A 67,374-nucleotide genomic window follows, 5' to 3' on the forward strand; every position below is an offset into this window, starting at 1 on the left:
ATGTAAACTAGCCCAGCAACCATCTACAAGGGACATGGGCAAACTATAGAAATAACAGGACACTATAGAGCAGAGAAAGATATCAAAGTGCCAGGAATGAATATGTCAGGGTGAGAAGAGAGTCAGAAGGACAATATGAAAATGACGTAGCAAGTAAGGCAAAGAAATAAATTGCTTTTAATAAATCAGGAGACATCAACAACCACATCAGGAGAAAAACAACAGTGAAGGAACAGGTAATGAAACTGAGCATAGGAACAGACAGATTCACTACAAACGACAAGGAAATGTATGAGGAACTCAATAAGAATTATCAGGAGGTCTTCACATTAGAGCAAGAAAAACTCCCAATGATAAGAGAGGGAATAGTTAACTAGGCACCACTAAAGGAGTTTGAGATTATCAGTGGGGATGTAAGGAAGCTTTTCCTAGAGTTGGATGTGACAAAGGCTATAGGCCCGGATGGAATATCACCATGAATACTAAAGGAATTTTCAGAAGCATTTTGACTGCCACTCTCCATGATGTATAACAAATCACTGGTAGCAGGTGAACTGTCAAAAATTTTGAAGACAGCAAATGTTGTACCGATATACATGAAGCGGGATAGACAGGAGGCACTGAACTACAGGCCAGTGTCCGTAACGTGAACACCATACAAGATGATGGAGAAGATTGTGCTAAAAATAGTTAGTGGAACATCTGGATTGAAGGAACTTTGAAACACAACAGCAGCATGGGTTCAGGGATGGCAAGTCATGCCTAACAGGATTAATTGAATTCAACAACTAGGCAACAAAAATCAGGCAAGAAATGAAAGGTTGAGCAGACTGCATATTTGTGGATTGCCAGAATGCCTTTGACACAGTACTTCAAAAGAGATTAGTGCAAATTCTGGAGATGCAGGCAGTAGTGAAAGGGAAGTTACTCCATTGGATAAGGGAGTACCTAAGCAACAGAAGACAGCGAGTCACTGTGAGGGGTGAGACCTCAGATTGACGAGACGTCACCAGTGGAGTCCCGCAGGGTTAAGTCCTTGGACCTTTCTGATATACGTAAATTATCTCCCAGAGTGGTATAGAATCGTTCCCCCCTCATTGTTTGCTGATGAGGCAAAAATTACGAGGAAGATTAAAGCAGAGAATGATAGTAGGAGGCTACAAGATAACCTAGACAGACTGAATGAATGGACCAAGAAATGGCGACTAAAGTTCAATCCAAGTAAATATGAGGTAATAAAACTAGGCAGTGGAAACAGGAGGCCAGACACAGGATACTGAATGGGAAATGAAGTACTCCATGAAATGGACAGAACTTGAACTGAACTGAAAAAATGAACTTTACTTTTCAGTGTCAGAGTAGTTAACAGGCAGACTCCAATCACAGTTTGAAATATAGATATGGCAGAATCCAGTAGGCTCAGGAATCTGTACACCAGTTGATTGACAGTTGAGAGGCGGGACCAAAGAGCCAGAGGTCAACTCCTGAAACCCATGTAGGTAAGTACAACTAGGAGAGTACACACACACACACAGTCCTTCACCTGTTGATTGACGGTTGAGAGGCAGGACCAAAGAGATAGAGCTCAACCCCCGCAAGCACAATTAGGTGAGTACACACCAACCAATTAACACAAAACAGTCAAACTGTAGCCGACTGCTTTCCCTTCCTGCCCCCTACCCCTTCTACTCCAACCCCCTATCATCGCTTCTCCTCCCCTCCCCTTCACCACCGGCGGTCCGTTGTCGTGGTGAGCAATATGGAGGCCTAGCATTTCAACAGTAAATCATTGAAGTGCCTTCTTGTTGAGTGCGGGCCACTCCCTCCGCCCTCCCCCATTCCCACTCCCCTCTCTACCCCTCTCATATCAGCCCTTTCTCCACACCTTTTTCCCTCCCTCTCCATTTCCCTAACCATGGCCATAACAGGTAGAGCAATCACTCAGTCCAGGACCATAACATTCTCTCTTTTTACCCTTGGGCCGAACAAGGATACGTGTTCCAAAGTCTGGGTTGTGTAAATGTCGGGAGGACAGGCGAGGCCTGTTCTCACAGTTTGGATTGTACCAGTTTTCAGTGCCAGCCTACGGTAGTAAAACTTACCTTTCCGGGAAAGCCCTAACCTGACCTGGGGGTGTCATTGGCTACGAGCTAGGGTGCCCAGGCTGTGGTCGCTGATTCGTTGGAGACCTCGAGGAAGAGGGTGGGGGTGGGGAGGTAGCCATAGGATAGAGTGCCCAGACTACAGGCCTAGTTTATAATGATTGACAATAAACATAGAAAGGCAAATCTTAGAGGGCCAAAGAAGACTTAGCGGGTGGAGCCAAGAGGCCTACCTTGGAGGAGTCAGCAGATTGTGAGATAGTGTGGTCGTGGATGCAGGAAGAGGTGGGAACACCAGGACTGGGAGGTCAACACCATTGGGTTGTACATTGCAGGGAGAAGGTACAGTGCTCATGAGACTTATGTGCACAGTAATACCCCCAGCCATTGTCTCTAGGTAGTAATTATTAGCCTAGGATGTATCGAAATGTCATGTGATTAATAAAGTTTTCAATTAACTAATTTCCTGTGTCTAGCTAATTTTCCCTCCATATTAATCTGAGTCCTAAAGATCCTAATTATTTTTGGAAGTTTCCCTGTGTCCCTACTTACTTCCTTTTGGAGTACAAGGAGTATAATATATCTCCTTGTCTTTAAAAATGAGTTAAAAAGATCCCATAAATTATTCCCAGTATTTAAATTCCCAGTTCCTACTTACGGCTGGGGCTGGTATGGGAATTGAGGATGGGGTTGGTATGGGAATTGAGGATGGGGTTGGGGTTGTTGTAGTGACGGATGAGGTGTACATGAGCGGTCCCCAGTGGTGTCGGAAGAGGTGCTGTCCTCTACACTTCCACTCCCACTGGTCCCCACTGACTGGTCACTGCCTGGGTTAAACATCTCCTGAGGTTTCTGGTGTGTCACGTCTCTTCTAAACTACCCTTTAGTACACCCTCGACCCGGACTCACTACAACCGTGATCTTATACAAAATAAAAAAAATCACAACTCTTTTTCCAAGAGAAAACTACTAAATTCCCAAAGTAGGAAATACACCGATTTATCGAGAGAATCGCTGAAGTGAATCCAATGAATGAGTGTCTGCCCCGCACTCGTGTCTGACCGTGAAATATCCCGCAGTTCTATTGCTGAAACCTAAGTCCTTTACGTTAAAGAAAATTAAAGAATCTAATTTATATAAAACAATTTAAATGATAACGCAACTAACGCGCAGCACTCGTGATGGATTAATAAAGAATATTTACTGTACTTGAATACTAAACGCGCTTGAAGTGAGCAGCGTGGCCACTGATGACTGATGGAGCGGGACCAGCTGCGCTGAAAAAAAACTAAGTCCCGCGCTTGTTTTGCTTAAACGCTGAAAAATCAAAATTTTTGTTCTGAAGGAAAATAACTTGTTTTACGTTAATAAACCGCTCTAGCGATTAATATAGACAACCAGGACATATATTTGCTTACCAAAAATTGAATTTTTATGAAAAAACTGCGTTTTTACTCAAATACTGAACTCTGCCAATTTTCCTGACTCCGCGGGAAAAAAAATTCTATCACCCCAAATATCACAAAACTCCTTTAATTCACAAAAATTGGGTTTTCTCGTTCACAGATATAAATAAGTTATTATTTACTACTGACGTTGTATACAGAACAATGCTGACACATCGGGCGGTTCCAACACTCATTAATTCGAATTTTCGTCAAAATCCGAGATTTTCACCTCAAATGGACTCTGACAAAATTACAACACGATTTTCTCGAAAAATAACTAAATTCGGCAAAAATGTAATTATCACTGTTTAATGCTTTACGAACAGAATTGCGTCCCTTGCACGCACTAGAGAGTAATACTGACCCTAGAATATACACGAAACATGAAAATTAGAATTTACGCCAAAAAGACAGATTCTAGCCCAAGCTGGACTTAGAAAATTTTCCACCTACGTGTCTGTTTCTACAAAAAAATTCTAAGTAAAAAAAAAACGCATTTCTACCGTCTTACTGGTAACCACTAGAATAATATCATCCGCATCGACTGGGGAATCCTAATGATACCCAGATCATATACATGACCCGCGAATACAAATTAATTACAATTAACGACTTTCCGACGTTGACTTAGCCGAAAACTTACCCCGAAATACTTAGAAATATTCCACGGACTCTATTAAACATTTACACGAAAATTACTATCCCTTAAACTCCTTCACTTATCTATCGTGACCAACATATAGCCCTAAGTCCAGAGGATTAACTACGCTCTAGAAACAACGCCTCTGACTTAGACTAATACAACAGGAAATAGCAAAGCTTAGTGTACGCACTTAGCCTAATATGCAAGAAAATGCTAACACTTGGATAAAAAAAAATTTTTAACCGGGGATTGAATGTAAGGAAAAAAAATTAATCTCTAGAACAACGCAAATAAACGGAATTACTTTATAAACTTAGTATACTTAATTCAAAGATACACTCGACTTAATCTTATAATTGCTCCTACCGGCTCGCCGTACCACACCTAGCCTAGGGGTCTCGACCATCTAGGTTCTAACAGAGCGACACGCAGCTTTCAGCAACAATTACGACTAGGGACGACTCAACCTCCACTAAGTGTGCGATCACTTAGTTGTTGAATCGCTGCTAGGTAGGTTACTAGTCCGTCCCTCGGAGGCCGCAACGCCCTTCACGGATTTACGTTTTTCCTAGCGTTTTGGGTCGTCTAACAACGCCCTCGGATCTATCTCCTGGCGACCCACAGGTATATCCGCCCAGACAGCCCACAAGGAACTGCTGTTGAGAGTATGGCGGCTCCCAACACCTCTGAATTAATTGCAATGGGTCGAGTATGGTACCCAGTCCAATCAACTCGGAGCGGTCTCCTTTTCAATAAATCTTATCAGCCTAATCTTACTAACTAAACCTTAATCATATCAGCCCGCATGACCCAAGATTCGCCAATCCCCACTCAAACGCACTGTTGTGAGGTGCACGACTAATCCTGGCCCGCTGCTGTCTCCTTAGCATCCACGCACGTGTTCGAATGGCTAGACGCGTGAGCCTTTCAACAATTTCAAACAAAATTGCTGAAACCACCGCTGTGCACCATTGTAACACGGGGTGGGTTTCTCTACTTATCTTTCCTTCTACTCCCCCTCTACCCGTATTCTTACTTCTTATTCTCTACAAGGGACTCCAAAACTTTTACCAAAGCCAACTCCACGCCACGTGGTCCTAAGACGATTGACCAACTTAGGATTCTACAACCCGTATGACGTGACATAGACTTTGAGCAAAACCCTAGAGTCGCCTCCGCCGCCACCACCAGACCAGTAACACAGAGCAATGATCGAGGTCTGGATCGATCATGCTAATTAATCAACCTTGGGGCTTGATCCCCACTATAACCGATGACCTTGAGAGTTCTTAAGTATGGAATTAATTACACGGGAATGATGAATTCCGATTCGATGTTAGAATCGACGCCCAATCCAACTCTGCCTCGTGTGGACCACGTGACCAGGACAAGTTCACCTATTGTACATATAACAAATACCTGGAAATAATAAAAATGCAAAATATTAACTAATTAATTTATTAAAAGAAACTAAAACAAAATCTAAATATGTTCACTCCCTGTCACTTTAACACTCCCTACTTGACCTGAACGGCAATGAGAAGACTATCCCTATACATAACAATAGCAACTATACCTCTATGTTTTACCAGCTAAAGATGTTGGGCTGGTCTTGGGGGAGAGGTGAGATGGGTTGACCTCCCCCAGTTGATCTGGCGTCCACACTGATCTCTCCTCGTCTGGTCTCCCCCAGACTAGAGCATAGTAATGTTCCGCATCGCTTACCCAGTTACTTAGCCAGGTTTAAGTTATAACAATTAACCTCTGTTTGCACTGAATTGATCCAGACTGGTTGAATTATTTTACTGAAATTAAATTACACAAGCAACTAATGGCAGAGCTGTTCCCGTTCCCCAAAATGGTTATTAAGACTTTGAGAAATAGTAGACATGTCAACACTGATGACCTATGACCGCCAGGTCACTCCGCCTTACAACTTAGATCTGATTCGTGATGTCACTGATGGTGACTTAACTCAATAATTAGAATACTCTTGATATTGTACCCAGTAATATTATACAATACAATTTTAATACAAAATGAATAAAGGCTAATTTCTCTAACTTACTGAATACTATAGGATGATTCATTATACGCAGCTATGAACAAGGCGTCGATTATTTTCACCGCGAATTCCCCTGGGGTCAGGTCCTGGGTCACCACGCGGGCTCAGCTTCCCATTCTCTTTTGTCGATAAACCACTCTGGATAATTCTTACAACCAGCCTAGTTTGTTACACTCTTGAAATTTCTTATTGAGTTCTTCACACACTTCATTTTCGTTTGTTGTGAATCTAACAGTCTCTATCCTCAGTTTCAATACTTGTTCCTTCACCGTTGTTTTTCTCCTGGTGTGCCTGTGCAGCAATTTAGCTTAAATCATTGTCTCTCTCGTTATGTCATTTTTTATATTGTGTTTCTGCCTTTCTTCTTACCATGACGTATTCATTCCTGGCGCTCTTTTATCTTTCTCTGCTCTTTAGTGGCCATTTATTTTCATTGTTTCTCCACGTCCTTGTACTTAGTTGCTTTGCAAGATTACATTTCTGATTAAACCAAGGGTTTCTTCTCTCCATTTCCTTTTATTCCTTTTGAACTGGGGCGAACTTGTCTGCTGCCTCCTTACTCTTCTGCGTGATGTAATCCATCATGTTTTGGGCCGTCTTTCCCCTGAGCTCTGTTTCCCAAACTATATCTGTTAGAAATTTCCTTATCGCCTCATAGTTTCCCTTCAGAAATGCTGCTGTTGCAGCCACTAGGACTGAACGGTAGAGCGACGGTCTCGCTTCCTGAAGGTCGGCGTTTAATCCCCGACCGTCCAAGTGGCTGGGCACTGTTCCGTTCCCCCGTCCCATCCCAAATCCTTATCCTAACCCCTTCCAAGTGCTATAAAGTTGTTGTGGTTTGGCACTTTCCCCCATGATAATTAATTTAATCCGGAATGCCGGCTTTTTGTTTTCTGGGCCCTTCATTGAGTTCTTTAACCCTACTTCGACAAGGTACTCAAACATCAATACACTGTGGACACTCATTCCCACTGGAGCTTCGAAATCGATTTCCCTTATGTCGGAATCGTTCAGGGTGATGACTAGGTCGAGTCTCCATGGTTCATCATTGCCTCTCATTCTGTTTTGTCCCCCTGAAATGCTGACTTAAAAAGTTTCTTGTCGCCCCTTCCGACAGTTTAGCTCTTCATGTTTCCTCACCTCCATGCGGTTCCTTGTTTTCCCAGTCTATTCTTCCATGATTTAATTCCACTATGATGAGCAGATGGATTGATTTATACAGGCAGCAGCTGCTGCTCTTTCAGTTACTGAGTTATCCTCTATGTTGTTTCTATCGTACTCTTGCCTGGGTCTTCTGTCAATTTGTGGTGGGTTATATATCACTGCTACTAGTACTCTTCGTCCTCCCATCATCATGGTGCCTCATATGAAGTCTCCCCTTGCAAGTCATATGAACCCCTTGCAACCCGGAATAACCATCTCCTCGAAACTCCATTCCTTTATCATTAGTAGAGCCACTCCGCCTTCCCCACTTCCTTCGCTATCTTTCCTTATTACAGTGTAGTCCTTGGGCAACAACGCATTCGTTATGATTCGTCAGAGTTTTGTTTCCTTGAGTCTAATTACATCTGGGTTCGCTTCTTGTGCTTTTTCCCAAAGTACACTTGCCTTGCTTGTGATCCCATCTATGTTCGAGGACATGACCTTGAAGCTGACTCTCTTCTGTCCATCCTCAGTTTCTGTTGATTCCACTGTAGTTGTGGGACAAGTAGTTGGAGTAGAAAAACCTGTAGTTGGAGGTGTGTGTGTGTGTGTGGGGAAGCAGGCTGGGAGAGGTGTGTGTATGTACTCACCTATTCACCTAGTTGTGTTTGCGGGGGTTGAGCTCTGGCTCTTTGGTCCCGCCTCTCAACCGTCAATCAACAGGTGTACAGATTCCTGAGCCTATTGGGCTCTATCATATCTACACTTGAAACTCTGTATGGAGTCAGCCTCCACCACATCACTTCCTAATGCATTCCATTTGTCAACCACTCTGACACTAAAAAAGTTCTTTCTAATATCTCTGTGGCTCATTTGGGCGTTCAGTTTCCACCTGTGTCCCCTTGTGCGTGTGCCCCATGTGTTAAATAGCCTGTCTTTATCTACCCTATCAATTCCCTTGAGAATCTTGAATGTAGTGATCATGTCCCCCTTAACTCTTCTGTCTTCCAGCGAAGTGAGGTTTAATTCCCGCAGTCTCTCCTCGTAGCTCATACCTCTCAGCTCGGGTACTAGTCTGGTGGCAAATCTTTGAACCTTTTCCAGTTTAGTCTTATCCTTGACTAGATATGGACACCATGCTGGGCTCCATACTCCAGAATTGGCCTGACATATGTGGTATACAAAGTTCTGAATGATTCTTTACACAAATTTCTGAATGCCGTTCGTATGTTGGCCAGCCTGGCATATGCCGCTGATGTTATCCGCTTGATATGTGCTGCAGGAGACAGGTCTGGCGTGATATCAACCCCCAAGTCTTTTTCCTTCCCTGACTCCTGAAGAATTTCCTCTCCCAGATGATAACTTGTATCTGGCCTCCTGCTCCCTACACCTATCTTCATTACATTACATTTGGTTGGGTTAAACTCTAACAACCATTTGTTCGACCATTCCTTCAGCTTGTCTAGGTCTTCTTGAAGCCTCAAACAGTCCTCTTCTGTTTTAATCCTTCTCATAATTTTAGCATCGTCCGCAAACATTGAGAGAAATGAATCTATACCCTCCGGGAGATCATTTACATATATCAGAAACAAGATAGGACCGAGTACAGAGCCCTGTGGGACTCCACTGGTGACTTCACGCCAATCAGAGGTCTCACCCCCTCACCGTAACTCTCTGCTTCCTATTGCTTAGATACTCCCTTATCTATCCACTGGAGCACCTTACCAGCTACACCTGCCTGTCTCTCCAGCTTATGTACCAGCCTCTTATGCGGTACTGTGACAAAGGCTGTGTGTGTGCATGTGTGTGTGTGTGTGTGTGTGTGTGTGTGGTGAAGAAGGCTGGGAGAGGTGTGTATGTGTGTGTGTGTGTGTGTGTGTGTGTGCGTGTGTGTGTGTGTGTGTGTGTGTGTGTGTGTGTGTGTGTGTGTGTGTGTGTGTGTGTGTGTGTGTGTGTGTGTGTGTGTGGTGAAGAAGGATGGGAGAGGTGTGTGTGTGTGTGTGTGTGGAGGAGGAAGCTGGGAGAGGTGTGTGGAAACGAAGGCTAGGCTACCAACTACCTGCTCCGTCAGATAGATAATAGTCTCCAGATACTCCGTCAGATAGATAATAGTCTCCAGATGCTCCGTCAGATAGATAATAGTCTCCAGATACTCCGTCAGATAGATAATAGTCTCCAGATGCTCCGTTAGATAGATAATAGTCTCCAGATGCTCCGTCAGATAGATAATAGTCTCCAGATGCTCCGTCAGATAGATAATAGTCTCCAGATGCTCCGTTAGATGGATAATAGTCTCCAGATGCTCCGTCAGATAGATAATAGTCTCCAGATGCTCCGTCAGATAGATAATAGTCTCCAGATGCTCCGTCAGATAGATAATAGTCTCCAGATACTCCGTCAGATAGATAATAGTCTCCAGATGCTCCGTTAGATGGATAATAGTCTCCAGATGCTCCGTCAGATAGATAATAGTCTCCAGATGCTCCGTCAGATAGATAATAGTCTCCAGATACTCCGTCAGATAGATAATAGTCTCCAGATGCTCCGTCAGATAGATAATAGTCTCCAGATGCTCCGTCAGATAGATAATAGTCTCCAGATGCTCCGTCAGATAGATAATAGTCTCTAGATGCTCCGTCAGATAGATAATAGTCTCTAGATGCTCCGTCAGGTAGTTGAGAGTCTCCAAATGCTCCGTCAGGTAGTTGGTAGTCTCCAGATTCTCCGTCAGGTAGTTGGTAGTCTCTAGATGCACCTTCATGTATTTGGTAATCTCCAGATGCTCCGTCAGGTAGTTTTCTGATAGTCTTCAGTAGTCTGGTAGTCTCCAAATGCTACAGTATTCTCCAGTAGTCTGCACTCTCCAGATGCTCCGTCATGTAATTGGTAGTCTCCAGATGCTCCGTCAGGTAGCTGGTAGTGTCCAGATGCTCCGCCAGGGAGTTGGTAGTCTCCAGGTGCTCCGACAGGTAGTTAAAGTAGTTGGTAGTCTCCAAATGCTCCGTCAGGTAGTTGGTAGTCTCCAGATGCTCCTTCAGATAGATGGTAGTCTGCAGATGCTCCGTCAGGTAGTTGGTAGTCTCCAGATGCTCCGTCAGGTAGTTGGTAGTCTCCAGATGCTCCTACAGGTAGTTGATGTAGTTGGTTGTCTCCAAATGCTCCGTCAGGTAGTTGGTAGTCTCCAGATGCTCTTTCAGATAGTTGGGAGTCTCCAGATGCGCCGTCAAGTAGTTGGTAGTCTCCCGATGCTCCGTCAGGTAGTTGGTTGTCTCCAGATGCTCCATCAGGTAGATGGTAGTCTGTAGATGCTTCGTCAGGTAGTTGGTAGTCTCCAGATGCTCCGTCAGGTAGATGGTAGTCTCTAGATGCTCCTTCAGACAGATGGTAGTCTCCAGATGCTCTTTCAGATAGATGGTAGTCTCCAGATGCTCCATCAGGTAGTTGGCAGTCTCCAGATGCTACTTCAGATAGTTGGTAGTCTTCAGATGCTCCGTCAGGTAGATGGTAGTCTCTAGATGCTCCTTCAGGTAGTTGGTAGTGTACAGATGCTCCGAAAGGTAGCTGGTAGACTCCAGATGCTCCGGCAGGTAGTTAGTAGTCTCTAGATGCTCCGTCAGGTAGTTGGTTGTCTCTAGATGCTCCGTCAGGTAGTTGGTAGTCTCCAGATGCTTTGTCAGGTAGTTGGTAGTTTCCAGATGCTCCGGCAGGTAGTTCGTAGTCTCTAGATGCACCGTCAGGTAGTTGGTAGTCTCCAAATGCTCCGCCATATTGTTGGTAGTCTCCAGATGCTCCGTCAGGTAGTTGGTTGTCTCCAGATGCTCCGTCAGGTAGATGATGTAGTTAGTAGTGTCAAAATGCTCCGTCAGGTAGTTGGTAGTCAAAAGATGCTCCGTCAGGTAGTTGGTTGTCTCCAGATGCTCCGTCAGGTAAATGATGTAGTTGGTAGTGTCCAAATGCTCCGTCAGGTAGTTGTTAGTCTCCAGATGCTCCGTCATATACTTGGTAGTCTCCAGATGCCCCGTCAGGTAGTTGGTAGTCTCCAGATGCTCCGCCATATTGTTGGTAGTCTCCCGATGCTCCGTCAGGTAGTTGGTTGTCTCCAGAAGCTCCGTCAGGTAGATGATGTAGTTGGTAGTGTCCAGATGCTCCGTCAGGTAGTTGGTAGTCTCCAGATGCTCCGTCAGAAAGTTGGTAGTTTCCAGATGCTCCTTCAGATAGATGGTAGTCTGCAGATGCTCCGTCAGGTAGTTGGTAGTCTCCAGATGCTCCGTCAGGTAGTTGGTAGTCTCCAGATGCTCCTTCAGATAGATGGTAGTCTGCAGATGCTCCGTCAGGTAGTTGGTAGTCTCCAGATGCTCCGTGAGGTAGTTGATGTGGTTGGTAGTCTCGAAATGCTTCGTCAGGTAGTTGGTAGTCTCCAGATGCTTCGTCAGGTAGATGGTAGTCTCCAGATGCTCCGTCAGGTAGATGGTAGTCTCCAGATGCTCTTTCAGTAGATGATAGTCTCCAGATGCTCCGTCAGATAGTTGGTAGTGTACAGATGCTCCGACAGGTAGTTGGTAGACTCCAGATGCTCCGGCAGGTAGTTAGTAGTCTCTAGATGCTCCATCAGGTAGATGGTAGTCTCTACATGCTCCTTCAGATAGTTGGTAGTGTACAGATGCTCCGACAGGTAGTTGGTTGTCTCTAGATGCTCCATCAGGTAGTTGGTAGTCTCCAGATGCTTTGTCAGGTAGTTGGTAGTTTCCAGATGCTCCGGCAGGTAGTTCGTAGTCTCTAGATGCACCGTCAGGTAGTTGGTAATCTCCAGATGCTCCGTCAGGTAGTTCATTGTCTCAAGATGCTCCGTCAGGTAGTTGGTAGTCTCCAAATGCTCCGTCAGGTAGTTGGTAGTCTCCAGATGCTCCGGCAGGTACTTAGTAATCTCTAGATGCTCTGTCAGGTAGTTGGTTGTCTCCAGATGCTCCGTCAGGTAGTTGGTAGTCTCCAGATGCTCCGTCAGCTAGCTGGTAGTCTCCAGATGCTCCGCCTGGTAGTTGGTAGTCTCCAGGTGCTCCGACAGGTAGTTGATGTAGTTGGTAGTCTCCAAATGCTCCGTCAGGTAGTTGGTAGTCTCCAGGTGCTCCGACAGGTAGTTGATGTAGTTGGTAGTCTCTAAATGCTCCGTCAGGTAGTTGGTAATCTCAAGATGCTCCGTCAGGTAGTTTTCAGATAGTCTCCAGTAATCTGGTAGTCTCCAAATGCTCCAGTATTCTCCAGTAGTCTGTAGTCTCCAGATGCTCCGTCATGTAATTGGTAGTCTCAAGATGCTCCGTCAGGTAGTTGGTAGTCTCCAGATGCTACTTCATATAGTTGGTAGTCTCCAGATGCTCCGTCATATAGTTGGTAATCTCCAGATGCTCCGTCAGGTAGTTGGTAGTCTCCGGATGCTCCGTCAGGTAGTTGATGCAGTTGGTAGTCTCAAGATGCTCCGTCAGGTAGTTGGTAGTCTCCAGATGCTCCGTCATGTAATTTGTAGTCTCAAGATGCTCCGTCATGTAATTGGTAGTCTCAAGATGCTCCGTCAGGTAGTTGGTAGTCTCCAGATGCTCCGTCATATTCTTGGTAGTCTCCAGATGCTCCGTCAGGTAGTTGGTGGTCTCCACATGCTCCGTCATATAGTTGGTAATCTCCAGATGCTCCGTCAGGTAGTTGGTAGTCTCCAGATGCTCCGTCAGGTAGTTGATGTAGTTGGTAGTCTCCAAATGGTTCGTCAGGTAGTTGGTAGTCTAAAGATGCTCCGTCAGGTAGTTGGTAGTCTGCAGATGCTCCGTCAGGTAGTTGGTAGTCTCCAGATGCTCCTTCAGGTAATTTGTAGTCTTCAGATGCTCCTACAGGTAGTTGATGTAGTTGGTAGTCTCCAGATGCTCCGTCAGGTAGATGGTAGTCTCCAGATGCTCCGTCAGGTAGATGGTAGTCTCCAGATGCTCCGTCAGGTAGATGGTAGTCTCCAGATGCTCCGTCAGGTAGTTGGTAGTCTCCAGATGCTCCGTCAGGTAGATGGTTGTCTCCAGATGCTCCGTCATATAGTTGGTAGTCTCCAGATGCTCCGTCATATTCTTGGTAGTCTCCAGATGCTCCGTCAGGTAGTTGGTTGTCTCCAGATGCTCCGTCAGGTAGATGATGTAGATGGTAGTGTCCAAATGCTCCGTCAGGTAGTTGGTTGTCTCCAGATGCTCCGTCAGGTAGATGATGTAGTTGGTAGTGTCCAAATGCTCCGTCAGGTAGATGGTAGTCTCCAGATGCTCCGTCAGGAAGATGGTAGTCTCCAGATGCTCTTTCAGTAGATGATAGTCTCCAGATGCTCCGTCAGATAGTTGGTAGTGTACAGATGCTCCGACAGGTAGTTGGTAGACTCCAGATGCTCCGGCAGGTAGTTAGTAGTCTCTAGATGCTCCATCAGGTAGATGGTAGTCTCTACATGCTCCTTCAGATAGTTGGTAGTGTACAGATGCTCCGACAGGTAGTTGGTTGTCTCTAGATGCTCCGTCAGGTAGTTCGTAGTCTCCAGATGCTCCATCAGGTAGTTGGTAGTCTCCAGATGCTTTGTCAGGTAGTTGGTAGTTTCCAGATGCTCCGGCAGGTAGTTCGTAGTCTCTAGATGCACCGTCAGGTAGTTGGTAATCTCCAGATGCTCCGTCAGGTAGTTCATTGTCTCAAGATGCTCCGTCAGGTAGTTGGTAGTCTCCAAATGCTCCGTCAGGTAGTTGGTAGTCTCCAGATGCTCCGGCAGGTACTTAGTAATCTCTAGATGCTCTGTCAGGTAGTTGGTTGTCTCCAGATGCTCCGTCAGGTAGTTGGTAGTCTCCAGATGCTCCGTCAGCTAGCTGGTAGTCTCCAGATGCTCCGCCTGGTAGTTGGTAGTCTCCAGGTGCTCCGACAGGTAGTTGATGTAGTTGGTAGTCTCCAAATGCTCCGTCAGGTAGTTGGTAGTCTCCAGGTGCTCCGACAGGTAGTTGATGTAGTTGGTAGTCTCCAAATGCTCCGTCAGGTAGTTGGTAATCTCAAGATGCTCCGTCAGGTAGTTTTCAGATAGTCTCCAGTAATCTGGTAGTCTCCAAATGCTCCAGTATTCTCCAGTAGTCTGTAGTCTCCAGATGCTCCGTCATGTAATTGGTAGTCTCAAGATGCTCCGTCAGGTAGTTGGTAGTCTCCAGATGCTACTTCATATAGTTGGTAGTCTCCAGATGCTCCGTCATATAGTTGGTAATCTCCAGATGCTCCGTCAGGTAGTTGGTAGTCTCCGGATGCTCCGTCAGGTAGTTGATGCAGTTGGTAGTCTCAAGATGCTCCGTCAGGTAGTTGGTAGTCTCCAGATGCTCCGTCATGTAATTTGTAGTCTCAAGATGCTCCGTCATGTAATTGGTAGTCTCAAGATGCTCCGTCAGGTAGTTGGTAGTCTCCAGATGCTCCGTCATATTCTTGGTAGTCTCCAGATGCTCCGTCAGGTAGTTGGTGGTCTCCACATGCTCCGTCATATAGTTGGTAATCTCCAGATGCTCCGTCAGGTAGTTGGTAGTCTCCAGATGCTCCGTCAGGTAGTTGATGTAGTTGGTAGTCTCCAAATGGTTCGTCAGGTAGTTGGTAGTCTAAAGATGCTCCGTCAGGTAGTTGGTAGTCTGCAGATGCTCCGTCAGGTAGTTGGTAGTCTCCAGATGCTCCTTCAGGTAATTTGTAGTCTTCAGATGCTCCTACAGGTAGTTGATGTAGTTGGTAGTCTCCAGATGCTCCGTCAGGTAGATGGTAGTCTCCAGATGCTCCGTCAGGTAGATGGTAGTCTCCAGATGCTCCGTCAGGTAGATGGTAGTCTCCAGATGCTCCGTCAGGTAGTTGGTAGTCTCCAGATGCTCCGTCAGGTAGATGGTTGTCTCCAGATGCTCCGTCATATAGTTGGTAGTCTCCAGATGCTCCGTCATATTCTTGGTAGTCTCCAGATGCTCCGTCAGGTAGTTGGTTGTCTCCAGATGCTCCGTCAGGTAGATGATGTAGATGGTAGTGTCCAAATGCTCCGTCAGGTAGTTGGTTGTCTCCAGATGCTCCGTCAGGTAGATGATGTAGTTGGTAGTGTCCAAATGCTCCGTCAGGTAGTTGGTAGTCTAAAGATGCTCCGTCAGGTAGTTGGTTGTCTCCAGATGCTCCGTCAGGTAGATGATGTAGTTGGTAGTGTCCAAATGCTCCGTCAGGTAGTTGGTACTCTCCAGATGCTCCGTCATATACTTGGTAGTCTCCAGATGCTCCGTCAGGTAGTTGGTAGTCTCCAGATGCTTCGCCATATTGTTGGTAGTCTCCAGATGCTCCGTCAGGTAGTTGGTAGTCTCCACATGCTCCGTCATATAGTTGGTAATCTCCAGATGCTCCGTCAGGTAGTTGGTAGTCTCCAGATGCTCCGTCAGGTAGTTGATGTAGTTGGTAGTCTCCAAATGGTTCGTCAGGTAGTTGGTAGTCTAAAGATGCTCCGTCAGGTAGTTCGTAGTCTGCAGATGCTCCGTCAGGTAGTTGGTAGTCTCCAGATGCTCCTTCAGGTAATTTGTAGTCTTCAGATGCTCCTACAGGTAGTTGATGTAGTTGGTAGTCTCCAGATGCTCCGTCAGGTAGATAGTAGTCTCCAGAGGCTCCGTCAGGTAGATGGTAGTCTCCAGATGCTCCGTCAGGTAGATGGTAGTCTCCAGATGCTCCGTCAGGTAGTTGGTAGTCTCCAGATGCTCCGTCAGGTAGATGGTTGTCTCCAGATGCTCCGTCATATAGTTGGTAGTCTCCAGATGCTCCGTCATATTCTTGGTAGTCTCCAGATGCTCCGTCAGGTAGTTGGTTGTCTCCAGATGCTCCGTCAGGTAGATGATGTAGTTGGTAGTGTCCAAATGCTCCGTCAGGTAGTTGGTTGTCTCCAGATGCTCCGTCAGGTAGATGATGTAGTTGGTAGTGTCCAAATGCTCCGTCAGGTAGTTGGTAGTCTAAAGATGCTCCGTCAGGTAGTTGGTTGTCTCCAGATGCTCCGTTAGGTAGATGATGTAGTTGGTAGTGTCCAAATTCTTCGTCAGGTAGTTGGTACTCTCCAGATGCTCCGTCATATACTTGGTAGTCTCCAGATGCTCCGTCAGGTAGTTGGTAGTCTCCAGATGCTCCGCCATATTGTTGGTAGTCTCCAGATGCTCCGTCAGGTAGTTGGTTGTCTCCAGATGCTCCGTCAGGTAGATGATGTAGTTGGTAGTGTCCAGATGCTCCGTCAGGTAGTTGGTAGTCTCCAGATGCTCCGTCAGGAAGTTGGTAGTTTCCAGATGCTCCTTCAGATAGATGGTAGTCTGCAGATGTTCCGTCAGGTAGTTGGTAGTCTCCAGATGCTCCGTCAGGTTGTTGGGTAGTCTCCAGATGCTCCGTCAGGTAGTTGGTAGTCTCCAGATGCTCCGTCAGGTAGTTGGTAGTCTCCAGATGCTCCGGCAGGTAGTTGGTAGTCTCCAGATGCTCCGGCAGGTAGTTGGGTAGTCTCCAAAAGCTCCGTCAGGTAGTTGGTAGTCTCTAGATGCTCCGTAAGGTAGTTGGTAGTCTCCAGATGCTCCGACACATAGTTGATGTAGTTGGTAGTCTCCAGATGCTCCGTCAGGTAGATGGTAGTCTCCAGATGCTCCTTCAGGTAGTTGGTAGTCTCAAGATGCTCCGTCAGGTAGTTGGTCGTCTCCAGATGCTCTTTCAGATAGTTAGGAGTCTCCAGATGCGCTGTCAAGTAGTTGGTAGTCTCCAGATGCTCCGTCAGGTAGTTGGTTGTCTCCAGATGCTCCGTCAGGTAGTTGGTTGTCTCCAGATGCTCCATCAGGTAGATGGTAGTCTGCAGATGCTCCGTCATGTAGTTGGAAGTCTCCAGATGCTCCGTCAGGTAGTTGGTTGTCTTCAGATGCTCCATCAGGTAGATAGTAGTCTGCAGATGCTCCGTCATGTAGTTGGAAGTCTCCAGATGCTCCAGCAGAGAGTTGATGTAGTTGGTAGTCTCCAAATGCTCCGTCAGGTAGTTGGTAGTCTCCAGATGCTCCGACAGGTAGTTGGTAGTCTCCAGATGCTCCGTCAGGAAGTTGGTAGTTTCCAGATGCTCCGTCAGGTAATTCGTAGTCTCCAGATGCTCCGGCAGGTAGTTGGTGGTTTTCAGATGCTCCGTAAGGTAGTTTGTAGTCTCCAGATGCTTCGTCAGGTAGTTGGTAGTGTCCAGATGCTCCAGCAGGTAGTTCGTAGTCTCTAGATGCACCGTCATGTATTTGGTAATCTCCAAATGCTCCGTCATGTAATTGGTAGTCTCCAGATGCTCCGTCAGGTAGCTGGTAGTTTCCAAATGCTCCGACAGGGAGTTGGTAGTCTCAAGATGCTCCGTCAGGTAGTTGGTAGTCTCCAGGTGCTCCGACAGGTAGTTAATGTAGTTGGTAGTCTCCAAATGCTCCGTCAGGTTGTTGGTAGTCTCCTGATGCTCCATCAGGTAGTTGGTAGTCTCCAAATGCTCCGTCAGGTTGTTGGTAGTCTCCTGATGCTCCATCAGGTAGTTGGTAGTCTCCAGATGCTCCTTCAGATAGATGGTAGTCTGCAGATGCTCCGTCAGGAAGTTGGTAGTCTCCAGATGCTCCGTCAGGTAGTTGGTAGTCTCCAGATGCTCCTACAGGTAGTTGATGTAGTTGGTAGTCTCCAAATGCTCCGTCAGGTAGTTGGTAGTCTCCAGATGCTCCGTCAGGTAGTTGGTAGTCTCCAGATGCTCCGTCAGGAAGTTGGTAGTTTCCAGATGCTCCTTCAGATAGATGGTCGTCTGCAGATGCTCCGGCAGATAGTTGATAGTCTCCAGATGCTCCGTCAGGTAGTTGGTAGTCTCCAGAAGCTCCGTCAGGTAGATGGTAGTCTCCAGATGCTCCTTCAGATAGATGATAGTCTGCAGATGCTCCGTCAGGTAGTTGGTAGTCTCCAGATGCGCCGTCAAGTAGTTGGTAGTCTCCAGATGCTCCGTCAGGTAGTTGGTTGTCTCCAGATGCTCCATCAGGTAAATAATAGTCTGCAGATGCTCCGACAGGTAGTTGGTAGTCTCCAGATGCTCCGTCAGGTAGTTGGTAGTCTCCAGATGCTCAGTCAGGTAGTTGGTAGTCTCCAGATGCTCCTTCAGATAGATGATAGTCTGCAGATGCTCCGTCAGGTAGTTGGTAGTCTCCAGATGCTCCGTGAGGTAGCTGATGTGGTTGGTAGTCTCGAAATGCTTCGTCAGGTAGTTGGTAATCTCCAGATGCTCCGTCAGGTAGTTCATTGTCTCAAGATGCTCCGTCAGGTAGTTGGTAGTCTCCAGATGCTCCGGCAGGTACTTAGTAGTCTCTAGATGCTCTGTCAGGTAGTTGGTTGTCTTCAGATGCTCCGTCAGGTAGTTGGTAGTCTCCTGATGCTCCGTCAGCTAGCTGGTAGTCTCCAGATGCTCCGCCAGGTAGTTGGTAGTCTCCAGGTGCTCAGACAGGTAGTTGATGTAGTTGGTAGTCTCCAAATGCTCCGTCAGGTAGTTGGTAGTCTCCAGGTGCTCCGACAGGTAGTTGATGTAGTTGGTAGTCTCCAAATGCTCCGTCAGGTAGTTGGTAATCTCAAGATGCTCCGTCAGGTACTTTTCAGATAGTCTCCAGTAATCTGGTAGTCTCCAAATGCTCCAGTATTCTCCAGTAGTCTGTAGTCTCCAGATGCTCCGTCATGTAATTGGTAGTCTCAAGATGCTCCGTCAGGTAGTTGGTAGTCTCCAGATGCTCGTTCAGATAGTTGGGAGTCTCCAGATGGTCCGTCAAGTAGTTGGTAGTCTCCAGATGCTCCGTCAGGTAGTTGTTGGTCTCCAGATACTCCATCAGGTAGATGGTAGTCTGCAGATGCTCCGTCATGTAGTTGGAAGTCTCCAGATGCTCCAGCAGGGAGTTGATGTAGTTTGTAGTCTCCAGATGCTTCGTCAGGTAGTTGGTAGTCTCCAGATGCTTCGTCAGGTAGTTGGTAGTCTCCAGATGCTTCGTCAGGTAGTTGGTAGTCTCCAGATGCTTTTTCAGGTAGTTGGTAGTCTCCAAATGCTCCGTCATATAGTTGGTAGCGTACAGATGCTCCGTCATGTAATTGGTAGTCTCCAGATGCTCCGGCAGGTAGTTGGTAGTCTCCACATGCTCCGCCAGGGAGTTGGTAATCTCAAGATGCTCCGTCAGGTAGTTGGTAGTCCCCAGGTGCTCCGACAGGTAGTTGATGTAGTTGGCAGTCTCCAGATGCTCCGTCAGGTAGTTGGTAGTCTCCAGATGCTCCTTCAGATAGATGGTAGTCTGCAGATGCTCTGTCAGGTAGATGGTAGTCTCCAGATGCTCCTTCAGGAAGTAGGTAGTCTCCAAATGCTCCGTCAGATAGTTGGGAGTCTCCAGATGCTTTTTCAGGTAGTTGGTAGTCTCCAGATGCTCCGTCAGGTAGTTGGTAGTCTCCAGATGCTCCGTCAAGTAGTTGGTAGTCTCCAGATGCTCCGTCATGTAATTGGTAGTCTCAAGATGCTCCGTCAGGTAGTTGGTAGTCTCCAGATGCTCCGTCATGTAATTGGTAGTCTCAAGATGCTCCGTCAGGTAGTTGGTAGTCTCCAGATGCTCCTTCATATAGTTGGTAGTCTCCAGATGCTCCGTCATATAGTTGGTAATCTCCAGATGCTCCGTCAGGTAGTTGATAGTCTCCGGATGCTCCGTCAGGTTGTTGATGCAGTTGGTAGTCTCAAGATGCTCCGTCAGGTAGTTGGTAGTCTCCAGATGCTCCGTCATGTAATTGGTAGTCTCCAGATGCTCCGTCAGGTAGTTGGTAGTCTCCAAATGCTCGTTCAGATAGATGGGAGTCTCCAGATGCTCCGTCAAGTAGTTGGTAGTCTCCAGATGCTCCGTCAGGTAGTTGGTTGTCTCCAGATGCTCCATCAGGTAGATGGTAGTCTGCAGATGCTCCGTCATGTAGTTGGAAGTCTCCAGATGCTCCAGCAGGGAGTTGATGTAGTTGGTAGTCTCCAGATGCTTCGTCAGGTAGTTGGTAGTCTCCAGATGCTTCGTCAGGTAGTTGGTAGTCTCCAGATGCTCCGGCAGGTAGTTGGTAGTCTCCAGATGCTCTGTCAGGTAGTTGGTAGTCTCCAGATGCTTCGTCAGGTATTAGGTAGTCTACAGAGGCTTCGTCAGATAGTTGATAGCCTCCATATGCTCCGTCAGGTTGTTGGTAGTCTCTAGATGCTCCGTCGGGTATTTGGTACTCTCTAGATGCTACGACACATAGTTGATGGAGTTGGTAGTCTCCAAATGCACCGTTATGAAGTTGGTAGTCTCGAAATGCTCCGTCATATAGTTGGTAGTGTACAGATGCTCCATCAGGTACTTGGTAGTCTCCAGATGTTTCGTCAGGTAGTTGGTATTCTCCAGATGCACCGTCATGTAGTTGGTAATCTCCAGATGCTCCGTCATGTAGTTTGTATTCTCCAGATGCTCCGGCAGGTAGTTCGTAGTCTCTAGATGCACCGTCATGTAGTTGGTAATCTCCAGATGCTCCGTCAGGTAGTTTTCTGATAGTCTCCAGTAGTCTGGTAGTGTGCAAATGCTCCAGTATTCTCCAGTAGTCTGAAGTCTCCAGATGCTCCGTCATGTAATTGGTAGTCTCCAGATGCTCCGGCAGGTAGTTGGTAGTCTCCAGATGCTCCGCCAGGGAGTTGGTAATCTCAAGATGCTCCGTCAGGTAGTTGGCAGTCTCCAGGTGCTCCGACAGGTAGTTGATGTAGTTGGTAGTCTCCAAATGCTCCGTCAGGTAGTTGCTAGTCTCCAGATGCTCCGTCAGGTAGTTGGTAGTCTCCAGTTGCTCCTTCAGATATATGGTAGTCTGCAGATGCTCCGTCAGGTAGTTGGTAGTCTCCAGATGCTACTTCAGATAGTTGGTAGTCTCCAGATGCTCCGTCAGGTAGTTGATAGTCTCCAGATGCTCCTTCAGATAGATGGTAGTCTGCAGATGCTCTGTCAGGTAGATGGTAGTCTCCAGATGCTCCTTCAGGAAGTTGGTAGTCTCCAGATGCTCCGTCAGGTAGTTGGTAGTCTCCAGATGCTCCTTCAGATAGATGGTAATCTGCAGATGCTCTTTCAGATAGTTGGGAGTCTCCAGATGCTTTTTCAGGTAGTTGGTAGTCTCCAGATGCTACTTCAGATAGTTGGTAGTCTCCAGATGCTCCGTCAGGTAGTTGGTAGTCTCCAGATGCTCCGTCAAGTAGTTGGTAGTCTCCAGATGCTCCGTCAGGTATTTGCTAATCTCTAGATGCTCCGTCAAGTAGTTGGTAGTCTCCAGATGCTCCGTCAGGTAGTTGGTAGTCTCCAGATGCTCCGTCAAGTAGTTGGTAGTCTCCAGATGCTCCGTCAGGTATTTGCTAGTCTCCAGATGCTCCGTCAAGTAGTTGGTAGTCTCCAGATGCTCCGTCAAGTAGTTGGTAGTCTCCAGATGCTCCGTCAGGTAGTTGGTAGTCTCCAGATGCTCCGTCAAGTAGTTGGTAGTCTCCAGATGCTCCGTCAGGTATTTGCTAGTCTCTAGATGCTCCGTCAAGTAGTTGGTAGTCTCCAGATGCTCAGTCAGGTAGTTGGTAGTCTCCAGATGCTCCGTCAAGTAGTTGGTAGTCTCCAGATGCTCAGTCAGGTAGTTAGTAGTCTCCAGATGCTCTGGCAGGTAGTTGGTAGTCTCCAGATGCTCTGTCAGGTACAAGGTAGTATGCAGATGCTCCGTCAGGTAGTTGGTAGTCTCCAGATGCTCCGTCATGTAGTTGGTAGTCTCCAGCTGCTCCGTCAGGTAGTTGGTAGTCTCCATATGATCCGTCAGGTAGTTAGGATTCTCCAGATGTTCGGTCAGGTAGTTAGTTGTCTCCAGATGCTCCGTCAGGTAGTTCGTAGTCTCCAGATGCTCCGGCAGGTAGTTGGTAGTCTTCAGATGGTCCGTAAGGTAGTTGGTAGTCTCCAGATGCTCCGGCAGGTAGTTCGAAGTCTCTAGATGCACCGTCAGGTAGTTGGTAATCTCCAGATGCTCCGTCAGGTAGTTTGTAGTCTCCAGATTCTCCGTCAGGTAGTTGGTAGTCTCCACATGCTCTTTCAGATAGATGGTAGTCTCCAGATGCTCCGTCAGGTAGTTGGTAGTCTCCAGATGCTACTTCAGATAGTTGGTAGTCTCCAGATGCTCCGTCAGGTAGTTGGTAGTCTCCACATGCTCCGTCCGGTAGATGGTAGTCTCCAGATGCTCCTTCAGATAGTTGGTAGTGTACAGATGCTCCGACAGGTAGTTGGTAGTCTCCAGATGCTCCGGCAGGTAGTTAGTAGTCTCTAGATGCTCCTTCAGGTAGTTGGTTGTCTCCAGATACTCCGTCAGGTAGTTCGTAGTCTCCAGATGCTTTGTCAGGTAGTTGATAGTCTCCAGATGCTCTGGCATGTAGTTCGTAGTCTCTAGATGCACCGTCAGGAAGTTGGTAGTCTCCAGATGCTCCGTCAAGTAGTTAGTAGTCTCCAGATGCTCCGTCATATAGTTGGTAGTCTCCAGATGCTCCGTCAGGTAGTTGGTAGTCTCTGGATGCTCCGTCAGGTAGTTGATACAATTGGTAGTCTCCAAATGCTCCGTCAGATACTTGGTAACATCTAGATGCTCTGTCATATACTTAGTAGTCTCCAGATGCTCCGTCAGGTAGTTGGTAGTCTCCATATGCTCCGTAAGGAAGTTGGTAGTCTCCAGATGCTCCTTAAGATAGATGGTAGTCTGCAGATGGTCCGTCAGGTAGTTGGTAGTCTCCAGATGCTCCGTCAGGAAGTTGGTAGTCTCCAAATGCTCCGTCAGGTAGTTGGTAGTCTCCAGATGGTCCGTCAGGTATTTGGTAGTCTCCAGATGGTCCGTCAGGTAGTTGGTAGTCTCCAGACGCTCCGGCAGGTAGTTGATAGCCTCCAGATGCTCCGGCAGGTAGTTGGTAGTCTCCAGATGCTTTTTCAGGTAGTTGGTAGTCTCCAAATGCTCCGTCATATAGTTGGTAGCGTACAGATGCTCCATCAGGTACTTGGTAGTCTCCAGATGCTTCGTCAGGTAGTTGGTATCCTCCAGATGCTCGGTCAGGTAGTTGGTAGTCTCCAGATGCTCCGTAAGGTAGTTGGTAGTCTCCAGATGCTTCGTCAGGTAGTTGGTAGTCTCCAGATGCTCCGTCAATTAGTTGGTAGTCTCCAGATGCTCTTTCAGATAGATGGTAGTCTCCAGATGCTCCGTCAGGTAGTTGGTAGTCTCCAGATGCTACTTCAGATATTTGGTAGTCTCCAGATGCTCCGTCAGGTAGTTGGTAGTCTCCACATGCTCCGTCAGGTAGATGGTAGTCTCCAGATGCTCCTTCAGATAGTTGGTAGTGTACAGATGCTCCGACAGGTAGTTGGTAGTCTCCAGATGCTCCGGCAGGTAGTTAGTAGTCTCTAGATGCTCCTTCAGGTAGTTGGTTGTCTCCAGATACTCCGTCAGGTAGTTCGTAGTCTCCAGATGCTTTGTCAGGTAGTTGATAGTCTCCAGATGCTCCGGCAGGTAGTTCGTAGTCTCTAGATGCACCGTCAGGTAGTTGGTAGTCTCCAGATGCTCCGTCAAGTAGTTAGTAGTCTCCAGATGCTCCGTCATATAGTTGGTAGTCTCCAGATGCTCCGTCAGGTAGTTGGTAGTCTCCGGATGCTCCGTCAGGTAGTTGATACAATTGGTAGTCTCCAAATGCTCCGTCAGATACTTGGTAACATCTAGATGCTCTGTCATATACTTAGTAGTCTCCAGATGCTCCGTCAGGTAGTTGGTAGTCTCCAGATGCTCCGTAAGGTAGTTGGTAGTCTCCAGATGCTTCGTCAGGTAGTTGGTAGTCTCCAGATTCTCGGGCAGGTAGTTCGTAGTCTCTAGATGCACCGTCATGTAGTTGGTAATCTCCAGATACTCCGTCAGGTAGTTTGTAGTCTCCAGATGCTCCGTCAGGTAGTTTTCTGATAGTCTCCAGTAGTCTGGTAGTCTGCAAATGCTCCAGTATTCTCCAGTAGTCTGAAGTCTCCAGATGCTCCGTCATGTAATTGGTAGTCTCCAGATGCTCCGGCAGGTAGTTGGTAGTCTCCAGATGCTCCGCCAGGGAGTTGGTAATCTCAAGATGCTCCGTCAGGTAGTTGGTAGTCTCCAGGTGCTCCGACAGGTAGTTGATGTAGTTGGTAGTCTCCAAATGCTCCGTCAGGTAGTTGCTAGTCTCCAGATGCTCCGTCAGGTAGTTGGTAGTCTCCAGTTGCTCCTTCAGATATATGGTAATCTGCAGATGCTCCGTCAGGTAGTTGGTAGTCTCCAGATGCTCCGTCAGGTAGTTGATAGTCTCCAGATGCTCCGGCAGGTAGTTAGTAGTCTCTAGATGCTCCTTCAGGTAGTTGGTTGTCTCCAGATACTCCGTCAGGTAGTTCGTAGTCTCCAGATGCTTTGTCAGGTAGTTGATAGTCTCCAGATGCTCCGGCAGGTAGTTCGTAGTCTCTAGATGCACCGTCAGGTAGTTGGTAGTCTCCAGATGCTCCGTCAAGTAGTTAGTAGTCTCCAGATGCTCCGTCATATAGTTGGTAGTCTCCAGATGCTCCGTCAGGTAGTTGGTAGTCTCCGGATGCTCCGTCAGGTAGTTGATACAATTGGTAGTCTCCAAATGCTCCGTCAGATACTTGGTAACATCTAGATGCTCTGTCATATACTTAGTAGTCTCCAGATGCTCCGTCAGGTAGTTGGTAGTCTCCAGATGCTCCGTAAGGTAGTTGGTAGTCTCCAGATGCTTCGTCAGGTAGTTGGTAGTCTCCAGATTCTCGGGCAGGTAGTTCGTAGTCTCTAGATGCACCGTCATGTAGTTGGTAATCTCCAGATACTCCGTCAGGTAGTTTGTAGTCTCCAGATGCTCCGTCAGGTAGTTTTCTGATAGTCTCCAGTAGTCTGGTAGTTTGCAAATGCTCCAGTATTCTCCAGTAGTCTGAAGTCTCCAGATGCTCCGTCATGTAATTGGTAGTCTCCAGATGCTCCGGCAGGTAGTTGGTAGTCTCCAGATGCTCCGCCAGGGAGTTGGTAATCTCAAGATGCTCCGTCAGGTAGTTGGTAGTCTCCAGGTGCTCCGACAGGTAGTTGATGTAGTTGGTAGTCTCCAAATGCTCCGTCAGGTAGTTGCTAGTCTCCAGATGCTCCGTCAGGTAGTTGGTAGTCTCCAGTTGCTCCTTCAGATATATGGTAATCTGCAGATGCTCCGTCAGGTAGTTGGTAGTCTCCAGATGCTCCGTCAGGTAGTTGATAGTCTCCAGATGCTCCTTCAGATAGATGGTAGTCTGCAGATGCTCTTTCAGATAGTTGGGAGTCTCCAGATGTTTTTCAGGTAGTTGGTAGTCTCCAGATGCTACTTCAGATAGTTGGTAGTCTCCAGATGCTCCGTCAGGTAGTTGGTAGTCTCCAGATGCTCCGTCAAGTAGTTGGTAGTCTCCAGATGCTCCGTCAGGTATTTGCTAATCGCTAGATGCTCCGTCAAGTAGTTGGTAGTCTCCAGATGCTCCGTCAGGTAGTTGGTAGTCTCCAGATGATCCGTCAAGTAGTTGGTAGTCTCCAGATGCTCCGTCAGGTATTTGCTAGTCTCCAGATGCTCCGTCAAGTAGTTGGTAGTCTCCACATGCTCCGTCAAGTAGTTGGTAGTCTCCAGATGCTCCGTCAGGTAGTTGGTAGTCTCCACATGCTCCGTCAAGTAGTTGGTAGTCTCCAGATGCTCCGTCAGGTATGTGCTAGTCTCTAGATGCTCCGTCAAGTAGTTGGTAGTCTCCAGATGCTCAGTCAGGTAGTTGGTAGTCTCCAGATGCTCCGTCAAGTAGTTGGTAGTCTCCAGATGCTCAGTCAGGTAGTTAGTAGTCTCCAGATGCTCTGTCAGGTAGTTGGTAGTCTCCAGATGCTCTGTCAGGTACAAGGTAGCCTGCAGATGCTCCGTCAGGTAGTTGGTAGTCTCCAGATGCTCCGTCATGTAGTTGGTAGTCTCCAGCTGCTCCGTCAGGTAGTTGGTAGTCTCCATATGATCCGTCAGGTAGTTGGGATTCTCCAGATGTTCGGTCAGGTAGTTAGTTGTCTCCAGATGCTCCGTCAGGTAGTTCGTAGTCTCCAGATGCTCCGGCAGGTAGTTGGTAGTCTTCAGATGGTCCGTAAGGTAGTTGGTAGTCTCCAGATGCTCCTGCAGGTAGTTCGAAGTCTCTAGATGCACCGTCAGGTAGTTGTAATCTCCAGATGCTCCGTCAGGTAGTTTGTAGTCTCCAGATTCTCCGTCAGGTAGTTGGTAGTCTCCAGATGCTCCGTCATATAGTTGGTAAACTCCTGATGCTCCGTCATATAGTTGGTAGTCTCCTGACGCTCCGTCAGGTATTTGTTAGTCTCCAGATGCTCCGTCAAATAGTTGGTAGTCTCCAGATGCTCCGTCAGGTAGTTGGTAGTCTCCAGATGCTCCGTCAGGTAGTTGGTAGTCCCCAGATGCTCCGTCAGGTAGTTGGAAGTCTCCAGATGCTCCAGCAATAAGTTGATGTAGTTGGTAGTCTCCAGATGCTCCGTCAGGAAGTTCGTAATCTCCAGATGCTCCGTCAGGTAGTTGGTAGTCTCCAGATGTTCCGTGAGGTAGTTGGTAGTCTCCAGATGCTACTTCAGATAGTTGGTAGTCTCCAGATGCTCCGTCAGGTAGTTGGTAGTCTCCAGGTGCTCCGTCAGTTAGATAGTATTCTCCAGATGCTCGGTCAGGTAGTTGGTAGTCTCCAGATGCTCCGTCATATAGTTGGTTGTCTCCAGATTCTCCGTCAGGTAGTTGGTATTCTCCAGATGCTCGGCCAGGTAGTTGGTAGTCTCCAGATGCTCCATCAGGTAGTTGGTTAGTCTCCAGATGTTCCGTCAGGTAGTTGGTAATCTCCAGATGCTCCGTCAGGTAGTTGGTAGTCTCCAGGTGCTCCGTCAGGTAGTTGGTAGTCTCCAAATGCTCCGTCAGGTAGTTGGTACTCTCCAGGTGCTCCGTCAGGTAGTTGGTAGTGTACAGATGCTCCGTAAGGTAGTTGGTAGTCGCTAGATGCTCCGTCACATAGTTGGTAGTCTCCAAATGCTCCGTCATGTAGTTAGTAGTATCCTGATGCTCCGTCAGGTAATTGGAAGTCTCTAGATGCTCCGTCAGGTAGTTGGTAGCCTCCAGATGCTCCGTCATATAGTTGGTAGTCTCCAGATGCTCCGTCATGTAGTTGGTAGTCTCCAGATGCTCCGTCATGTAGTTGGTAGTCTCCAGATGCTCCGTCATATAGTTGGTAGTCTCCAGATGCTCCGTCATGTATTTGGTAGTCTCCAGATGCTCCGTCATGTAGTTGGTACTCTCCAGATGCTCCGTCATATAGTTGGTAGTCTCCAGATGCTCCGTCATGTAGTTGGTAGTCTCCAGATGCTCCGTCATATAGTTGGTAGTCTCCAGATGCTCCGTCATGTAGTTGGTAGTCTCCAGATGCTCCGTTATGTAGTTGGTAGTCTCCAGAGGCTCCGTCATATAGTACGTAGTCTACAGATGCTCCGTCAAGTAGTTGGTAGTCTCCAGATGCTCTGTCAAGGAGATGGTAGTCTCCAGATGCTCCTTCAGATAGATGGTAGTCTTCAGATGCTCCTTCAGATAGATGGTCGTCTTCAGATGCTCCGTCAGGTAGTTCGTAGTCTCCAGATGCTCCGGCAGGTAGTTGGTAGTCTGCAGATGCTCCGTCAGGTAGTTGGTAGTCTCCAGATGCTCCGTCATGTAGTTGGTAGTCTCCAGCTGCTCCGTCAGGTACTTGGTAGTTTCTAGATGCTCTCTCATCTAGTTGATGTAGTTGGTAGACTCCAGATGCTCCGGCAGGAGGTTGATGTAGTTGGTAGTCTCCAGATGCTCCGTCAGGTAGTTGGTAGTCTCCAGATGCTCCGTCAGGTAATTGGCAGTCTCTAGATGCTCCGTCAGGTAGTTGATGTAGTTGGTAGTCTCCAAATGCTCCGTCAGGTAGTTGGTAGTCTCCAGATGCTCCGTCAGGTAGTTGGTAGTCTCCAGATACTCCGTCAGGTAGTTGGTAGTCTCCAGATGCTCCGTCAGGTAGTTGGTAGTCTCCAGATGCTCCTTCAGATAGATGGTAGTCTTCAGATGCTCCTTCAGATAGCTGGTAGTCTCCAGATGCTCAGTCAGGTAGTTGGTAGTCTCCAGATGCTACTTCAGATAGTTTGTAGTCTCCAGATGCTCCGTCAAGTAGTTGGTAGTCTCCAGATGCTCTGTCAAGGAGATGGTAGTCTCCAGATGCTCCGTCAGGTAGTTCGTAGTCTCCAGATGCTCCGGCAGGTAGTTGGTAGTCTTCAGATGCTCTGTAAGGTAGTTGGTAGTCTCCAGATGCTCCGGCAGGTAGTTCGTAGTCTCTAGATGAACCGTCAGGTAGTTGGTAATCTCAAGATGCTCCGTCAGGTAGTTTGTAGTCTCCAGATTCTCCATCAGGTAGTTTTCAGATAGTCTCCAGTAGTCTGGTAGTCTCCAAATGCTCAAGTATTCTCCAGTAGTCTGTAGTATCCAGATGCTCCGTCATGTAATTGGTAGTCTGCAAATGCTCCGTCAGGTAGTTGGTAGTCTCCAGATGCTCCGCCAGGGAGTTGGTAGTCTCAAGATGCTCCGTCAGGTAGTTGGTAGGCTCCAGATGCTCCTTCATATACTTGGTAGTCTCCAAATGCTCCGTCAGGTAGTTGGTAGTCTGCAGATGCTCCGTCATATAGTTGGTAGTCTCCAGATGCTCCGTCAGGTAGTTGGTAGTCTCCAGATGCTCCTTCAGATAGATGGTAGTCTGCAGATGCTCTTTCAGATAGTTGGGAGTCTCCAGATGCTTTTTCAGGTAGTTGGTAGTCTCCAGATGCTACTTCAGATAGTTGGTAGTCTCCAGATGCTCCGTCAGGTAGTTGGTAGTCTCCAGATGCTCCGTCAAGTAGTTGGTAGTCTCCAGATGCTCCGTCAGGTATTTGCTAATCGCTAGATGCTCCGTCAAGTAGTTGGTAGTCTCCAGATGCTCCGTCAGGTAGTTGGTAGTCTCCAGATGCTCCGTCAAGTAGTTGGTAGTCTCCAGATGCTCCGTCAGGTATTTGCTAGTCTCCAGATGCTCCGTCAAGTAGTTGGTAGTCTCCACATGCTCCGTCAAGTAGTTAGTAGTCTCCAGATGCTCCGTCAGGTAGTTGGTAGTCTCCAGATGCTCCGTCAAGTAGGTGGTAGTCTCCAGATGCTCCGTCAGGTATTTGCTAGTCTCTAGATGCTCCGTCAAGTAGTTGGTAGTCTCCAGATGCTCAGTCAGGTAGTTGGTAGTCTCCAGATGCTCCGTCAAGTAGTTGGTAGTCTCCAGATGCTCAGTCAGGTAGTTAGTAGTCTCCAGATGCTCTGTCAGGTAGTTGGTAGTCTCCAGATGCTCTGTCAGGTAAAAGGTAGCCTGCAGATGCTCCGTCAGGTAGTTGGTAGTCTCCAGATGCTCCGTCATGTAGTTGGTAGTCTCCAGCTGCTCCGTCAGGTAGTTGGTAGTCTCCATATGATCCGTCAGGTAGTTGGGATTCTCCAGATGTTCGGTCAGGTAGTTAGTTGTCTCCAGATGCTCCGTCAGGTAGTTCGTAGTCTCCAGATGCTCCGGCAGGTAGTTGGTAGTCTTCAGATGGTCCGTAAGGTAGTTGGTAGTCTCCAGATGCTCCGGCAGGTAGTTCGAAGTCTCTAGATGCACCGTCAGGTAGTTGTAATCTCCAGATGCTCCGTCAGGTAGTTTGTAGTCTCCAGATTCTCCGTCAGGTAGTTGGTAGTCTCCAGATGCTCCGTCATATAGTTGGTAAACTCCTGATGCTCCGTCATATAGTTGGTAGTCTCCTGACGCTCCGTCAGGTATTTGTTAGTCTCCAGATGCTCCGTCAAATAGTTGGTAGTCTCCAGATGCTCCGTCAGGTAGTTGGTAGTCTCCAGATGCTCCGTCAGGTAGTTGGTAGTCCCCAGATGCTCCGTCAGGTAGTTGGAAGTCTCCAGATGCTCCAGCAATAAGTTGATGTAGTTGGTAGTCTCCAGATGCTCCGTCAGGAAGTTCGTAATCTCCAGATGCTCCGTCAGGTAGTTGGTAGTCTCCAGATGTTCCGTGAGGTAGTTGGTAGTCTCCAGGTGCTCCGTCAGGTAGATGGTATTCTCCAGATGCTCGGTCAGGTAGCTGGTAGTCTCCAGATGCTCCGTCATATAGTTGGTTGTCTCCAGATTCTCCGTCAGGTAGTTGGTATTCTCCAAATGCTCGGCCAGGTAGTTGGTAGTCTCCAGATGCTCCATCAGGTAGTTGGTTAGTCTCCAGATGTTCCGTCAGGTAGTTGGTAATCTCCAGATGCTCCGTCAGGTAGTTGGTAGTCTCCAGGTGCTCCGTCAGGTAGTTGGTAGTCTCCAAATGCTCCGTCAGGTAGTTGGTACTCTCCAGGTGCTCCGTCAGGTAGTTGGTAGTGTACAGATGCTCCGTAAGGTAGTTGGTAGCCTCCAGATGCTCCGTCAGGTAGTTAGTTGTCTCCAGATGCTCCGTCAGGTAGTTGGTAGTCGCTAGATGCTCCGTCACATAGTTGGTAGTCTCCAAATGCTCCGTCATGTAGTTAGTAGTATCCTGATGCTCCGTCAGGTAATTGGAAGTCTCTAGATGCTCCGTCAGGTAGTTGGTAGCCTCCAGATGCTCCGTCATATAGTTGGTAGTCTCCAGATGCTCCGTCATGTAGTTGGTAGTCTCCAGATGCTCCGTCATGTAGTTGGTAGTCTCCAGATGCTCCGTCATATAGTTGGTAGTCTCCAGATGCTCCGTCATGTATTTGGTAGTCTCCAGATGCTCCGTCATGTAGTTGGTAGTCTCCAGATGCTCCGTCATATAGTTGGTAGTCTCCAGATGCTCCGTCATGTAGTTGGTAGTCTCCAGATGCTCCGTCATGTAGTTGGTAGTCTCCAGATGCTCCGTCATATAGTTGGTAGTCTCCAGATGCTCCGTCATGTAGTTGGTAGTCTCCAGATGCTCCGTTATGTAGTTGGTAGTCTCCAGAGGCTCCGTCATATAGTACGTAGTCTACAGATGCTCCGTCAAGTAGTTGGTAGTCTCCAGATGCTCTGTCAAGGAGATGGTAGTCTCCAGATGCTCCTTCAGATAGATGGTAGTCTTCAGATGCTCCTTCAGATAGATGGTAGTCTTCAGATGCTCCGTCAGGTAGTTCGTAGTCTCCAGATGCTCCGGCAGGTAGTTGGTAGTCTGCAGATGCTCCGTCAGGTAGTTGGTAGTCTCCAGATTCTCCGTCATGTAGTTGGTAGTCTCCAGCTGCTCCGTCAGGTACTTGGTAGTTTCTAGATGCTCTCTCATCTAGTTGATGTAGTTGGTAGACTCCAGATGCTCCGGCAGGAGGTTGATGTAGTTGGTAGTCTCCAGATGCTCCGTCAGGTAGTTGGTAGTCTCCAGATGCTCCGTCAGGTAATTGGCAGTCTCTAGATGCTCCGTCAGGTAGTTGATGTAGTTGGTAGTCTCCAAATGCTCCGTCCGGTAGTTGGTAGTCTCCAGATGCTCCGTCAGGTAGTTGGTAGTCTCCAGATACTCCGTCAGGTAGTTGGTAGTCTCCAGATGCTCCGTCAGGTAGTTGGTAGTCTCCAGATGCTCCTTCAGATAGTTGGTAGTCTCCAGATGCTCCGTCAGGTAGTTGGTAGTCTCCAGATACTCCGTCAGGTAGTTGGTAGTCTCCAGATACTCCGTCAGGTAGTTGGTAGTCTCCAGATGCTCAGTCAGGTAGTTGGTAGTCTCCAGATGCTACTTCAGATAGTTTGTAGTACCCAGATGCTCCGTCAAGTAGTTGGTAGTCTCCAGATGCTCTGTCAAGGAGATGGTAGTCTCCAGATGCTCCGTCAGGTAGTTCGTAGTCTCCAGATGCTCCGGCAGGTAGTTGGTAGTCTTCAGATGCTCTGTAAGGTAGTTGGTAGTCTCCAGATGCTCCGGCAGGTAGTTCGTAGTCTCTAGATGAACCGTCAGGTAGTTGGTAATCTCAAGATGCTCCGTCAGGTAGTTTGTAGTCTCCAGATTCTCCATCAGGTAGTTTTCAGATAGTCTCCAGTAGTCTGGTAGTCTCCAAATGCTCCAGTATTCTCCAGTAGTCTGTAGTATCCAGATGCTCCGTCATGTAATTGGTAGTCTGCAAATGCTCCGTCAGGTAGTTGGTAGTCTCCAGATGCTCCGCCAGGGAGTTGGTAGTCTCAAGATGCTCCGTCAGGTAGTTGGTAGGCTCCAGATGCTCCTTCATATACTTGGTAGTCTCCAAATGCTCCGTCAGGTAGTTGGTAGTCTGCAGATGCTCCGTCATATAGTTGGTAGTCTCCAGATGCTCCGTCAGGTAGTTGGTAGTCTTCAGATGCTACTTCAGATAGTTGGTAGTCTCCAGATGCTCCGGCAGGTAGTTGGTAGTCTCAAGATGCTCCGTCAGGTAGATGGTAGTCTCCAGATGCTTCTTCAGATAGTTGGTAGTCGCCAGATGCACAGTCAGGTAGTTGGTAGTCTCCAGATGCTACTTCAGATAGTTTGTAGTCTCCAGATGCTCCGTCAGGTAGTTGGTAGTCTCCAGATGCTCCTTCAGATAGATGGTAGTCTCCAGACGCTCCGTCAGGTATTTGCTAGTCTCCAGATGCTCCATCAAGTAGTTGGTAGTTTCCAGATTCTCCGTCAGGTATTTGCTAGTCTCCAGATGCTCCGTCACATACTTGGTAGTCTCCAGATGCTCCTTCAGGAAGTAGGTAGTCTCCAGATGCTCCGTCAGGTAGTTGGTAGTCTCCAGATGCTCCTTCAGATAGTTGGTAGTCTCCAGATGCTACTTCAGGTAGTTGGTAGCCTCCAGATGCTCCGTCAGGTAGTTAGTTGTCTCCAGATGCTCCGTCAGGTAGTTGGTAGTCGCTAGATGCTCCGTCACATAGTTGGTAGTCTCCAAATGCTCCGTCATGTAGTTAGTAGTATCCTGATGCTCCGTCAGGTAATTGGAAGTCTCTAGATGCTCCGTCAGGTAGTTGGTAGCCTCCAGATGCTCCGTCATATAGTTGGTAGTCTCCAGATGCTCCGTCATGTAGTTGGTAGTCTCCAGATGCTCCGTCATGTAGTTGGTAGTCTCCAGATGCTCCGTCATATAGTTGGTAGTCTCCAGATGCTCCGTCATGTATTTGGTAGTCTCCAGATGCTCCGTCATGTAGTTGGTAGTCTCCAGATGCTCCGTCATATAGTTGGTAGTCTCCAGATGCTCCGTCATGTAGTTGGTAGTCTCCAGATGCTCCGTCATGTAGTTGGTAGTCTCCAGATGCTCCGTCATATAGTTGGTAGTCTCCAGATGCTCCGTCATGTAGTTGGTAGTCTCCAGATGCTCCGTTATGTAGTTGGTAGTCTCCAGAGGCTCCGTCATATAGTACGTAGTCTACAGATGCTCCGTCAAGTAGTTGGTAGTCTCCAGATGCTCTGTCAAGGAGATGGTAGTCTCCAGATGCTCCTTCAGATAGATGGTAGTCTTCAGATGCTCCTTCAGATAGATGGTAGTCTTCAGATGCTCCGTCAGGTAGTTCGTAGTCTCCAGATGCTCCGGCAGGTAGTTGGTAGTCTGCAGATGCTCCGTCAGGTAGTTGGTAGTCTCCAGATTCTCCGTCATGTAGTTGGTAGTCTCCAGCTGCTCCGTCAGGTACTTGGTAGTTTCTAGATGCTCTCTCATCTAGTTGATGTAGTTGGTAGACTCCAGATGCTCCGGCAGGAGGTTGATGTAGTTGGTAGTCTCCAGATGCTCCGTCAGGTAGTTGGTAGTCTCCAGATGCTCCGTCAGGTAATTGGCAGTCTCTAGATGCTCCGTCAGGTAGTTGATGTAGTTGGTAGTCTCCAAATGCTCCGTCCGGTAGTTGGTAGTCTCCAGATGCTCCGTCAGGTAGTTGGTAGTCTCCAGATACTCCGTCAGGTAGTTGGTAGTCTCCAGATGCTCCGTCAGGTAGTTGGTAGTCTCCAGATGCTCCTTCAGATAGTTGGTAGTCTCCAGATGCTCCGTCAGGTAGTTGGTAGTCTCCAGATACTCCGTCAGGTAGTTGGTAGTCTCCAGATACTCCGTCAGGTAGTTGGTAGTCTCCAGATGCTCAGTCAGGTAGTTGGTAGTCTCCAGATGCTACTTCAGATAGTTTGTAGTACCCAGATGCTCCGTCAAGTAGTTGGTAGTCTCCAGATGCTCTGTCAAGGAGATGGTAGTCTCCAGATGCTCCGTCAGGTAGTTCGTAGTCTCCAGATGCTCCGGCAGGTAGTTGGTAGTCTTCAGATGCTCTGTAAGGTAGTTGGTAGTCTCCAGATGCTCCGGCAGGTAGTTCGTAGTCTCTAGATGAACCGTCAGGTAGTTGGTAATCTCAAGATGCTCCGTCAGGTAGTTTGTAGTCTCCAGATTCTCCATCAGGTAGTTTTCAGATAGTCTCCAGTAGTCTGGTAGTCTCCAAATGCTCCAGTATTCTCCAGTAGTCTGTAGTATCCAGATGCTCCGTCATGTAATTGGTAGTCTGCAAATGCTCCGTCAGGTAGTTGGTAGTCTCCAGATGCTCCGCCAGGGAGTTGGTAGTCTCAAGATGCTCCGTCAGGTAGTTGGTAGGCTCCAGATGCTCCTTCATATACTTGGTAGTCTCCAAATGCTCCGTCAGGTAGTTGGTAGTCTGCAGATGCTCCGTCATATAGTTGGTAGTCTCCAGATGCTCCGTCAGGTAGTTGGTAGTCTTCAGATGCTACTTCAGATAGTTGGTAGTCTCCAGATGCTCCGGCAGGTAGTTGGTAGTCTCAAGATGCTCCGTCAGGTAGATGGTAGTCTCCAGATGCTTCTTCAGATAGTTGGTAGTCGCCAGATGCACAGTCAGGTAGTTGGTAGTCTCCAGATGCTACTTCAGATAGTTTGTAGTCTCCAGATGCTCCGTCAGGTAGTTGGTAGTCTCCAGATGCTCCTTCAGATAGATGGTAGTCTCCAGACGCTCCGTCAGGTATTTGCTAGTCTCCAGATGCTCCATCAAGTAGTTGGTAGTTTCCAGATTCTCCGTCAGGTATTTGCTAGTCTCCAGATGCTCCGTCACATACTTGGTAGTCTCCAGATGCTCCTTCAGGAAGTAGGTAGTCTCCAGATGCTCCGTCAGGTAGTTGGTAGTCTCCAGATGCTCCTTCAGATAGTTGGTAGTCTCCAGATGCTACTTCAGATAGTTGGTAGTCTCCAGATGCTCCGTCATGTAATTGGTAGTCTCAAGATGCTCCGTCAGGTAGTTGGTAGTCTCCAGATGCTCCGTCATGTAATTGGTAGTCTCAAGATGCTCCGTCAGGTAGTTGGTAGTCTCCAGATGCTCCTTCATATAGTTGGTAGTCTCCAGATGCTCCGTCATATAGTTGGTAATCTCCAGATGCTCCGTCAGGTAGTTGATAGTCTCCGGATGCTCCGTCAGGTTGTTGATGCAGTTGGTAGTCTCAAGATGCTCCGTCATGTAATTGGTAGTCTCCAGATGCTCCGTCAGGTAGTTGGTAGTCTCCAGATGCTCGTTCAGATAGATGGGAGTCTCCAGATGCTCCGTCAAGTAGTTGGTAGTCTCCAGATGCTCCGTCAGGTAGTTGGTGGTCTCCAGATGCTCGTTCAGATAGATGGGAGTCTCCAGATGCTCCGTCAAGTAGTTGGTAGTCTCCAGATGCTCCGTCAGGTAGTTGGTGGTCTCCAGATGCTCCATCAGGTAGATGGTAGTCTGCAGATGCTCCGTCATGTAGTTGGAAGTCTCCAGATGCTCCAGCAGGGAGTTGATGTAGTTGGTAGTCTCCAGATGCTTCGTCAGGTAGTTGGTAGTCTCCAGATGCTTCGTCAGGTAGTTGGTAGTCTCCAGATGCTCCGGCAGGTAGTTGGTAGTCTCCAGATGCTCTGTCAGGTAGTTGGTAGTCTCCAGATGCTTCGTCAGGTATTAGGTAGTCTACAGAGGCTTCGTCAGATAGTTGATAGCCTCCATATGCTCCGTCAGGTAGTTGGTAGTCTCTAGATGCTCCGTCAGGTATTTGGTAGTCTCTAGATGTTACGACACATAGTTGATGGAGTTGGTAGTCTCCAAATGCACCGTTATGAAGTTGGTAGTCTCCAAATGCTCCGTCATATAGTTGGTAGTGTACAGATGCTCCATCAGGTACTTGGTAGTCTCCAGATGTTTCGTCAGGTAGTTGGTATTCTCCAGATGCACCGTCATGTAGTTGGTAATCTCCAGATGCTCCGTCAGGTAGTTTGTATTCTCCAGATGCTCCGGCAGGTAGTTCGTAGTCTCTAGATGCACCATCATGTAGTTGGTAATCTCCAGATGCTCCGTCAGGTAGTTTTCTGATAGTCTCCAGTAGTCTGGTAGTCTCCAAATGCTCCAGTATTCTCCAGTAGTCTGTAGTCTCCAGATGCTCCGTCATGTAATTGGTAGTCTCCAGATGCTCCGTCAGGTAGCTAGTAGTTTCCAGATGCTCCGCCAGGGACCTGGTAGTCTCAAGATGCTCCGTCAGGTAGTTGGTAGTCTCCTGGTGCTCCGACAGGTAGTTGATGTAGTTGGTAGTCTCCAAATGCTCCGTCAGGTAGTTGGTAGTCTCCAGATGCTCCTTCAGATAGATGGTAGTCTGCAGATGCTCCGTCAGGTAGTTGGTAGTCTCCAGATGCTTCGTCAGGTAGTTGATAGTCTCCAGATGCTCCGTCAGGTAGTTGGTAGTCTCCAGATTCTCCGTCCGGTAGTTGGTAGTCTCCAGATGCTCTTTCAGATAGATGGTAGTCTCCAGATGCTCCGTCAGGTAGTTGGTAGTCTCCAGATGCTACTTCAGATAGTTGGTAGTCTCCAGATGCTCCGTCAGGTAGTTGGTAGTCTCCACATGCTCCGTCCGGTAGATGGTAGTCTCCAGATGCTCCTTCAGATAGTTGGTAGTGTACAGATGCTCCGACAGGTAGTTGGTAGTCTCCAGATGCTCCGGCAGGTAGTTAGTAGTCTCTAGATGCTCCTTCAGGTAGTTGGTTGTCTCCAGATACTCCGTCAGGTAGTTCGTAGTCTCCAGATGCTTTGTCAGGTAGTTGATAGTCTCCAGATGCTCCGGCAGGTAGTTCGTAGTCTCTAGATGCACCGTCAGGTAGTTGGTAGTCTCCAGATGCTCCGTCAAGTAGTTAGTAGTCTCCAGATGCTCCGTCATATAGTTGGTAGTCTCCAGATGCTCCGTCAGGTAGTTGGTAGTCTCTGGATGCTCCGTCAGGTAGTTGATACAATTGGTAGTCTCCAAATGCTCCGTCAGATACTTGGTAACATCTAGATGCTCTGTCATATACTTAGTAGTCTCCAGATGCTCCGTCAGATAGTTGGTAGTCTCCATATGCTCCGTCAGGAAGTTGGTAGTCTCCAGATGCTCCTTAAGATAGATGGTAGTCTGCAGATGGTCCGTCAGGAAGTTGGTAGTCTCCAGATGCTCCTTCGGATAGATGGTAGTCTACAGATGGTCCGTCAGGTAGTTGGTAGTCTCCAGATGCTCCGTCAGGAAGTTGGTAGTCTCCAAATGCTCCGTCAGGTAGTTGGTAGTCTCCAGATGGTCCGTCAGGTAGTTGGTAGTCTCCAGATGCTCCTTCAGGTAGTTGGTAGTCTCCAGATGCTCCGTCAGGTAGTTGGTAGTCTCCAGATGCTCTTTCAGATAGTTGGGAGTCTCCAGATGCTCCGTCATGTAGTTGGTATTCTCCAGATGCTTCATCAGGTAGTTGGTAGTCTCCAGATGCTCCGGCAGGTAGTTGATAGCCTCCAGATGCTCCGTCAGGTAGTTGGTAGTCTCCAGATGCTCCGGCAGGTAGTTGATAGCCTCCAGATGCTCCGGCAGGTAGTTGGTAGTCTCCAGATGCTTTTTCAGGTAGTTGGTAGTCTCCAAATGCTCCGTCATATAGTTGGTAGCGTACAGATGCTCCATCAGGTACTTGGTAGTCTCCAGATGCTTCGTCAGGTAGTTGGTATCCTCCAGATGCTCGGTCAGGTAGTTGGTAGTCTCCAGATGCTCCGTAAGGTAGTTGGTAGTCTCCAGATGCTTCGTCAGGTAGTTGGTAGTCTCCAGATGCTCGGGCAGGTAGTTCGTAGTCTCCAGATGCTCCGTCAAGTAGTTGGTAGTCTCCAGATGCTCCGTCAGGTATTTGCTAGTCTCCAGATGCTCCGTCAAGTAGTTGGTAGTCTCCAGATGCTCTTTCAGATAGATGGTAGTCTCCAGATGCTCCGTCAGGTAGTTGGTAGTCTCCAGATGCTACTTCAGATAGTTGGTAGTCTCCAGATGCTCCGTCAGGTAGTTGGTAGTCTCCACATGCTCCGTCAGGTAGATGGTAGTCTCCAGATGCTCCTTCATATAGTTGGTAGTGTACAGATGCTCCGACAGGTAGTTGGTAGTCTCCAGATGCTCCGGCAGGTAGTAAGTAGTCTCTAGATGCTCCTTCAGGTAGTTGGTTGTCTCCAGATACTCCGTCAGGTAGTTCGTAGTCTGCAGATGCTTTGTCAGGTAGTTGATAGTCTCCAGATGCTCCGGCAGGTAGTTCGTAGTCTCTAGATGCACCGTCAGGTAGTTGGTAGTCTCCAGATGCTCCGTCAAGTAGTTAGTAGTCTCCAGATGCTCCGTCATATAGTTGGTAGTCTCCAGATGCTCCGTCAGGTAGTTGGTAGTCTCCGGATGCTCCGTCAGGTAGTTGATACAATTGGTAGTCTCCAAATGCTCCGTCAGATACTTGGTAACATCTAGATGCTCTGTCATATACTTAGTAGTCTCCAGATGCTCCGTCAGGTAGTTGGTAGTCTCCAGATGCTCCGTAAGGTAGTTGGTAGTCTCCAGATGCTTCGTCAGGTAGTTGGTAGTCTCCAGATGCTCGGGCAGGTAGTTCGTAGTCTCTAGATGCACCGTCATGTAGTTGGTAATCTCCAGATACTCCGTCAGGTAGTTTGTAGTCTCCAGATGCTCCGTCAGGTAGTTTTCTGATAGTCTCCAGTAGTCTGGTAGTCTGCAAATGCTCCAGTATTCTCCAGTAGTCTGAAGTCTCCAGATGCTCCGTCATGTAATTGGTAGTCTCCAGATGCTCCGGCAGGTAGTTGGTAGTCTCCAGATGCTCCGCCAGGGAGTTGGTAATCTCAAGATGCTCCGTCAGGTAGTTGGTAGTCTCCAGGTGCTCCGACAGGTAGTTGATGTAGTTGGTAGTCTCCAAATGCTCCGTCAGGTAGTTGCTAGTCTCCAGATGCTCCGTCAGGTAGTTGGTAGTCTCCAGTTGCTCCTTCAGATATATGGTAGTCTGCAGATGCTCCGTCAGGTAGTTGGTAGTCTCCAGATGCTACTTCAGATAGTTGGTAGTCTCCAGATGCTCCGTCAGGTAGTTGATAGTCTCCAGATGCTCCTTCAGATAGATGGTAGTCTGCAGATGCTCTGTCAGGTAGATGGTAGTCTCCAGATGCTCCTTCAGGAAGTTGGTAGTCTCCAGATGCTCCGTCAGGTAGTTGGTAGTCTCCAGATGCTCCTTCAGATAGATGGTAGTCTGCAGATGCTCTTTCAGATAGTTGGGAGTCTCCAGATGCTTTTTCAGGTAGTTGGTAGTCTCCAGATGCTACTTCAGATAGTTGGTAGTCTCCAGATGCTCCGTCAGGTATTTGCTAGTCTCCAGATGCTCCGTCAAGTAGTTGGTAGTCTCCAGATGCTCCGTCAGGTAGTTGGTAGTCTCCAGATGCTCCGTCAAGTAGTTGGTAGTCTCCAGATGCTCCGTCAGGTATTTGCTAGTCTCTAGATGCTCCGTCAAGTAGTTGGTAGTCTCCAGATGCTCAGACAGGTAGTTGGTAGTCTCCAGATGCTCCGTCAGGTAGTTGGTAGTCTCCAGATGCTCCGTCAAGTAGTTAGTAGTCTCCAGATGCTCCGTCATATAGTTGGTAGTCTCCAGATGCTCCGTCAGGTAGTTGGTAGTCTCCGGATGCTCCGTCAGGTAGTTGATACAATTGGTAGTCTCCAAATGCTCCGTCAGATACTTGGTAACATCTAGATGCTCTGTCATATACTTAGTAGTCTCCAGATGCTCCGTCAGGTAGTTGGTAGTCTCCAGATGCTCCGTCAGGTATTTGCTAGTCTCCAGATGCTCCGTCAAGTAGTTGGTAGTCTCCAGATGCTCCGTCAAGTAGTTGGTAGTCTCCAGATGCTCCGTCAGGTAGTTGGTAGTCTCCAGATGCTCCGTCAAGTAGTTGGTAGTCTCCAGATGCTCCGTCAGGTATTTGCTAGTCTCTAGATGCTCCGTCAAGTAGTTGGTAGTCTCCAGATGCTCAGACAGGTAGTTGGTAGTCTCCAGATGCTCCGTCAAGTAGTTGGTTGTCTCCAGATGCTCCGTCAGGAATTTGCTAGTCTCCAGATGCTCCGTCAGGTAGTTGGTAGTCTCCAGATGCTCTGTCAGGTACAAGGTAGTCTGCAGATGCTCCGTCAGGTAGTTGGTAGTCTCCAGATGCTCCGTCATGTAGTTGATAGTCTCCAGCTGCTCCGTCAGGTAGTTGGTAGTCTCCATATGATCCGTCAGGTAGTTGGGATTCTCCAGATGTTCGGTCAGGTAGTTAGTTGTCTCCAGATGCTCCGTCAGGTAGTTCGTAGTCTCCAGATGCACCGGCAGGTAGTTGGTAGTCTTCAGATGGTCCGTAAGGTAGTTGGTAGTCTCCAGATGCTCCGGCAGGTAGTTCCAAGTCTCTAGATGCACCGTCAGGTAGTTGGTAATCTCCAGATGCTCCGTCAGGTAGTTTGTAGTCTCCAGATTCTCCGTCAGGTAGTTGGTAGTCTCCAGATTCTCCGTCAGGTAGTTGGTAGTCTCCAGATGCTCCGTCATATAGTTGGTAACCTCCAGATGCTCCGTCATATAGTTGGTAGTCTCCTGACGCTCCGTCAGGTATTTGTTAGTCTCCAGATGCTCCGTCAAATAGTTGGTAGTCTCCAGATGCTCCGTCAGGTAGTTGGAAGTCTCCAGATGCTCCGTCAGGTAGTTGGTAGTCCCCAGATGCTCAGTCAGGTAGTTAGTAGTCTCCAGATGCTCCATCAGGTAGTTGGTTAGTCTCCAGATGTTCCGTCAGGTAGTTGGTAATCTCCAGATGCTCCGTCAGGTAGTTGGTAGTCTCCAGGTGCTCCGTCAGGTAGTTGGTAGTCTCCAAATGCTCCGTCAGGTAGTTGGTACTCTCCAGGTGCTCCGTCAGGTAGTTGGTAGTGTACAGATGCTCCGTAAGGTAGTTGGTAGCCTCCAGATGCTCCGTCAGGTAGTTAGTTGTCTCCAGATGCTCCGTCAGGTAGTTGGTAGTCGCTAGATGCTCCGTCATATAGTTGATATCGTCCAGATGCTCCGTCACATAGTTGGTAGTCTCCAAATGCTCCGTCATGTAGTTAGTAGTATCCTGATGCTTCGTCAGGTAATTGGAAGTCTCTAGATGCTCCGTCAGGTAGTTGGTAGCCTCCAGATGCTCCGTCATATAGTTGGTTGTCTCCAGATGCTCCGTCATGTAGTTGGTAGTCTCCAGATGCTCCGTCATATAGTTGGTAGTCTCCAGATGCTCCGTCATATAGTTGGTAGTCTCCAGATGCTCCGTCATGTATTTGGTAGTCTCCAGATGCTCCGTCATGTAGTTGGTAGTCTCCAGATGCTCCGTCATATAGTTGGTAGTCTCCAGATGCTCCGTCATGTAGTTGGTAGTCTCCAGATGCTCCGTCATGTAGTTGGTAGTCGCCAGATGCTCCGTCATATAGTTGGTAGTCTCCAGATGCTCCGTCATGTAGTTGGTAGTCTCCAGATGCTCCGTTATGTAGTTGGTAGTCTCCAGAGGCTCCGTCATATAGTTGGTAGTCTACAGATGCTCCGTCAAGTAGTTGGTAGTCTCCAGATGCTCTGTCAAGGTGATGGTAGTCTCCAGATGCTCCTTCAGATAGATGGTAGTCTTCAGATGCTCCTTCAGATAGATGGTAGTCTTCAGATGCTCCGTCAGGTAGTTCGTAGTCTCCAGATGCTCCGGCAGGTAGTTGGTAGTCTGCAGATGCTCCGTCAGGTAGTTGGTAGTCTCCAGATGCTCCGTCATGTAGTTGGTAGTCTCCAGCTGCTCCGTCAGGTAGTTGGTAGTCTCCATATGATCCGTCAGGTAGTTGGGATTCTCCAGATGTTCGGTCAGGTAGTTGGTTGTCTCCAGATGCTCCGTCAGGTAGTTCGTAGTCTCCAGATGCTCCGGCAGGTAGTTCGTAGTCTCCAGATGCTCCGGCAGGTAGTTGGTAATCTTCAGATGGTCCGTAAGGTAGTTGGTAATCTACAGATACTCCGGCAGGTAGTTCGTAGTCTCTAGATGCACCGTCAGGTAGTAGGTAATCTCCAGATGCTCCGTCAGGTAGTTTGTAGTCTCCAGATTCTCCGTCAGGTATTTGCTAGTCTCCAGATGCTCCGTCAAGTAGTTGATAGTCTCCAGATGCTCCGTCAGGTAGTTGGTAGTCTCCAGATGCTCCGTCAGGTAGTTGGTAGTCTCCAGATGCTCCGTCATATAGTTGGTAACCTCCAGATGCTCCGTCATATAGTTGGTAGTCTCCAGATGCTCCGTCAGGTAGTTGGTAGTCTCCAGATGCTCCGTCAGGTAGTTGGTAGTCTCCAGATGCTCCGTCAGGTAGTTGGTAGTCTCCAGATGCTCCGTCAGGTAGTTGGTAGTCTCCAGATGCTCCGTCAGGTAGTTGGAAGTCTCCAGATGCTCCAGCAATAAGTTGATGTAGTTGGTAGTCTCCAGATGCTCCGTCAGGAAGTTCGTAATCTCCAGATGCTCCGTCAGGTAGTTGGTAGTCTCCAGATGCTCCGTGAGGTAGTTGGTAGTCTCCAGATGCTACTTCAGATAGTTGGTAGTCTCCAGATGCTCCGTCAGGTAGTTGGTAGTCTCCAGGTGCTCCGTCAGTTAGATGGTATTCTCCAGATGCTCGGTCAGGTAGTTGGTAGTCTCCAGATGCTCGGTCAGGTAGTTGGTAGTTTCCAGATGCTCCATCAGGTAGTTGGTTAGTCTCCAGATGTTCCGTCAGGTAGTTGGTAATCTCCAGATGCTCCGTCAGGTAGTTGGTAGTCTCCAGGTGCTCCGTCAGGTAGTTGGTAGTCTCCAAATGCTCCGTCAGGTAGTTGGTACTCTCCAGGTGCTCCGTCAGGTAGTTGGTAGTGTACAGATGCTCCGTAAGGTAGTTGGTAGCCTCCAGATGCTCCGTCAGGTAGTTAGTTGTCTCCAGATGCTCCGTCAGGTAGTTGGTAGTCGCTAGATGCTCCGTCATATAGTTGATATCGTCCAGATGCTCCGTCACATAGTTGGTTGTCTCCAAATGCTCCGTCATGTAGTTAGTAGTATCCTGATGCTCCGTCAGGTAATTGGAAGTCTCTAGATGCTCCGTCAGGTAGTTGGTAGCCTCCAGATGCTCCGTCATATAGTTGGTTGTCTCCAGATGCTCCGTCATGTAGTTGGTAGTCTCCAGATGCTCCGTCATGTAGTTGGTAGTCTCCAGATGCTCCGTCATATAGTTGGTAGTCTCCAGATGCTCCGTCATGTATTTGGTAGTCTCCAGATGCTCCGTCATGTAGTTGGTAGTCTCCAGATGCTCCGTCATGTAGTTGGTAGTCGCCAGATGCTCCGTCATATAGTTGGTAGTCTCCAGATGCTCCGTCATGTAGTTGGTAGTCTCCAGATGCTCCGTTATGTAGTTGGTAGTCTCCAGAGGCTCCGTCATATAGTTGGTAGTCTACAGATGCTCCGTCAAGTAGTTGGTAGTCTCCAGATGCTCTGTCAAGGAGATGGTAGTCTCCAGATGCTCCTTCAGATAGATGGTAGTCTTCAGATGCTCCTTCAGATAGATTGTAGTCTTCAGATGCTCCGTCAGGTAGTTCGTAGTCTCCAGATGCTCCGGCAGGTAGTTGGTAGTCTGCAGATGCTCCGTCAGGTAGTTGGTAGTCTCCAGATGCTCCGTCATGTAGTTGGTAGTCTCTAGCTGCTCCGTCAGGTAGTTGGTAGGCTCCATATGATCCGTCAGGTAGTTGGGATTCTCCAGATGTTCGGTCAGGTAGTTGGTAGTCTCCAGATGCTCCGGCAGGTAGTTGGTAATCTTCAGATGGTCCGTAAGGTAGTTGGTAATCTACAGATGCTCCGGCAGGTAGTTCGTAGTCTCTAGATGCACCGTCAGGTAGTTGGTAATCTCCAGATGCTCCGTCAGGTAGTTTGTAGTCTCCAGATTCTCCGTCAGGTATTTGCTAGTCTCCAGATGCTCCGTCAAGTAGTTGATAGTCTCCAGATGCTCCGTCAGGTAGTTGGTAGTCTCCAGATGCTCCGTCAGGTAGTTGGTAGTCTCCAGATGCTCCGTCAAGTAGTTGGTAGTCTCCAGATGCTCCGTCAGGTAGTTGGTAGTCTCCAGATGCTCCGTCATATAGTTGGTAACCTCCAGATGCTCCGTCATATAGTTGGTAGTCTCCTGACGCTCCGTCAGGTATTTGTTAGTCTGCAGATGCTCCGTCAAATAGTTGGTAGTCTCCAGATGCTCCGTCAAGTAGTTGGTAGTCTCCAGATGCTCCGTCAGGTATTTGCTAGTCTCTAGATGCTCCGTCAAGTAGTTGGTAGTCTCCAGATGCTCAGACAGGTAGTTGGTAGTCTCCAGATGCTCCGTCAAGTAGTTGGTTGTCTCCAGATGCTCCGTCAGGAATTTGCTAGTCTCCAGATGCTCCGTCAGGTAGTTGGTAGTCTCCAGATGCTCTGTCAGGTACAAGGTAGTCTGCAGATGCTCCGTCAGGTAGTTGGTAGTCTCCAGATGCTCCGTCATGTAGTTGATAGTCTCCAGCTGCTCCGTCAGGTAGTTGGTAGTCTCCATATGATCCGTCAGGTAGTTGGGATTCTCCAGATGTTCGGTCAGGTAGTTAGTTGTCTCCAGATGCTCCGTCAGGTAGTTCGTAGTCTCCAGATGCACCGGCAGGTAGTTGGTAGTCTTCAGATGGTCCGTAAGGTAGTTGGTAGTCTCCAGATGCTCCGGCAGGTAGTTCCAAGTCTCTAGATGCACCGTCAGGTAGTTGGTAATCTCCAGATGCTCCGTCAGGTAGTTTGTAGTCTCCAGATTCTCCGTCAGGTAGTTGGTAGTCTCCAGATTCTCCGTCAGGTAGTTGGTAGTCTCCAGATGCTCCGTCATATAGTTGGTAACCTCCAGATGCTCCGTCATATAGTTGGTAGTCTCCTGACGCTCCGTCAGGTATTTGTTAGTCTCCAGATGCTCCGTCAAATAGTTGGTAGTCTCCAGATGCTCCGTCAGGTAGTTGGAAGTCTCCAGATGCTCCGTCAGGTAGTTGGTAGTCCCCAGATGCTCAGTCAGGTAGTTAGTAGTCTCCAGATGCTCCATCAGGTAGTTGGTTAGTCTCCAGATGTTCCGTCAGGTAGTTGGTAATCTCCAGATGCTCCGTCAGGTAGTTGGTAGTCTCCAGGTGCTCCGTCAGGTAGTTGGTAGTCTCCAAATGCTCCGTCAGGTAGTTGGTACTCTCCAGGTGCTCCGTCAGGTAGTTGGTAGTGTACAGATGCTCCGTAAGGTAGTTGGTAGCCTCCAGATGCTCCGTCAGGTAGTTAGTTGTCTCCAGATGCTCCGTCAGGTAGTTGGTAGTCGCTAGATGCTCCGTCATATAGTTGATATCGTCCAGATGCTCCGTCACATAGTTGGTAGTCTCCAAATGCTCCGTCATGTAGTTAGTAGTATCCTGATGCTTCGTCAGGTAATTGGAAGTCTCTAGATGCTCCGTCAGGTAGTTGGTAGCCTCCAGATGCTCCGTCATATAGTTGGTTGTCTCCAGATGCTCCGTCATGTAGTTGGTAGTCTCCAGATGCTCCGTCATATAGTTGGTAGTCTCCAGATGCTCCGTCATATAGTTGGTAGTCTCCAGATGCTCCGTCATGTATTTGGTAGTCTCCAGATGCTCCGTCATGTAGTTGGTAGTCTCCAGATGCTCCGTCATATAGTTGGTAGTCTCCAGATGCTCCGTCATGTAGTTGGTAGTCTCCAGATGCTCCGTCATGTAGTTGGTAGTCGCCAGATGCTCCGTCATATAGTTGGTAGTCTCCAGATGCTCCGTCATGTAGTTGGTAGTCTCCAGATGCTCCGTTATGTAGTTGGTAGTCTCCAGAGGCTCCGTCATATAGTTGGTAGTCTACAGATGCTCCGTCAAGTAGTTGGTAGTCTCCAGATGCTCTGTCAAGGTGATGGTAGTCTCCAGATGCTCCTTCAGATAGATGGTAGTCTTCAGATGCTCCTTCAGATAGATGGTAGTCTTCAGATGCTCCGTCAGGTAGTTCGTAGTCTCCAGATGCTCCGGCAGGTAGTTGGTAGTCTGCAGATGCTCCGTCAGGTAGTTGGTAGTCTCCAGATGCTCCGTCATGTAGTTGGTAGTCTCCAGCTGCTCCGTCAGGTAGTTGGTAGTCTCCATATGATCCGTCAGGTAGTTGGGATTCTCCAGATGTTCGGTCAGGTAGTTGGTTGTCTCCAGATGCTCCGTCAGGTAGTTCGTAGTCTCCAGATGCTCCGGCAGGTAGTTCGTAGTCTCCAGATGCTCCGGCAGGTAGTTGGTAATCTTCAGATGGTCCGTAAGGTAGTTGGTAATCTACAGATACTCCGGCAGGTAGTTCGTAGTCTCTAGATGCACCGTCAGGTAGTAGGTAATCTCCAGATGCTCCGTCAGGTAGTTTGTAGTCTCCAGATTCTCCGTCAGGTATTTGCTAGTCTCCAGATGCTCCGTCAAGTAGTTGATAGTCTCCAGATGCTCCGTCAGGTAGTTGGTAGTCTCCAGATGCTCCGTCAGGTAGTTGGTAGTCTCCAGATGCTCCGTCATATAGTTGGTAACCTCCAGATGCTCCGTCATATAGTTGGTAGTCTCCAGATGCTCCGTCAGGTAGTTGGTAGTCTCCAGATGCTCCGTCAGGTAGTTGGTAGTCTCCAGATGCTCCGTCAGGTAGTTGGTAGTCTCCAGATGCTCCGTCAGGTAGTTGGTAGTCTCCAGATGCTCCGTCAGGTAGTTGGAAGTCTCCAGATGCTCCAGCAATAAGTTGATGTAGTTGGTAGTCTCCAGATGCTCCGTCAGGAAGTTCGTAATCTCCAGATGCTCCGTCAGGTAGTTGGTAGTCTCCAGATGCTCCGTGAGGTAGTTGGTAGTCTCCAGATGCTACTTCAGATAGTTGGTAGTCTCCAGATGCTCCGTCAGGTAGTTGGTAGTCTCCAGGTGCTCCGTCAGTTAGATGGTATTCTCCAGATGCTCGGTCAGGTAGTTGGTAGTCTCCAGATGCTCGGTCAGGTAGTTGGTAGTTTCCAGATGCTCCATCAGGTAGTTGGTTAGTCTCCAGATGTTCCGTCAGGTAGTTGGTAATCTCCAGATGCTCCGTCAGGTAGTTGGTAGTCTCCAGGTGCTCCGTCAGGTAGTTGGTAGTCTCCAAATGCTCCGTCAGGTAGTTGGTACTCTCCAGGTGCTCCGTCAGGTAGTTGGTAGTGTACAGATGCTCCGTAAGGTAGTTGGTAGCCTCCAGATGCTCCGTCAGGTAGTTAGTTGTCTCCAGATGCTCCGTCAGGTAGTTGGTAGTCGCTAGATGCTCCGTCATATAGTTGATATCGTCCAGATGCTCCGTCACATAGTTGGTTGTCTCCAAATGCTCCGTCATGTAGTTAGTAGTATCCTGATGCTCCGTCAGGTAATTGGAAGTCTCTAGATGCTCCGTCAGGTAGTTGGTAGCCTCCAGATGCTCCGTCATATAGTTGGTTGTCTCCAGATGCTCCGTCATGTAGTTGGTAGTCTCCAGATGCTCCGTCATGTAGTTGGTAGTCTCCAGATGCTCCGTCATATAGTTGGTAGTCTCCAGATGCTCCGTCATGTATTTGGTAGTCTCCAGATGCTCCGTCATGTAGTTGGTAGTCTCCAGATGCTCCGTCATGTAGTTGGTAGTCGCCAGATGCTCCGTCATATAGTTGGTAGTCTCCAGATGCTCCGTCATGTAGTTGGTAGTCTCCAGATGCTCCGTTATGTAGTTGGTAGTCTCCAGAGGCTCCGTCATATAGTTGGTAGTCTACAGATGCTCCGTCAAGTAGTTGGTAGTCTCCAGATGCTCTGTCAAGGAGATGGTAGTCTCCAGATGCTCCTTCAGATAGATGGTAGTCTTCAGATGCTCCTTCAGATAGATTGTAGTCTTCAGATGCTCCGTCAGGTAGTTCGTAGTCTCCAGATGCTCCGGCAGGTAGTTGGTAGTCTGCAGATGCTCCGTCAGGTAGTTGGTAGTCTCCAGATGCTCCGTCATGTAGTTGGTAGTCTCTAGCTGCTCCGTCAGGTAGTTGGTAGGCTCCATATGATCCGTCAGGTAGTTGGGATTCTCCAGATGTTCGGTCAGGTAGTTGGTAGTCTCCAGATGCTCCGGCAGGTAGTTGGTAATCTTCAGATGGTCCGTAAGGTAGTTGGTAATCTACAGATGCTCCGGCAGGTAGTTCGTAGTCTCTAGATGCACCGTCAGGTAGTTGGTAATCTCCAGATGCTCCGTCAGGTAGTTTGTAGTCTCCAGATTCTCCGTCAGGTATTTGCTAGTCTCCAGATGCTCCGTCAAGTAGTTGATAGTCTCCAGATGCTCCGTCAGGTAGTTGGTAGTCTCCAGATGCTCCGTCAGGTAGTTGGTAGTCTCCAGATGCTCCGTCAAGTAGTTGGTAGTCTCCAGATGCTCCGTCAGGTAGTTGGTAGTCTCCAGATGCTCCGTCATATAGTTGGTAACCTCCAGATGCTCCGTCATATAGTTGGTAGTCTCCTGACGCTCCGTCAGGTATTTGTTAGTCTGCAGATGCTCCGTCAAATAGTTGGTAGTCTCCAGATGCTCCGTCAGGTAGTTGGTAGTCTCCAGATGCTCCGTCAGGTAGTTGGTAGTCTCCAGATGCTCCGTCAGGTAGTTGGAAGTCTCCAGATGCTCCAGCAATAAGTTGATGTAGTTGGTAGTCTCCAGATGCTCCGTCAGGAAGTTCGTAATCTCCAGATGCTCCGTCAGGTAGTTGGTAGTCTCCAGATGCTCCGTGAGGTAGTTGGTAGTCTCCAGATGCTACTTCAGATAGTTGGCAGTCTCCAGATGCTCCGTCAGGTAGTTGGTAGTCTCCAGGTTCTTCGTCAGGTAGATGGTATTCTCCAGATGCTCGGTCAGGTAGTTGGTAGTCTCCAGATGCTCGGTCAGGTAGTTGGTAGTTTCCAGATGCTCCATCAGGTAGTTGGTTAGTCTCCAGATGTTCCGTCAGGTAGTTGGTAATCTCCAGATGCTCCGTCAGGTAGTTGGTAGTCTCCAGGTGCTCCGTCAGGTAGTTGGTAGTCTCCAAATGCTCCGTCAGGTAGTTGGTAGTCTCCAAATGCTCCGTCAGGTAGTTGGTACTCTCCAGAAGCTCCGTCAGGTAGTTGGTAGTGTACAGATGCTCCGTAAGGTAGTTGGTAGCCTCCAGATGCTCCGTCAGGTAGTTAGTTGTCTCCAGATGCTCCGTCAGGTAGTTGGTAGTCGCTAGATGCTCCGTCATATAGTTGATATCGTCCAGATGCTCCGTCACATAGTTGGTAGTCTCCAAATGCTCCGTCATGTAGTTAGTAGTATCCTGATGCTCCGTCAGGTAATTGGAAGTCTCTAGATGCTCCGTCAGGTAGTTGGTAGCCTCCAGATGCTCCGTCATATAGTTGGTAGTCTCCAGATGCTCCGTCATGTAGTTGGTAGTCTCCAGATGCTCCGTCATGTAGTTGGTAGTCTCCAGATGCTCCGTCATATAGTTGGTAGTCTCCAGATGCTCCGTCATGTATTTGGTAGTCTACAGATGCTCCGTCATGTAGTTGGTAGTCTCCAAATGCTCCGTCATATAGTTGGTAGTCTCCAGATGCTCCGTCATGTAGTTGGTAGTCTCCAGATGCTCCGTCATGTAGTTGGTAGTCGCCAGATGCTCCGTCATATAGTTGGTAGTCTCCAGATGCTCCCTCATGTAGTTGGTAGTCTCCAGATGCTCCGTTATGTAGTTGGTAGTCTCCAGAGGCTCCGTCATATAGTTGGTAGTCTACAGATGCTCCGTCAAGTAGTTGGTAGTCTCCAGATGCTCTGTCAAGGAGATGGTAGTCTCCAGATGCTCCTTCAGATAGATGGTAGTCTTCAGATGCTCCTTCAGATAGATGGTAGTCTTCAGATGCTACGTCAGGTAGTTCGTAGTCTCCAGATGCTCCGGCAGGTAGTCGGTAGTCTGCAGATGCTCCGTCAGGTAGTTGGTAGTCTCCAGATGCTCCGTCATGTAGTTGGTAGTCTCCATATGATCCGTCAGGTAGTTGGGATTCTCCAGATGTTCGGTCAGGTAGTTGGTTGTCTCCAGATGCTCCGTCAGGTAGTTCGTAGTCTCCAGATACTCCGGCAGGTAGTTGGTAATCTTCAGATGGTCCGTAAGGTAGTTGGTAATCTACAGATGCTCCGGCAGGTAGTTCGTAGTCTCTAGATGCACCGTCAGGTAGTTGGTAATCTCCAGATGCTCCGTCAGGTAGTTTGTAGTCTCCAGATTCTCCGTCAGGTATTTGATAGTCTCCAGATGCTCCGTCAAGTAGTTGATAGTCTCCAGATGCTCCGTCAGGTAGTTGGTAGTCTCCAGATGCTCCGTCATATAGTTGGTAGTCTCCAGATGCTCCGTCATATAGTTGGTAGTCTCCAGATGCTCCGTCATATAGTTGGTAACCTCCTGATGCTCCGTCATATAGTTGGTAGTCTCCTGACGCTCCGTCAGGTATTTGTTAGTCTGCAGATGCTCCGTCAAATAGTTGGTAGTCTCCAGATGCTCCGTCAGGTAGTTGGTAGTCTCCAGATGCTCCGTCAGGTAGTTGGTAGTCTCCAGATGCTCCGTCAAGTAGTTGGTAGTCTCCAGATGCTCCGTCAGGTAGTTGGTAGTCTCCAGATGCTCCGTCATATAGTTGGTAGTCTCCAGATGCTCCGTCATATAGTTGGTAGTCTCCAGATGCTCCGTCATATAGTTGGTAACCTCCTGATGCTCCGTCATATAGTTGGTAGTCTCCTGACGCTCCGTCAGGTATTTGTTAGTCTGCAGATGCTCCGTCAAATAGTTGGTAGTCTCCAGATGCTCCGTCAGGTAGTTGGTAGTCTCCAGATGCTCCGTCAGGTAGTTGGTAGTCTCCAGATGCTCCGTCAGGTAGTTGGTAGTCTCCAGATGCTCCGTCATGTAGTTGGTAGTCTCCAGATGCTCCGTCATATAGTTGGTAGTCTCCAGATGCTCCGTCATGTAGTTGGTAGTCTCCAGATGCTCCGTTATGTAGTTGGTAGTCTCCCGAGGCTCCGTCATATAGTTGGTAGTCTACAGATGCTCCGTCAAGTAGTTGGTAGTCTCCAGATGCTCTGTCAAGGAGATGGTAGTCTCCAGATGCTCCTTCAGATAGATGGTAGTCTTCAGATGCTCCTTCAGATAGATGGTAGTCTCCAGATGCTCCGGCAGGTAGTTGGTAGTCTGCAGATGCTCCGTCAGGTAGTTGGTAGTCTCCAGATGCTCCGTCATGTAGTTGGTAGTCTCCAGCTGCTCCGTCAGGTAGTTGGTAGTCTCCATATGATCCGTCAGGTAGTTGGGATTCTCCAGATGTTCGGTCAGGTAGTTGGTTGTCTCCAGATGCTCCGTCAGGTAGTTCGTAGTCTCCAGATGCTCCGGCAGGTAGTTGGTAAACTTCAGATGGTCCGTAAGGTAGTTGGTAATCTACAGATGCTCCGGCAGGTAGTTCGTAGTCTCTAGATGCACCGTCAGGTAGTTGGTAATCTCCAGATGCTCCGTCAGGTAGTTTGTAGTCTCCAGATTCTCCGTCAGGTATTTGCTAGTCTCCAGATGCTCCGTCAAGTAGTTGATAGTCTCCAGATGCTCCGTCAGGTAGTTGGTAGTCTCCAGATGCTCCGTCAGGTAGTTGGTAGTCTCCAGATGCTCCGTCAAGTAGTTGGTAGTCTCCAGATGCTCCGTCAGGTAGTTGGTAGTCTCCAGATGCTCCGTCATATAGTTGGTAACCTCCAGATGCTCCGTCATATAGTTGGTAGTCTCCTGACGCTCCGTCAGGTATTTGTTAGTCTGCAGATGCTCCGTCAAATAGTTGGTAGTCTCCAGATGCTCCGTCAGGTAGTTGGTAGTCTCCAGATGCTCCGTCAGGTAGTTGGTAGTCTCCAGATGCTCCGTCAAGTAGTTGGTAGTCTCCAGATGCTCCGTCAGGTAGTTGGTAGTCTCCAGATGCTCCGTCATATAGTTGGTAGTCTCCAGATGCTCCGTCATATAGTTGGTAGTCTCCAGATGCTCCGTCATATAGTTGGTAACCTCCTGATGCTCCGTCATATAGTTGGTAGTCTCCTGACGCTCCGTCAGGTATTTGTTAGTCTGCAGATGCTCCGTCAAATAGTTGGTAGTCTCCAGATGCTCCGTCAGGTAGTTGGTAGTCTCCAGATGCTCCGTCAGGTAGTTGGTAGTCTCCAGATGCTCCGTCAGGTAGTTGGTAGTCTCCAGATGCTCCGTCATGTAGTTGGTAGTCTCCAGATGCTCCGTCATATAGTTGGTAGTCTCCAGATGCTCCGTCATGTAGTTGGTAGTCTCCAGATGCTCCGTTATGTAGTTGGTAGTCTCCAGAGGCTCCGTCATATAGTTGGTAGTCTACAGATGCTCCGTCAAGTAGTTGGTAGTCTCCAGATGCTCTGTCAAGGAGATGGTAGTCTCCAGATGCTCCTTCAGATAGATGGTAGTCTTCAGATGCTCCTTCAGATAGATGGAAGTCTTCAGATGCTCCGTCAGGTAGTTCGTAGTCTCCAGATGCTCCGGCAGGTAGTTGGTAGTCTGCAGATGCTCCGTCAGGTAGTTGGTAGTCTCCAGATGCTCCGTCATGTAGTTGGTAGTCTCCAGCTGCTCCGTCAGGTAGTTGGTAGTCTCCATATGATCCGTCAGGTAGTTGGTAGTCTCCAGATGCTCCGTCAAGTAGTTGGTAGTCTCCAGATGCTCCGTCAGGTAGTTGGTAGTCTCCAGATGCTCCGTCATATAGTTGGTAACCTCCAGATGCTCCGTCATATAGTTGGTAGTCTCCTGACGCTCCGTCAGGTATTTGTTAGTCTGCAGATGCTCCGTCAAATAGTTGGTAGTCTCCAGATGTTCCGTCAGGTAGTTGGTAGTCTCCAGATGCTCCGTCAGGTAGTTGGTAGTCTCCAGATGCTCCGTCAAGTAGTTGGTAGTCTCCAGATGCTCCGTCAGGTTGTTGGTAGTCTCCAGATGCTCCGTCATATAGTTGGTAGTCTCCAGATGCTCCGTCATATAGTTGGTAGTCTCCAGATGCTCCGTCATATAGTTGGTAACCTCCTGATGCTCCGTCATAGAGTTGGTAGTCTCCTGACGCTCCGTCAGGTATTTGTTAGTCTGCAGATGCTCCGTCAAATAGTTGGTAGTCTCCAGATGCTCCGTCAGGTAGTTGGTAGTCTCCAGATGCTCCGTCAGGTAGTTGGTAGTCTCCAGATGCTCCGTCAGGTAGTTGGTAGTCTCCAGATGCTCCGTCATGTAGTTGGTAGTCTCCAGATGCTCCGTCATATAGTTGGTAGTCTCCAGATGCTCCGTCATGTAGTTGGTAGTCTCCAGATGCTCCGTTATGTAGTTGGTAGTCTCCAGAGGCTCCGTCATATAGTTGGTAGTCTACAGATGCTCCGTCAAGTAGTTGGTAGTCTCCAGATGCTCTGTCAAGGAGATGGTAGTCTCCAGATGCTCCTTCAGATAGATGGTAGTCTTCAGATGCTCCTTCAGATAGATGGTAGTCTTCAGATGCTCCGTCAGGTAGTTCGTAGTCTCCAGATGCTCCGGCAGGTAGTTGGTAGTCTGCAGATGCTCCGTCAGGTAGTTGGTAGTCTCCAGATGCTCCGTCATGTAGTTGGTAGTCTCCAGATGCTCCGTCATGTAGTTGGTAGTCTCCAGCTGCTCCGTCAGGTAGTTGGTAGTCTCCATATGATCCGTCAGGTAGTTGGGATTCTCCAGATGTTCGGTCAGGTAGTTGGTTGTCTCCAGATGCTCCGTCAGGTAGTTCGTAGTCTCCAGATGCTCCGGCAGGTAGTTGGTAAACTTCAGATGGTCCGTAAGGTAGTTGGTAATCTACAGATGCTCCGGCAGGTAGTTCGTAGTCTCTAGATGCACCGTCAGGTAGTTGGTAATCTCCAGATGCTCCGTCAGGTAGTTTGTAGTCTCCAGATTCTCCGTCAGGTATTTGCTAGTCTCCAGATGCTCCGTCAAGTAGTTGATAGTCTCCAGATGCTCCGTCAGGTAGTTGGTAGTCTCCAGATGCTCCGTCAGGTAGTTGGTAGTCTCCAGATGCTCCGTCAAGTAGTTGGTAGTCTCCAGATGCTCCGTCAGGTAGTTGGTAGTCTCCAGATGCTCCGTCATATAGTTGGTAACCTCCAGATGCTCCGTCATATAGTTGGTAGTCTCCTGACGCTCCGTCAGGTATTTGTTAGTCTGCAGATGCTCCGTCAAATAGTTGGTAGTCTCCAGATGCTCCGTCAGGTAGTTGGTAGTCTCCAGATGCTCCGTCAGGTAGTTGGTAGTCTCCAGATGCTCCGTCAGGTAGTTGGAAGTCTCCAGATGCTCCAGCAATAAGTTGATGTAGTGGGTAGTCTCCAGATGCTCCGTCAGGAAGTTCGTAATCTCCAGATGCTCCGTCAGGTAGTTGGTAGTCTCCAGATGCTCCGTGAGGTAGTTGGTAGTCTCCAGATGCTACTTCAGATAGTTGGTAGTCTCCAGATGCTCCGTCAGGTAGTTGGTAGTCTCCAGGTGCTCCGTCAGGTAGATGGTATTCTCCAGATGCTCGGTCAGGTAGTTGGTAGTCTCCAGATGCTCGGTCAGGTAGTTGGTAGTTTCCAGATGCTCCATCAGGTAGTTGGTTAGTCTCCAGATGTTCCGTCAGGTAGTTGGTAATCTCCAGATGCTCCGTCAGGTAGTTGGTAGTCTCCAGGTGCTCCGTCAGGTAGTTGGTAGTCTCCAAATGCTCCGTCAGGTAGTTGGTACTCTCCAGGTGCTCCGTCAGGTAGTTGGTAGTGTACAGATGCTCCGTAAGGTAGTTGGTAGCCTCCAGATGCTCCGTCAGGTAGTTAGTTGTCTCCAGATGCTCCGTCAGGTAGTTGGAAGTCGCTAGATGCTCCGTCATATAGTTGATATCGTCCAGATGCTCCGTCACATAGTTGGTAGTCTCCAAATGCTCCGTCATGTAGTTAGTAGTATCCTGATGCTCCGTCAGGTAATTGGAAGTCTCTAGATGCTCCGTCAGGTAGTTGGTAGCCTCCAGATGCTCCGTCATATAGTTGGTTGTCTCCAGATGCTCCGTCATGTAGTTGGTAGTCTCCAGATGCTCCGTCATGTAGTTGGTAGTCTCCAGATGCTCCGTCATATAGTTGGTAGTCTCCAGATGCTCCGTCATGTATTTGGTAGTCTCCAGATGCTCCGTCATGTAGTTGGTAGTCTCCAGATGCTCCGTCATATAGTTGGTAGTCTCCAGATGCTCCGTCATGTAGTTGGTAGTCTCCAGATGCTCCGTCATGTAGTTGGTAGTCTCCAGATGCTCCGTCATGTAGTTGGTAGTCGCCAGATGGTCCGTCATATAGTTGGTAGTCTCCAGATGCTCCATCATGTAGTTGGTAGTCTCCAGATGCTCCGTTATGTAGTTGGTAGTCTCCAGAGGCTCCGTCATATAGTTGGTAGTCTACAGATGCTCCGTCAAGTAGTTGGTAGTCTCCAGATGCTCTGTCAAGGAGATGGTAGTCTCCAGATGCTCCTTCAGATAGATGGTAGTCTTCAGATGCTCCTTCAGATAGATGGTAGTCTTCAGATGCTCCGTCAGGTAGTTCGTAGTCTCCAGATGCTCCGGCAGGTAGTTGGTAGTCTGCAGATGCTCCGTCAGGTAGTTGGTAGTCTCCAGATGCTCCGTCATGTAGTTGGTAGTCTCCAGCTGCTCCGTCAGGTAGTTGGTAGTCTCCATATGATCCGTCAGGTAGTTGGGATTCTCCAGATGTTCGGTCAGGTAGTTGGTTGTCTCCAGATGCTCCGTCAGGTAGTTAGTAGTCTCCAGATGCTCCGGCAGGTAGTTGGTAATCTTCAGATGGTCCGTAAGGTAGTTGGTAATCTACAGATGCTCCGGCAGGTAGTTCGTAGTCTCTAGATGCACCGTCAGGTAGTTGGTAATCTCCAGATGCTCCGTCAGGTAGTTTGTAGTCTCCAGATTCTCCGTCAGGTATTTGCTAGTCTCCAGATGCTCCGTCAAGTAGTTGATAGTCTCCAGATGCTCCGTCAGGTAGTTGGTAGTCTCCAGATGCTCCGTCAGGTAGTTGGTAGTCTCCAGATGCTCCGTCAAGTAGTTGGTAGTCTCCAGATGCTCCGTCAGGTAGTTGGTAGTCTCCAGATGCTCCGTCATATAGTTGGTAACCTCCAGATGCTCCGTCATATAGTTGGTAGTCTCCTGACGCTCCGTCAGGTATTTGTTAGTCTGCAGATGCTCCTTCAAATAGTTGGTAGTCTCCAGATGCTCCGTCAGGTAGTTGGTAGTCTCCAGATGCTCCGTCAGCTAGTTGGTAGTCTCCAGATGCTCCGTCAGGTAGTTGGAAGTCTCCAGATGCTCCAGCAATAAGTTGATGTAGTTGGTAGTCTCCAGATGCTCCGTCAGGAAGTTCGTAATCTCCAGATGCTCCGTCAGGTAGTTGGTAGTCTCCAGATGCTCCGTGAGGTAGTTGGTAGTCTCCAGATGCTACTTCAGATAGTTGGTAGTCTCCAGATGCTCCGTCAGGTAGTTGGTAGTCTCCAGGTTCTCCGTCAGGTAGATGGTATTCTCCAGATGCTCGGTCAGGTAGTTGGTAGTCTCCAGATGCTCGGTCAGGTAGTTGGTAGTTTCCAGATGCTCCATCAGGTAGTTGGTTAGTCTCCAGATGTTCCGTCAGGTAGTTGGTAATCTCCAGATGCTCCGTCAGGTAGTTGGTAGTCTCCAGGTGCTCCGTCAGGTAGTCGGTAGTCTCCAAATGCTCCGTCAGGTAGTTGGTACTCTCCAGGTGCTCCGTCAGGTAGTTGGTAGTGTACAGATGCTCCGTAAGGTAGTTGGTAGCCTCCAGATGCTCCGTCAGGTAGTTAGTTGTCTCCAGATGCTCCGTCAGGTAGTTGGTAGTCGCTAGATGCTCCGTCATATAGTTGATATCGTCCAGATGCTCCGTCACATAGTTGGTTGTCTCCAAATGCTCCGTCATGTAGTTAGTAGTATCCTGATGCTCCGTCAGGTAATTGGAAGTCTCTAGATGCTCCGTCAGGTAGTTGGTAGCCTCCAGATGCTCCGTCATATAGTTGGTAGTCTACAGATGCTCCGTCATGTAGTTGGTAGTCTCCAGATGCTCCGTCATGTAGTTGGTAGTCTCCAGATGCTCCGTCATATAGTTGGTAGTCTCCAGATGCTCCGTCATGTATTTGGTAGTCTCCAGATGCTCCGTCATGTAGTTGGTAGTCTCCAGATGCTCCGTCATATAGTTGGTAGTCTCCAGATGCTCTGTCATGTAGTTGGTAGTCTCCAGATGCTCCGTCATGTAGTTGGTAGTCGCCAGATGCTCCGTCATATAGTTGGTAGTCTCCAGATGCTCCCTCATGTAGTTGGTAGTCTCCAGATGCTCCGTTATGTAGTTGGTAGTCTCCAGAGGCTCCGTCATATAGTTGGTAGTCTACAGATGCTCCGTCAAGTAGTTGGTAGTCTCCAGATGCTCTGTCAAGGAGATGGTAGTCTCCAGATGCTCCTTCAGATAGATGGTAGTCTTCAGATGCTCCTTCAGATAGATGGTAGTCTCCAGATGCTCCGGCAGGTAGTTGGTAGTCTGCAGATGCTCCGTCAGGTAGTTGGTAGTCTCCAGATGCTCCGTCATGTAGTTGGTAGTCTCCAGATGCTCCGTCATGTAGTTGGTAGTCTCCAGCTGCTCCGTCAGGTAGTTGGTAGTCTCCATATGATCCGTCAGGTAGTTGGGATTCTCCAGATGTTCGGTCAGGTAGTTGGTTGTCTCCAGATGCTCCGTCAGGTAGTTCGTAGTCTCCAGATGCTCCGGCAGGTAGTTGGTAAACTTCAGATGGTCCGTAAGGTAGTTGGTAATCTACAGATGCTCCGGCAGGTAGTTCGTAGTCTCTAGATGCACCGTCAGGTAGTTGGTAATCTCCAGATGCTCCGTCAGGTAGTTTGTAGTCTCCAGATTCTCCGTCAGGTATTTGCTAGTCTCCAGATGCTCCGTCAAGTAGTTGATAGTCTCCAGATGCTCCGTCAGGTAGTTGGTAGTCTCCAGATGCTCCGTCAGGTAGTTGGTAGTCTCCAGATGCTCCGTCAAGTAGTTGGTAGTCTCCAGATGCTCCGTCAGGTAGTTGGTAGTCTCCAGATGCTCCGTCATATAGTTGGTAACCTCCAGATGCTCCGTCATATAGTTGGTAGTCTCCTGACGCTCCGTCAGGTATTTGTTAGTCTGCAGATGCTCCGTCAAATAGTTGGTAGTCTCCAGATGCTCCGTCAGGTAGTTGGTAGTCTCCAGATGCTCCGTCAGGTAGTTGGTAGTCTCCAGATGCTCCGTCAGGTAGTTGGAAGTCTCCAGATGCTCCAGCAATAAGTTGATGTAGTGGGTAGTCTCCAGATGCTCCGTCAGGAAGTTCGTAATCTCCAGATGCTCCGTCAGGTAGTTGGTAGTCTCCAGATGCTCCGTGAGGTAGTTGGTAGTCTCCAGATGCTACTTCAGATAGTTGGTAGTCTCCAGATGCTCCGTCAGGTAGTTGGTAGTCTCCAGGTGCTCCGTCAGGTAGATGGTATTCTCCAGATGCTCGGTCAGGTAGTTGGTAGTCTCCAGATGCTCGGTCAGGTAGTTGGTAGTTTCCAGATGCTCCATCAGGTAGTTGGTTAGTCTCCAGATGTTCCGTCAGGTAGTTGGTAATCTCCAGATGCTCCGTCAGGTAGTTGGTAGTCTCCAGGTGCTCCGTCAGGTAGTTGGTAGTCTCCAAATGCTCCGTCAGGTAGTTGGTACTCTCCAGGTGCTCCGTCAGGTAGTTGGTAGTGTACAGATGCTCCGTAAGGTAGTTGGTAGCCTCCAGATGCTCCGTCAGGTAGTTAGTTGTCTCCAGATGCTCCGTCAGGTAGTTGGAAGTCGCTAGATGCTCCGTCATATAGTTGATATCGTCCAGATGCTCCGTCACATAGTTGGTAGTCTCCAAATGCTCCGTCATGTAGTTAGTAGTATCCTGATGCTCCGTCAGGTAATTGGAAGTCTCTAGATGCTCCGTCAGGTAGTTGGTAGCCTCCAGATGCTCCGTCATATAGTTGGTTGTCTCCAGATGCTCCGTCATGTAGTTGGTAGTCTCCAGATGCTCCGTCATGTAGTTGGTAGTCTCCAGATGCTCCGTCATATAGTTGGTAGTCTCCAGATGCTCCGTCATGTATTTGGTAGTCTCCAGATGCTCCGTCATGTAGTTGGTAGTCTCCAGATGCTCCGTCATATAGTTGGTAGTCTCCAGATGCTCCGTCATGTAGTTGGTAGTCTCCAGATGCTCCGTCATGTAGTTGGTAGTCTCCAGATGCTCCGTCATGTAGTTGGTAGTCGCCAGATGGTCCGTCATATAGTTGGTAGTCTCCAGATGCTCCATCATGTAGTTGGTAGTCTCCAGATGCTCCGTTATGTAGTTGGTAGTCTCCAGAGGCTCCGTCATATAGTTGGTAGTCTACAGATGCTCCGTCAAGTAGTTGGTAGTCTCCAGATGCTCTGTCAAGGAGATGGTAGTCTCCAGATGCTCCTTCAGATAGATGGTAGTCTTCAGATGCTCCTTCAGATAGATGGTAGTCTTCAGATGCTCCGTCAGGTAGTTCGTAGTCTCCAGATGCTCCGGCAGGTAGTTGGTAGTCTGCAGATGCTCCGTCAGGTAGTTGGTAGTCTCCAGATGCTCCGTCATGTAGTTGGTAGTCTCCAGCTGCTCCGTCAGGTAGTTGGTAGTCTCCATATGATCCGTCAGGTAGTTGGGATTCTCCAGATGTTCGGTCAGGTAGTTGGTTGTCTCCAGATGCTCCGTCAGGTAGTTAGTAGTCTCCAGATGCTCCGGCAGGTAGTTGGTAATCTTCAGATGGTCCGTAAGGTAGTTGGTAATCTACAGATGCTCCGGCAGGTAGTTCGTAGTCTCTAGATGCACCGTCAGGTAGTTGGTAATCTCCAGATGCTCCGTCAGGTAGTTTGTAGTCTCCAGATTCTCCGTCAGGTATTTGCTAGTCTCCAGATGCTCCGTCAAGTAGTTGATAGTCTCCAGATGCTCCGTCAGGTAGTTGGTAGTCTCCAGATGCTCCGTCAGGTAGTTGGTAGTCTCCAGATGCTCCGTCAAGTAGTTGGTAGTCTCCAGATGCTCCGTCAGGTAGTTGGTAGTCTCCAGATGCTCCGTCATATAGTTGGTAACCTCCAGATGCTCCGTCATATAGTTGGTAGTCTCCTGACGCTCCGTCAGGTATTTGTTAGTCTGCAGATGCTCCTTCAAATAGTTGGTAGTCTCCAGATGCTCCGTCAGGTAGTTGGTAGTCTCCAGATGCTCCGTCAGCTAGTTGGTAGTCTCCAGATGCTCCGTCAGGTAGTTGGAAGTCTCCAGATGCTCCAGCAATAAGTTGATGTAGTTGGTAGTCTCCAGATGCTCCGTCAGGAAGTTCGTAATCTCCAGATGCTCCGTCAGGTAGTTGGTAGTCTCCAGATGCTCCGTGAGGTAGTTGGTAGTCTCCAGATGCTACTTCAGATAGTTGGTAGTCTCCAGATGCTCCGTCAGGTAGTTGGTAGTCTCCAGGTTCTCCGTCAGGTAGATGGTATTCTCCAGATGCTCGGTCAGGTAGTTGGTAGTCTCCAGATGCTCGGTCAGGTAGTTGGTAGTTTCCAGATGCTCCATCAGGTAGTTGGTTAGTCTCCAGATGTTCCGTCAGGTAGTTGGTAATCTCCAGATGCTCCGTCAGGTAGTTGGTAGTCTCCAGGTGCTCCGTCAGGTAGTCGGTAGTCTCCAAATGCTCCGTCAGGTAGTTGGTACTCTCCAGGTGCTCCGTCAGGTAGTTGGTAGTGTACAGATGCTCCGTAAGGTAGTTGGTAGCCTCCAGATGCTCCGTCAGGTAGTTAGTTGTCTCCAGATGCTCCGTCAGGTAGTTGGTAGTCGCTAGATGCTCCGTCATATAGTTGATATCGTCCAGATGCTCCGTCACATAGTTGGTAGTCTCCAAATGCTCCGTCATGTAGTTAGTAGTATCCTGATGCTCCGTCAGGTAATTGGAAGTCTCTAGATGCTCCGTCAGGTAGTTGGTAGCCTCCAGATGCTCCGTCATATAGTTGGTAGTCTACAGATGCTCCGTCATGTAGTTGGTAGTCTCCAGATGCTCCGTCATGTAGTTGGTAGTCTCCAGATGCTCCGTCATATAGTTGGTAGTCTCCAGATGCTCCGTCATGTATTTGGTAGTCTCCAGATGCTCCGTCATGTAGTTGGTAGTCTCCAGATGCTCCGTCATATAGTTGGTAGTCTCCAGATGCTCTGTCATGTAGTTGGTAGTCTCCAGATGCTCCGTCATGTAGTTGGTAGTCGCCAGATGCTCCGTCATATAGTTGGTAGTCTCCAGATGCTCCCTCATGTAGTTGGTAGTCTCCAGATGCTCCGTTATGTAGTTGGTAGTCTCCAGAGGCTCCGTCATATAGTTGGTAGTCTACAGATGCTCCGTCAAGTAGTTGGTAGTCTCCAGATGCTCTGTCAAGGAGATGGTAGTCTCCAGATGCTCCTTCAGATAGATGGTAGTCTTCAGATGCTCCTTCAGATAGATGGTAGTCTTCAGATGCTCCGTCAGGTAGTTCGTAGTCTCCAGATGCTCCGGCAGGTAGTCGGTAGTCTGCAGATGCTCCGTCAGGTAGTTGGTAGTCTCCAGATGCTCCGTCATGTAGTTGGTAGTCTCCAGCTGCTCCGTCAGGTAGTTGGTAGTCTCCATATGATCCGTCAGGTAGTTGGGATTCTCCAGATGTTCGGTCAGGTAGTTGGTTGTCTCCAGATGCTCCGTCAGGTAGTTCGTAGTCTCCAGATGCTCCGGCAGGTAGTTGGTAATCTTCAGATGGTCCGTAAGGTAGTTGGTAATCTACAGATGCTCCGGCAGGTAGTTCGTAGTCTCTAGATGCACCGTCAGGTAGTTGGTAATCTCCAGATGCTCCGTCAGGTAGTTTGTAGTCTCCAGATTCTCCGTCAGGTATTTGCTAGTCTCCAGATGCTCCGTCAAGTAGTTGATAGTCTCCAGATGCTCCGTCAGGTAGTTGGTAGTCTCCAGATGCTCCGTCAGGTAGTTGGTAGTCTCCAGATGCTCCGTCAAGTAGTTGGTAGTCTCCAGATGCTCCGTCAGGTAGTTGGTAGTCTCCAGATGCTCCGTCATATAGTTGGTAGTCTCCAGATGCTCCGTCATATAGTTGGTAGTCTCCAGATGCTCCGTCATATAGTTGGTAGTCTCCAGATGCTCCGTCATATAGTTGGTAACCTCCTGATGCTCCGTCATATAGTTGGTAGTCTCCTGACGCTCCGTCAGGTATTTGTTAGTCTGCAGATGCTCCGTCAAATAGTTGGTAGTCTCCAGATGCTCCGTCAGGTAGTTGGTAGTCTCCAGATGCTCCGTCAGGTAGTTGGTAGTCTCCAGATGCTCCGTCAGGTAGTTGGTAGTCTCCAGATGCTCCGTCATGTAGTTGGTAGTCTCCAGATGCTCCGTCATATAGTTGGTAGTCTCCAGATGCTCCGTCATGTATTTGGTAGTCTCCAGATGCTCCGTCATGTAGTTGGTAGTCTCCAGATGCTCCGTCATATAGTTGGTAGTCTCCAGATGCTCCGTCATGTAGTTGGTAGTCTCCAGATGCTCCGTCATGTAGTTGGTAGTCGCCAGATGCTCCGTCATATAGTTGGTAGTCTCCAGATGCTCCCTCATGTAGTTGGTAGTCTCCAGATGCTCCGTTATGTAGTTGGTAGTCTCCAGAGGCTCCGTCATATAGTTGGTAGTCTACAGATGCTCCGTCAAGTAGTTGGTAGTCTCCAGATGCTCTGTCAAGGAGATGGTAGTCTCCAGATGCTCCTTCAGATAGATGGTAGTCTTCAGATGCTCCTTCAGATAGATGGTAGTCTTCAGATGCTCCGTCAGGTAGTTCGTAGTCTCCAGATGCTCCGGCAGGTAGTCGGTAGTCTGCAGATGCTCCGTCAGGTAGTTGGTAGTCTCCAGATGCTCCGTCATGTAGTTGGTAGTCTCCAGCTGCTCAGTCAGGTAGTTGGTAGTCTCCATATGATCCGTCAGGTAGTTGGGATTCTCCAGATGTTCGGTCAGGTAGTTGGTTGTCTCCAGATGCTCCGTCAGGTAGTTCGTAGTCTCCAGATGCTCCGGCAGGTAGTTGGTAATCTTCAGATGGTCCGTAAGATAGTTGGTAATCTACAGATGCTCCGGCAGGTAGTTCGTAGTCTCTAGATGCACCGTCAGGTAGTTGGTAATCTCCAGATGCTCCGTCAGGTAGTTTGTAGTCTCCAGATTCTCCGTCAGGTATTTGCTAGTCTCCAGATGCTCCGTCAAGTAGTTGATAGTCTCCAGATGCTCCGTCAGGTAGTTGGTAGTCTCCAGATGCTCCGTCAGGTAGTTGGTAGTCTCCAGATGCTCCGTCAAGTAGTTGGTAGTCTCCAGATGCTCCGTCAGGTAGTTGGTAGTCTCCAGATGCTCCGTCATATAGTTGGTAACCTCCAGATGCTCCGTCATATAGTTGGTAGTCTCCTGACGCTCCGTCAGGTATTTGTTAGTCTGCAGATGCTCCGTCAAATAGTTGGTAGTCTCCAGATGCTCCGTCAGGTAGTTGGTAGTCTCCAGATGCTCCGTCAGGTAGTTGGTAGTCTCCAGATGCTCCGTCAGGTAGTTGGAAGTCTCCAGATGCTCCAGCAATAAGTTGATGTAGTTGGTAGTCTCCAGATGCTCCGTGAGGTAGTTGGTAGTCTCCAGATGCTACTTCAGATAGTTGGTAGTCTCCAGATGCTCCGTCAGGTAGTTGGTAGTCTCCAGGTTCTCCGTCAGGTAGATGGTATTCTCCAGATGCTCGGTCAGGTAGTTGGTAGTCTCCAGATGCTCGGTCAGGTAGTTGGTAGTTTCCAGATGCTCCATCAGGTAGTTGGTTAGTCTCCAGATGTTCCGTCAGGTAGTTGGTAATCTCCAGATGCTCCGTCAGGTAGTTGGTAGTCTCCAGGTGCTCCGTCAGGTAGTTGGTAGTCTCCAAATGCTCCGTCAGGTAGTTGGTACTCTCCAGGTGCTCCGTCAGGTAGTTGGTAGTGTACAGATGCTCCGTAAGGTAGTTGGTAGCCTCCAGATGCTCCGTCAGGTAGTTAGTTGTCTCCAGATGCTCCGTCAGGTAGTTGGTAGTCGCTAGATGCTCCGTCATATAGTTGATATCGTCCAGATGCTCCGTCACATAGTTGGTAGTCTCCAAATGCTCCGTCATGTAGTTAGTAGTATCCTGATGCTCCGTCAGGTAATTGGAAGTCTCTAGATGCTCCGTCAGGTAGTTGGTAGCCTCCAGATGCTCCGTCATATAGTTGGTAGTCTACAGATGCTCCGTCATGTAGTTGGTAGTCTCCAGATGCTCCGTCATGTAGTTGGTAGTCTCCAGATGCTCCGTCATATAGCTGGTAGTCTCCAGATGCTCCGTCATGTATTTGGTAGTCTCCAGATGCTCCGTCATGTAGTTGGTAGTCTCCAGATGCTCCGTCATATAGTTGGTAGTCTCCAGATGCTCTGTCATGTAGTTGGTAGTCTCCAGATGCTCCGTCATGTAGTTGGTAGTCGCCAGATGCTCCGTCATATAGTTGGTAGTCTCCAGATGCTCCCTCATGTAGTTGGTAGTCTCCAGATGCTCCGTTATGTAGTTGGTAGTCTCCAGAGGCTCCGTCATATAGTTGGTAGTCTACAGATGCTCCGTCAAGTAGTTGGTAGTCTCCAGATGCTCTGTCAAGGAGATGGTAGTCTCCAGATGCTCCTTCAGATAGATGGTAGTCTTCAGATGCTCCTTCAGATAGATGGTAGTCTTCAGATGCGCCGTCAGGTAGTTCGTAGTCTCCAGATGCTCCGGCAGGTAGTCGGTAGTCTGCAGATGCTCCGTCAGGTAGTTGGTAGTCTCCAGATGCTCCGTCATGTAGTTGGTAGTCTCCAGCTGCTCCGTCAGGTAGTTGGTAGTCTCCATATGATCCGTCAGGTAGTTGGGATTCTCCAGATGTTCGGTCAGGTAGTTGGTTGTCTCCAGATGCTCCGTCAGGTAGTTCGTAGTCTCCAGATGCTCCGGCAGGTAGTTGGTAATCTTCAGATGGTCCGTAAGGTAGTTGGTAATCTACAGATGCTCCGGCAGGTAGTTCGTCGTCTCTAGATGCACCGTCAGGTAGTTGGTAATCTCCAGATGCTCCGTCAGGTAGTTTGTAGTCTCCAGATTCTCCGTCAGGTATTTGCTAGTCTCCAGATGCTCCGTCAGGTAGTTGGTAGTCTCCAGATGCTCCGTCAGGCAGTTGGTAGTCTCCAGATGCTCCGTCAAGTAGATGGTAGTCTCCAGATGCTCCGTCAGGTAGTTGGTAGTCTCCAGATGCTCCGTCATATAGTTGGTAGTCTCCAGATGCTCCGTCATATAGTTGGTAGTCTCCAGATGCTCCGTCATATAGTTGGTAGTCTCCAGATGCTCCGTCATATAGTTGGTAACCTCCTGATGCTCCGTCATATAGTTGGTAGTCTCCTGACGCTCCGTCAGGTATTTGTTAGTCTGCAGATGCTCCGTCAAATAGTTGGTAGTCTCCAGATGCTCCGTCAGGTAGTTGGTAGTCTCCAGATGCTCCGTCAGGTAGTTGGTAGTCTCCAGATGCTCCGTCAGGTAGTTGGTAGTCTCCAGATGCTCCGTCATGTAGTTGGTAGTCTCCAGATGCTCCGTCATATAGTTGGTAGTCTCCAGATGCTCCGTCATGTATTTGGTAGTCTCCAGATGCTCCGTCATGTAGTTGGTAGTCTCCAGATGCTCCGTCATATAGTTGGTAGTCTCCAGATGCTCCGTCATGTAGTTGGTAGTCTCCAGATGCTCCGTCATGTAGTTGGTAGTCGCCAGATGCTCCGTCATATAGTTGGTAGTCTCCAGATGCTCCCTCATGTAGTTGGTAGTCTCCAGATGCTCCGTTATGTAGTTGGTAGTCTCCAGAGGCTCCGTCATATAGTTGGTAGTCTACAGATGCTCCGTCAAGTAGTTGGTAGTCTCCAGATGCTCTGTCAAGGAGATGGTAGTCTCCAGATGCTCCTTCAGATAGATGGTAGTCTTCAGATGCTCTTTCAGATAGATGGTAGTCTTCAGATGCTCCGTCAGGTAGTTCGTAGTCTCCAGATGCTCCGGCAGGTAGTCGGTAGTCTGCAGATGCTCCGTCAGGTAGTTGGTAGTCTCCAGATGCTCCGTCATGTAGTTGGTAGTCTCCAGCTGCTCCGTCAGGTAGTTGGTAGTCTCCATATGATCCGTCAGGTAGTTGGGATTCTCCAGATGTTCGGTCAGGTAGTTGGTTGTCTCCAGATGCTCCGTCAGGTAGTTCGTAGTCTCCAGATGCTCCGGCAGGTAGTTGGTAATCTTCAGATGGTCCGTAAGGTAGTTGGTAATCTACAGATGCTCCGGCAGGTAGTTCGTAGTCTCTAGATGCACCGTCAGGTAGTTGGTAATCTCCAGATGCTCCGTCAGGTAGTTTGTAGTCTCCAGATTCTCCGTCAGGTAGTTGGTAGTCTCCAGATGCTCCGTCAAGTAGTTGATAGTCTCCAGATGCTCCGTCA

General features: G+C 48.6%; 4 protein-coding genes across 4 annotated transcripts; all 4 read right to left on the bottom strand.

Annotated features, from left to right (window-relative positions):
* Positions 1-20,588: 20,588 nt before the first annotated feature.
* LOC138351928 (rhoptry surface protein CERLI2-like) lies at positions 20,589-27,661 on the bottom strand. Its single transcript, XM_069304096.1, has 3 exons — positions 27,463-27,661; positions 26,405-26,676; positions 20,589-20,687 (listed from the first exon to the last, which is right to left on the bottom strand). The coding sequence occupies exons 1-3, from the start codon at positions 27,659-27,661 to the stop codon at positions 20,589-20,591; spliced, it is 570 nt and encodes a 189-aa protein (XP_069160197.1).
* A 7,725-nt stretch (positions 27,662-35,386) lies between these two features.
* On the bottom strand, positions 35,387-41,550 carry LOC138351929 (rhoptry surface protein CERLI2-like). Its single transcript, XM_069304098.1, has 3 exons — positions 41,356-41,550; positions 35,868-36,196; positions 35,387-35,552 (listed from the first exon to the last, which is right to left on the bottom strand). The coding sequence occupies exons 1-3, from the start codon at positions 41,548-41,550 to the stop codon at positions 35,387-35,389; spliced, it is 690 nt and encodes a 229-aa protein (XP_069160199.1).
* Positions 41,551-50,957: 9,407 nt separating this feature from the next.
* LOC138351930 (rhoptry surface protein CERLI2-like) lies at positions 50,958-55,845 on the bottom strand. The gene is made up of 3 exons (XM_069304099.1): positions 55,726-55,845; positions 54,948-55,136; positions 50,958-51,137 (listed from the first exon to the last, which is right to left on the bottom strand). The coding sequence occupies exons 1-3, from the start codon at positions 55,843-55,845 to the stop codon at positions 50,958-50,960; spliced, it is 489 nt and encodes a 162-aa protein (XP_069160200.1).
* A 2,812-nt stretch (positions 55,846-58,657) lies between these two features.
* Positions 58,658-59,855, bottom strand: LOC138351931 (rhoptry surface protein CERLI2-like). The gene is made up of 3 exons (XM_069304100.1): positions 59,736-59,855; positions 58,958-59,146; positions 58,658-58,837 (listed from the first exon to the last, which is right to left on the bottom strand). Exons 1-3 carry the CDS (start codon positions 59,853-59,855, stop codon positions 58,658-58,660), a joined length of 489 nt encoding a protein of 162 aa, XP_069160201.1.
* Positions 59,856-67,374: the final 7,519 nt, after the last annotated feature.

The sequence above is a fragment of the Procambarus clarkii genome, chromosome 51 (genome assembly GCF_040958095.1).
Source record: "Procambarus clarkii isolate CNS0578487 chromosome 51, FALCON_Pclarkii_2.0, whole genome shotgun sequence".
NCBI lineage: Eukaryota > Metazoa > Arthropoda > Malacostraca > Decapoda > Cambaridae > Procambarus > Procambarus clarkii.

Bases quoted from the DNA above. Each gene is read 5' to 3' on its own strand.
- LOC138351931 (XM_069304100.1), bottom strand. From the start codon at position 59,855: ATGACGGAGCATCTGGAGGCTACCAACTACCTGACGGAGCATCTAGAG. The intron at 59,147-59,735 runs GTGACGGAGCAT...TTATTGCTGGAG, and splicing joins ATTTGGAGACTACCAACTAT to CATCTGGAGACTTCCAACTA. The intron at 58,838-58,957 runs GTTACCAACTAT...GAGCATCTGGAG, and splicing joins ATATGACGGAGCATCTGGAG to ACTACCAACTACCTGACGGA.
- LOC138351929 (XM_069304098.1), bottom strand. From the start codon at position 41,550: ATGGAGCATCTGGAGACTACTAACTACCTGACTGAGCATCTGGGGACT. The intron at 36,197-41,355 runs GTTACCAACTAT...GAGCATCTGGAG, and splicing joins ATATGACGGAGCATCTGGAG to ACCACCAACTACCTGACGGA. The intron at 35,553-35,867 runs GCATCTGGAGAC...TCTGGAGACTAG, and splicing joins ATTACCAACTATATGACGGA to CAAATACCTGACGGAGAATC.
- LOC138351930 (XM_069304099.1), bottom strand. From the start codon at position 55,845: ATGACGGAGCATCTGGAGGCTACCAACTACCTGACGGAGCATCTAGAG. The intron at 55,137-55,725 runs GTGACGGAGCAT...TTATTGCTGGAG, and splicing joins ATTTGGAGACTACCAACTAT to CATCTGGAGACTTCCAACTA. The intron at 51,138-54,947 runs GTTACCAACTAT...GAGCATCTGGAG, and splicing joins ATATGACGGAGCATCTGGAG to ACTACCAACTACCTGACGGA.
- LOC138351928 (XM_069304096.1), bottom strand. From the start codon at position 27,661: ATGACGGAGCATCTGGAGGCTACCAACTACCTGACGGAGCATCTAGAG. The intron at 26,677-27,462 runs GTACCAACTACC...CGGTGCATCTAG, and splicing joins CCTGACGGAGCACCTGGAGA to AGACTTCGAACTACCTGCAG. The intron at 20,688-26,404 runs GCTACCTTGTAC...TATGTGTCGTAG, and splicing joins ACCTGACGGAGCATCTGCAG to CATCTAGAGAGTACCAAATA.